At 36.2% G+C, this 72,089-nt stretch overlaps 5 protein-coding genes and 1 long non-coding RNA gene across 18 annotated transcripts; 4 read left to right on the top strand and 2 right to left on the bottom strand.

Moving 5' to 3' along the window:
- Positions 1-15,293: 15,293 nt before the first annotated feature.
- LOC122291673 (copper-transporting ATPase HMA4-like) lies at positions 15,294-23,467 on the top strand. 10 transcript variants are annotated; one of them, XM_043099526.1, is made up of 9 exons: positions 15,294-15,601; positions 16,319-16,602; positions 17,257-18,002; positions 18,145-18,616; positions 18,710-18,877; positions 20,319-20,573; positions 21,211-21,333; positions 21,596-22,081; positions 22,789-23,467. In XM_043099526.1, exons 2-9 carry the CDS (start codon positions 16,345-16,347, stop codon positions 23,209-23,211), a joined length of 2,931 nt encoding a protein of 976 aa, XP_042955460.1. In that variant the 5' UTR covers positions 15,294-15,601; positions 16,319-16,344; the 3' UTR covers positions 23,212-23,467. The 10 variants fall into 10 exon arrangements, with proteins under 10 accessions (XP_042955460.1, XP_042955459.1, XP_042955457.1 ...); XM_043099525.1 differs by having other exon boundaries at positions 16,313-16,602; XM_043099523.1 differs by having other exon boundaries at positions 15,295-15,601; positions 16,256-16,602.
- Positions 23,468-34,803: 11,336 nt separating this feature from the next.
- LOC122292435 lies at positions 34,804-37,139 on the top strand. The gene is made up of 2 exons (XM_043100793.1): positions 34,804-34,976; positions 35,163-37,139. The coding sequence occupies exon 2, from the start codon at positions 35,512-35,514 to the stop codon at positions 36,874-36,876; it is 1,365 nt and encodes a 454-aa protein (XP_042956727.1). The 5' UTR covers positions 34,804-34,976; positions 35,163-35,511; the 3' UTR covers positions 36,877-37,139.
- A 3,161-nt stretch (positions 37,140-40,300) lies between these two features.
- LOC122292906 (ADP,ATP carrier protein, mitochondrial) lies at positions 40,301-43,865 on the top strand. Of its 2 annotated transcripts, none has more exons than XM_043101464.1 (4): positions 40,301-40,459; positions 42,124-42,633; positions 42,732-43,103; positions 43,280-43,865. In XM_043101464.1, the coding sequence occupies exons 2-4, from the start codon at positions 42,145-42,147 to the stop codon at positions 43,574-43,576; spliced, it is 1,158 nt and encodes a 385-aa protein (XP_042957398.1). In that variant the 5' UTR covers positions 40,301-40,459; positions 42,124-42,144; the 3' UTR covers positions 43,577-43,865. The 2 variants fall into 2 exon arrangements, with proteins under 2 accessions (XP_042957398.1, XP_042957399.1); XM_043101465.1 differs by lacking the exon at positions 40,301-40,459 and adding an exon at positions 40,595-40,772.
- A 4,129-nt stretch (positions 43,866-47,994) lies between these two features.
- LOC122291478 lies at positions 47,995-51,482 on the bottom strand. Of its 2 annotated transcripts, none has more exons than XR_006236640.1 (2): positions 49,595-51,196; positions 47,995-49,245 (listed from the first exon to the last, which is right to left on the bottom strand). It is a non-coding gene; the product is annotated as an uncharacterized LOC122291478 (long non-coding RNA). The 2 variants fall into 2 exon arrangements; XR_006236639.1 differs by lacking the exon at positions 49,595-51,196 and adding an exon at positions 51,291-51,482 and having other exon boundaries at positions 48,019-49,245.
- Positions 51,483-51,710: 228 nt separating this feature from the next.
- Positions 51,711-52,575, top strand: LOC122291162 (extensin-2-like). The gene is made up of 2 exons (XM_043098803.1): positions 51,711-51,714; positions 51,783-52,575. Exons 1-2 carry the CDS (start codon positions 51,711-51,713, stop codon positions 52,511-52,513), a joined length of 735 nt encoding a protein of 244 aa, XP_042954737.1. The 3' UTR covers positions 52,514-52,575.
- Positions 52,576-59,487: 6,912 nt separating this feature from the next.
- On the bottom strand, positions 59,488-64,854 carry LOC122292437 (proline-rich protein 36-like). Of its 2 annotated transcripts, XM_043100795.1 has the most exons (3): positions 59,937-64,854; positions 59,790-59,891; positions 59,488-59,688 (listed from the first exon to the last, which is right to left on the bottom strand). In XM_043100795.1, exons 1-2 carry the CDS (start codon positions 64,844-64,846, stop codon positions 59,852-59,854), a joined length of 4,950 nt encoding a protein of 1,649 aa, XP_042956729.1. In that variant the 5' UTR covers positions 64,847-64,854; the 3' UTR covers positions 59,488-59,688; positions 59,790-59,851. The 2 variants fall into 2 exon arrangements, with proteins under 2 accessions (XP_042956729.1, XP_042956728.1); XM_043100794.1 differs by having other exon boundaries at positions 59,790-64,854.
- Positions 64,855-72,089: the final 7,235 nt, after the last annotated feature.

Below are 72,089 nucleotides of genomic sequence, written 5' to 3'. Positions count from 1 at the left end.
AAAACCAATTTTAAAAACGCAAATAAATTAAAATAAAATAACTGATATATTAATTAAAATAAAAACAATTATTTCAGCGAAAATACACTTAAAAGCGGGTCATCACATCCTCCCCTCCTTAAAAACAATTTCGTCCTCGAAATTGCAAATCAACCACCAACTTAAAGCAAGCCACATAAATGCTCATAATCCAACTGAGATCAAGATTAAAATACATACCTTCATCATTCGAACAGATACGGGTACTGCTCCCTCATGTCCGCTGCTCGCTCCCAAGAGAAGTCTTGAGCCAACGGATCTCCCCAAACCACTTTAACTAAAGGTATCGTCTTGGACCTCAACTGTTGCTCCTTCCAATCCAAAATCTGCGACGGAACAACTTCGTAAGTGAGATCCGGTTGCAACTGAATACCTGCTGGGTCGACGAAACGTGGCTCTTGCTGCCCAAAGCTCTTCTTCAGGGATGATACGTGGAAGACATCATGAACATCCCCGAAATAATCTGGCAAAGCAACCCTATAGGCGACGGACCCTACTCTCTCCAGAATCTGAAAAGGGCCGACGTACCTCGGATCTAGTTTCCTTTTCTTACCAAAACGCTTGACACCTCTCATGGGAGAGACTTTAAGATAAACCCAATCACCAACTTCAAATGACAATTCTCTCCTCCTGGTATCAGCGTAGCTTTTCTGGCGACTCTGAGCTGCCGCCATTTTATCTCTAATGATCCGGACTTGGCTTTGCATTTCCTGAATTATTTCGGGTCCAATTACCATACTCTCCCCAACTTCATCCCAACACAAGGGCGACCTACACTTTCTCCCATAAAGAGCTTCATAGGGAGCCATCTGAATGGTCGCATGGTAGCTGTTATTGTAGGCAAACTCAATGAGCGGCAAGTGATTTTCCCAACTTCCTTGGAATTCCAGGGCACATGCTCGCAGCATGTCTTCCAGGGTCTGTATGGTGCGCTCTGACTGGCCGTCTGTCTGCGGGTGATAAGCAGTGCTGAACTTCAACTTAGTACCCAAAACTGCCTGCAAACTCTTCCAGAACTGCGATGTGAACCTCGGGTCTCGATCCGACACTATACTCTTTGGTATGCCATGTAGCCGCACTATCTCCTTGACATACAAACGGGTCAACTTACCCAAAGAGTCGGTGTTGTTAACAGGCAGAAAATGAGCACTCTTCGTTAACCGGTCCACGATCACCCAAACAGAGTTCTTCCCACTAGGCGTTCTCGGCAAACCCACTACGAAATCCATCGTGATGTCATCCCACTTTCACTCAGGAATAGGGAGGGGTTGGAGCATGCCTGCAGGTCTCTGATGCTCGGCCTTTACCTGACGACACGTGTGGCATTTCTCCACATATAAGGCAACGTCCTTCTTCATTCCATCCCACCAGTAATTTTTCTTCAAGTCTCGGTACATCTTTGTACTGCCGGGATGAACTGAATACGGGGCCGCATGAGCTTCCGCCAAGATCCGTTCTTTGAAATCTGAGTCCTTCGGGACCACTCTGCGATCTCGAAACCGAAGTATCCCATCACTATCCATGCTATAGTGCAACGACCCTTGAGATTTTCGGACTCTTTTCCTGATGTTCAGCAGCTTCGGATCCTTTCTTTGGAGAGCTTTCAATTCTTCAAAATCTATTACCCGAATGTCAAGAACTGAAGACAAAATCTCTACTTGCTGCGAACTCTCTATAAGGAGCCTTCTCATCCCATAAAGTAACGAATCCATTTCTAACGGTTCGGCTTCATCCTCCAAATGAGACTTCCGGCTCAAGGCATCAGCAACTATATTGGCCTTTCCCGGATGGTACTTGATCTCACACTGATAGTCACTGATTAACTCCAGCCAACGCCTCTGCCTCATATTCAGATTTTTCTGGGAAAACAAATGCTTCAAGCTCTTATGATCAGTAAATACCTCACAAGCTTCCCCATACAAGAAATGCCGCCAGATCTTGAGTGCAAAAAAAATCGCAACCAATTCTAGATCATGCGTCGGATAATTCTTCTCATGGTCCTTAAGCTGACGAGATGCATAGGCTACAACCCGTCCTTCCTGCATAAGGACACAACCCAAACCGAACTTAGACGCATCACTGAAGACTACGAATGGCTTATGCGGTTCTGGGAGTGCTAACACTGGTGCCGTCGTCAACCTGTTCTTCAATTCCTGGAAGCTTCTCTCACATTTCTCTGACCAAACAAATTCTGTATTCTTCCGAGTCAAAGCTGTGAGAGGTCCGGATAGGCGAGCAAAACCCTCTACAAATCTTCGGTAGTAACCGGCTAGCCCCAAGAAACTCCTGATCTCGCGTACTGTAGTTGGGCGTGGCCATGACAAAATGGCTTCTACCTTACTAGGATCAACTGCCACTCCACCCCGGGAAATTACATGCCCAAGAAATTTAACTTCTTCCAACCAGAACTCACACTTGCTGAGCTTGGCGTATAGCTGGTGTTCTCTCAATCTCTCAAGTACCAGACTAAGATGATACACATGCTCTTCAACATCTCGGGAATAAATCAGTATATCATCAATAAATACTACCACAAAGGAGTCCAGGTAAGGTTGAAACACCCTATTCATCAAATCCATGAACGCTGCAGGGGCATTAGCTAACCCAAACGGCATCACCTTAAATTCATAATGCCCATACCTCGACCTGAAAGCAGTTTTAGGCACATCCTGGTCTCTGATTCTCAGCTGGTAGTATCCCGACCTCAGATCAATCTTAGAGAACACGGCTGCTCCTTGAAGTTGGTCAAACAAATCATCAATCTGCGGAAGAGGGTATTTATTCTTGATGGTCACCTTGTTCAATTCCCGATAGTCAATGCACATACGAAGGGTTCCATCTTTCTTCTTAACAAATAAAACTGGTGCACCCCACGGTGACGTACTAGGCTGAATAAATCCATTCTCTACCAGTTCTTGCAACTGAGTCTTCAACTCTTTCAATTCCGCCGGTGCCATGCGATAAGGAGCTCTATGCACAGGAGCCGCTCCAGGTCCCAAATCTATGATAAACTCCATCTCCCGAACAGGGGGTAGTCCGGGCAAGTCATCCACAAATACATTGGGGAACTCTTCCATAACTGGAATGTCTGCCAAAGACTTCTTCTCAGACGGCGTGGACACCATCTGCACCAAGAATGCATCCGCTCCCCATGCAATCTCTCGCCTTGCCTGAATCGCCGATATAATTATCGGTTTCTCTTTTAACCTACTCCCCACAAATTCCAGACAATCACCATCTGGAAGCTGAAAACTAATTATCCGACTTCTGCAATTAATACTCGCAGAATATCGGTATAGCCAATCCATTCCGAGGATAATATCAAAACCCAACAGCTTGAACACCACCAAATCAGCATCCAAGAATCTTCCCTTAAAATTTAACGGGCATCCCAAAGCAACCTTGGAACACCACACCATCTCGCCATCGGGTAGCGCCACTACCATAGCCTTCGGCAACGGTTCCGTGACCAAGTTACACACCCGAGCAAACGTGGAAGACACAAACGATCGTGAAGCACCGGAATCAAACAAAGTACAAGCATAAAACTCATACAAACGGACTCTTCCTGAACCAAACACACAACCCATGAAATCCAAAAACAACGAAGAAACCAAATGCACCAAAAATTAAATCCAACTTAAAAATTAAATTAATCCATACCTGTGATTACTCCAGCATCATGGGTCGCTGGTGCCTCATCATCCACCTCTCCGGGTGTGACAGCATAAACCCGGGCTTGCACTGCTTGTCTCGGGTTGGTTCTTCCCCTGTGTCTACCTCCACGGCTTCCTTGAGCTCTAACGGGGCAATCCCGAGCAATATGCCCCACTTGGCCGCACCGATAACACTGGGGTCCGCTACTCGTCCGACACTCGCCCTCATGAGCTCTATTACAAGCTCCACAAACAGGCATACGTCCTCCCATGCGAACACTGGAGGATGCTTGAGATCGGGTTCCAGTCCGCTGAACAAACTTCTGAGGCGAACCCGAGCTGCTTCCTTCACCAGAAAAACTCCGCCTCTTTTGCCCTGAAGGGGAGCCCAAACTCAGATTATTTTCCCTCTCTATAAGGGTGGCCACATCCACTAACTCCTGAAAAGTGGTTATCCGATGGCTGACCACCATGCGGCGTATATCATGACGCAGCCCCTCCTGAAAACGATCTGCTCGCATCTCCTCAGTGGCGACAAGGTGAGGAGCAAACCGCTCAAGTTCTATGAATCTCCGGGCGTACAGCTCCACTGTCGCGCCCCCTTGGACCAGATTGGAGAACTCTCTTGCCTTTTGCTTCCTTACCGATGCGGGAAAGAAGCGGTCATTGAACTCTTTCTTGAAACGCTGCCAGGTCACCGCAGCGAAAGATCTCAATTCAGATTCCAACAGCACCCTCTTGGTATCCCACCAATCAGAAGCAGTGCAAGAGGTAGCTGGCGTAAAGTACTTGTTGTGCCTCAGTGCACCCACACACCTCAAAAGTCTTCTCCAGATCTTTGATCCATTTTTCAGCCTGAATTGGATCCTCATTTCCCGTGAAGTGTGGAGTCCGATGCGCTAGGAAGCGCTCATAGGTGCATCCGGCTTGCACCATGCTGCTGGACCCTCCTGGATACATCCAAGGCCCTCCCTGATATGGCCAGGGACCTCCTGGTTGTGGCCAATACCCTCCTTGTTGCGGACAAGGCTCTCCTGACGGTGGATAAGGCCCTCCTGATGGTGGACAAGGCCCTCCTGATGGTGGCCAAGGACCCCCTTGTGGTGGCCAAGGTCCTTGTGGTGGCCAAGGCCCTGCCTGTTGGGACCTCGCACTCTGTTGCATAAACTCCGTCATCTGCCGAATTGCTTCGGCTATGGAGTCATCTCTGGAGGTATTTTCTTGCGATTCCTGAGTATTTTTCCTTGGTCTCCCTGGTCTCCCCATATTCCTGTTACAACACTACTCTTGACCCTCATTTAAGAAAACAAATAAAACCATCATAAAACCAACAAAAACAAAAACAGCACTACACAGCAAGAAACAAAAGAAACCAGCATGCCAAAACATAACTAAATAAATAAAAACAAACAAACAAGCTCACACAAATAAAACAAATAAAACAACTATACTTAACATAATTTTCAAAACACAACTTTAAAAACATTCTGGTACTACCTACGGGACATGTGGTTTTACCCAGAGCCAAACCGCTCTGATACCACCTGTGACGCCCCCAAAATCCCCACGCCCGAACACGGAAAAATTGAGACGTCCGGATGGTGACAACCCGGGTCACCATCCCATCGACGGGTGCCGAGTGTGTGCAAGGCAACAGATGTGTACAGAGAAACATGCAGCGGATAACGAAAGTCATAACTAAGTACCAGAATTTTCTTAACGTAATACAAGCTGTTTAAAACATACATAAATAAAATATTACAAACACAAATACAGTTTTAAACAAATATAAAAGATAGCATCAGCAACCCGGCGGAGCCGCATCCTCGGGCTCAGCCTCCTCCTCTTCGTCCTCTAACTCTGCACCGAAAGCTACGGAACCACGAATGGTACCGCAGGTAAGTAAAACCCAAACACTACCAGATAAAAACACATAAAACTCAAACAAGATGCATGAACCATGCCCAATGCACAAAGCCCATAAAACCCAAGTTTTCCACACACGCCAAAAAACCCATTTGGCCCAAAAGCATATCCTTTCTGAAAACACGCCAAAAGTCACATTTGGCCGCCAAAAGTCCATTTGGCCCAATATCTCGCCAGAAGTCCATCCGGCCCACGCCAAAAGTCCCATTTGGCCTCATAAACCATTATCCAATTTTAACCGTATGCACCATGACCTCCCCTAGGGGTCATCCGCACACCCTGGCTCCAGTGTCACACCGTAGAGTACCACCACGCATGTGACACCTAACAAGCGATGCCCAGTTCCGCGCCCCGCGCGTGCGTAGCCAAGCATCCTCTAGCCCTCGCCAGCGAAGGGCCACGGAGTCGGTGAGTAGGGCGATGCCCGGTTCCGCGCCCGGCGCGTTCGTAGCCAAGCATCCCCTAGCCCCGCTCCCGTCATCTCTCTCGACAACTCAAGGGACATCACTCAGTTTATTCCGCTCCCGAGTGATCAGAGGAGCTCCACCGAGATAATAACCCATCCCGGCTTGGGCTCGTGATACACACGCACCCGTAAAACCACTCACGCCAATACACAGGCTTTTCACACATGAACAAAAACACACATGCATGCACCATGAAATGCCAAATCAATGCATAATAAAATAACCAACCAACATAAATCAATTAAACAGACAACTCCGTCCTCCATCCATCCGACCCCCGAAACTCCTCGGACTCAGTCCGGAATCAACAACCAACAACAGTAAAATATTTGAATGAGCAATATATATTAAAATCTGAAAATAGGGTTTGGAAAATACTTACAGCGCTATACGGCAATTTTAGAAAACAAGCGGCGTTGCAAGCTGCGGAAAAATAGCAACGTTACAGTGAAAATTCACTGTGGCCGTGGGTCTGAAAAACCCACTTTTGAACGGGGACAAACTAGGACACGAGATTGATAGGGAATGGTCTAGGGATGGTTGTGAAGCTATTGGAAGTGATGAACGGCCGTGGGTGGCGGCGGAATGGCCGGAAATGGCCGGATTACCCAAAACGGAAACTAAGCTCGTAGGAGCTGTTCCGGTGGTCGTTGGAGGCCGGAAATGGGTGGGTTAGGACGGCAAGGAGTCGGTGATGAAGTGGTGAAGAAGTCGTGGCCAGAGGTGGAGCGACGGCGGCAGATCGGAGTGAAATCCGTGCGGCCTTGTTGGGCTTTTTCCGGCCAAATGGACAGCCGATTGGGGGTGGCTTTCGGAGGGGTGGTGCGCCGGAGGGAGGGGGAACTTTTGGGACCGGTGGGGGTCCGGTTGGTGGCCGGACGGCGATGGGCTGGAAGAGAGAGAGAGCCGGCGCGAGGGAGAGGGAGGAGAGAGAGAGAGCACCGGGGGGGTTCGGTCGAGCGGGAGAAGAAGGAAAAAAAAAGAAAAAGAAGAAAAAGAAAAAGAAAGGAAAAAGAAAAGAAGGGAAAAAGAAAAAGAAAAAAGAGAAAAAGGCAAAAAGATGTGAAAAGAGATGAGGTCCAGTCCTCACTCCGGGAAAACGAAACAAACCGCCGAAAAAGATTAAAACCACAAAACAACTAAAAGAAATAAAACAAAACCTCAAATAAATTAAATTAAGTTAAAAACTAATTTTAAAAACGCAAATAAATTAAAATAAAATAACTGATATATTAATTAAAATAAAAACAATTATTTCAGCGAAAATACACTTAAAAGCGGGTCATCACAATTATAGATATAGAGATAATAATATAAAAACTAATAAATTTGTAAGTTATTCAAGTTTATACAAATCGATCTAAGTTTTATAACTATTGTATAGTTTAATAATCGGTCATAATTTTGTATTTATGAATGATTCATTTAATAAACGAATTAAGCCACTTTGACCAAACTAATCTTCAGCAGTTTGTCAAGCAGTCTTTTGATTTACAGTCTTATATCCACGTACGTTGGAAGCAATGGCAAGGTATTTGATTCAAACTCTGAATATATATGAATTAGCATAAGTGAAGATGGTAGCCGGCCAGAAGTCATTGACCTAACATAAAAAATCAAAACTCCAAGTAATTAGGCAATAAATGATACGCTGGAGATGGCACATGGCTACCATGTGTAAAAGGGTGGAGGTGGTATATGGTTGATGATGGTGTTAGAGAAACGATAAGAGAAAGAGTAAACTAAAAAGAGGAATCAATCACACATACAACATAAGATTTATGTGGTTCGATAACGTACTCACATCTACAGAATTTCATATGATCTTATTTAGATGATAATCAAATATATAGTACGACGGTCATACAAAAATTTAATATAATATATAATAAATCCTAATTAGCGGATCAAGTCAGATTAAGAGTCTATCGCTCCAAGCCTCCACTCTATGGCCTGATGCTTATTGAAAATCCACCAAAAATTACAACAGGTCATTATCAGATCATATCATCATCAGTTCTTCTACAGGTACCTGGGGTTGGGTACCTTTGTGGGAATCGGTTGACGTGGTTAATGTCACGTTAGTAGATATTTAAAAAAATATATATAACCAAAATCGAAAAAGGAAGGAATCTAAGCTTTTGGCCACCACATATGCATAGGAAAAGAAAAGAATAGAGAGAGAGAATTCTTGCACATTGTAATAGAAATTAAGGTTTTTTTTTTTTTTTAATTGTCAAGTCAAGTACTAAAATAGAAAGCCGAAGAGAGCATGACCCATGATGTAGAACGTCAATGAAGGAAAGGGTCTCTTTGCGTCGATTGTTGTTGTTACTTGTAACATCATTGGTAAGAAATGCTTCAATCAGATTAGAGGAAAGGCTATTGTTGTGCATTCACATGTGATTATTGAATTCTGCAAGTCAATTGGAGCAGATCAAAAGCAAAGGCAGGGTCTGATTCGACTGGCCAAGAAGAATGGAAAATTTTTAGGTTTCCTTGCATAGTGGAAAATAGTTTTTACTTCATACTTCTTGGATTTGGCATTTAAACTACATTCTTATCCTGATTCCTATTTGTATGTATTTCTTAGTTTTCAGATAGCTTTAATATATATTCAATTATCCGAATAAAAAAAAAAAAAAACTACTACAAGCTTTTATAATCCTCGCCTACCCACCATTAATTTGTTTTTTGGAGTTGGGGATTGGGTTTTACTGTGAAAGTTTGTTGGTTTCTTTGTTCTTGCTTATTACTTGGATGACTAGGCTGGGTGGGTGTAGCTGTATTGGATGTTGTTTGGGAATTGTACCCATATGAGAAGATGATGAGAAGAAGAAGATGAAATCAAACCTGTAATCATCTTCATGTTTCGGTGATTTCAGGAATCTCAAAATTGTGGGTTGAAGAAACCATTGGAGCATGGCTTGGTCGGGATGCAAAGAAGACAATGAGAAGAATAAGATGGAATCAAACCTATAATCGTCTTCCTGTTCCGTGGTTGTCTGTATGGAAGCTTGCTCTACTCCGTAGGTAGACGAAGAGAGTGTTGTGTTCAACCTAACTGAATTTGAAACACTGTTTCATTATTGTAAATGTGGAGTCGTAGACTTTTCTATCATCATAAACATAACTAAACTCCACATATAGAGGCCCGATGGATGTTGATTCTTCCAAAGGTGAGAGGCATGTAGCGAGTTGGTAGATCAAGAGTTCTAGACCGAGCCTTTTATGACTTGAAAAATAAGAGAAAACTAAGAAGAAATAATATAAAGAAAAAAAAGAAAAAGGAGTGAGAGATAAAAAAGATGGAATATATTTATTAAAGGATAAATGAAAAAAGTGAAAAAAGCTAATTTGTGGGAGAGAGGAGAGGGCTCTTGGTGAAGATTGGATGGCTTTAGAGGGAAAGGGAGAAGAGTTCGAAAGATAATTATGAGCGGAGTGTGATTTCATATATATTAAAAAATAGATAAAAGTAAGGAAAAATAAAGTCACAAAGTTAGAATATTCACAATGGTTCATTTATTTTATTTTTTAAAATATATTATCAAAATTCACTTTTTTTATTTTATATATTGACTTTTACAATATATCATATATCAATTTATCTATTTTTTATTCATATCATTTAAATAATATTTTTATATTCTTTTTATATAGTTCCTCTAACTATCAATAAATTTGCAATGTCCATATTTTTTTTTATATTTGCAATATATTTTTGTATATAGTGTAATATAATTTAATCATGTACACATAAAATAAAAATATATATAATTCAGATAAAAATTAAAAATAAAATAAAAATATGAAAACATTGGATATTTGGAAGAAAATAAAATAGAGGTATTTTAAATGATGAAAAGTAAAATAATTTGTTTAGTTGATGAAAATCAAAATAAAAGGAAACAAGAGAGTAAATAAAATATAAATAATAAAAAAAATTACAAAATAAACAATACACGCTACATATAGCGGGTTTATTCTAGATGGATGTAAAATAGAGGAGTTTTATGTGATCTATTTAATTTTTAGATAAAAATTTACATATTTGGATTATTAAATGTATTTTAAAGAATCCATTAGAGTACTCTTACATGACAAAGGATTCCGTAATAATTTTAATAAACACATGGAAATATAATAAACTTATATGAACTTGGATTTGGTATCTAAAATTGGATTCGGAAGTTTTTGCACTTAACTTTATCAATTTAATTAAAAAAATTTTAATATGTCGCTTAAGTTTGCTCGTTCATTTTGATTGCTCATGTATTTAATTTTTTTATTTAATGATTAAGAAAATTACTTTTAATATATTAGTATTTTTTTTATTTTTTAAAAATATTTAAATATATAAAATAAATAATAAATTTGTGTTGTTACTGCTCATTCAATTTTCGATACATCATTGACCACACGCATGACATGACATTAATGTCAAGTGTTAATCAGAATTTAATACTTGCTCTTTGTGCCAACAACCTTATTAATATAAAACTTATCATTAAAAATAGAATAAAGTCAAAATTAGTTTTTGCGTTTTCACACCTTTGCAAAAAGCTCTCTGGATTTCCAATTAGCATTTAGCAATTAATTTAGTTAATATTTTTTATATTTTAATATATTTTTTTCTATTTTTTATTTTTAAGTATTTTTTAGATTTTTAAATTTTTTATTATATTTTGAAATGGTTGGTAATGTCACGTGGCAACTTCACCTTTAGTGAATCTAACATAAGTTAAATGGATGAAGCTAATTACAAAGAATCTCAAGCCCAGAATTAAATATTAAAACTGGAAATATTATATATTTTGCACATTCACGTAAACTGTGAAATTTTTATCTTTAACCCAAACTATTTATATATATATATATATATATATATATTTTATAGGAATAATTTTAATATTTTTTAATAAAAGCGCTGACATTGAATTTTTATGCCGCCGCCCCTTTGATTCTAAATAGTAGACATCTAGCAATAATGCCGCGTGTCAACCGCACCGTTAATTGATCTAATGGGAGCTGGATAGAGGGACTGATAATCCAAGGACTAATTTTTGTTGTTGAATAATGATAGCTTATTACTATTTTACTGTTACTTTATCACTTTTTTTAATTTTTTAATTTTTTTAAAAATTTTATTTTACTTAATAATTAAAAAAGTGATTATTAATAAAATTATATATTTTTAAAATTTTTTCTTAATGATTAAATATATTAAAAAAATATTTAAAAAAATAAAAAAAATAAATACATTACAAATAATAAAATAGTGATAGAATAGTGGTAATTCTATCGTTATCTATTTTCGTTTATTTCTAAAGAGTTGGGCTACAAACACTGTCGGTATGCACGAAAGTTAAGCATTTGCGTCCATGTTTCTACTATAAATAATGCTATTGCACTGCATCGTTTATGTTTTTAGAGTTAAGATGAGATAAAATAATTAAAATTAAAATTAAAAATTAATTAAAATATTATTAAAATATATTATTTTTATATTAAAATTTAAAAAAAATGAATTGTTTATTTTATTATTATATTTGAATTTAAAAAAGTTGAATTATTTATTTTATTTTATATAAAAATTTAAAAAAATTGTAATGATTAAAATGAAATGAGATAAGAGTTTTCTAAAGGTGAACAAGGTTGACATTCTTGATGTAGCCTGTGGCACCACTACATAGTTTCACGTAATTTATTAAAAATATATATAAACATATATAATAAATATATGAGAGTTTTCTAAAAGTGAACGAAGTTGACATTCTTGAAGTAGCTTGTCTCACCACTACATAGTTCTACGTAATTTATTAAAAATATATATAAACATATATTATAAATATATTCTAATATAAAAGGGAGTCTGAAAATATAAAAAGATGAAAATTGAAACTCTAGATTCTCTCTTTCTTTTTGTGTTTGTGTTTTTAATTTTTTAATAAATTATGTGGCATATATGATGGCATCACATTAATAGGATCATTTGAGTAGTAAATTTAAAATTGTCAAATGGTATTATTCTAAGTTTTAAATTGTCAAGTATTATTCTTCTACTATTTTTGTATTGGTAAATTTGAAAGGTTAAGGGCTGGAGAAATCATTTCATCTCATCATTATAATTTTTTTAAATTTTAACACAAAATGTAATAAATAATTTAACTTTTTTAAATTAAAAAATAATAATAATATTAAAAAAATAATATTTTGATAATATTTTATTTAGTCTTCAACTTTAATCTAAAATCATATTATCTCATCTCATTTCAGTATCCAAACAACTCTTAAATATCCACTTTTTTCAACTATGGAAACCTTCACATTGTTAGCCTTCATCAACAACGAAACAAAGTAAGGGCTTAATCAACAACGAAACAAAGTAAGGGCTGCAACAGACAGACATCACAGCAAACATGATAATAGTGGAGGAGAAAGTGAAAAAGCATGTAAAAGAGTTGCTTATCTCAATGGTAGTGGGAACATGGCCAGAGCCAAAAAAGAGAGAAATAATGGCATATTAATATAGCAATTGGCAGCCTTTTTGATTGATCTCCGATCTCTGAGTTTTCAATGGAGCTGCCAAGGCCATTTGGGCGTTCACCCCTTGACGGGAAACTGAAAGTGATGTGAGGGCACCTCAGAAATTAAAGTGATGGTAGCTTGTTTTGTAGTACGCGGCCCACATGCCTTGGAAACCAGCATATTCATGTGGTTCCTAACCCAAACACGTTTGTTGCACAATCAAACACTCCACTTTATTCCTTCTACACAATTTTAATTTTTTTAGACTTTGTTTGAATAATGAATTAAGTTGAAATGAGTGAAATCTTTTATAAATAATAATGAGTTGAAATGAAGAGTGAGTTTTGTAGAATCTACCTAAAATGTGTTTAGATGTTAAGATGGAGTTGCCTGTCCCACGTATAAAGAATTGTTAAGTTGAAAAAGTTATAGATATTATGTATAAAGTGACTGAAAAATATTTTAGTTATAAAGAGATTATATAAAAGTAAACCCATAAACTGATGTAGTTTAATGTGGTACGTCAGATTGTAAAATTATTTTTATTATAAAATAGATCTAATGGATTCTATAAATCTACATCAGTTTGCGAATTTATTTTGTATAATTTCTTTGTGTCTGTAGCAATTCTTTTAGTGATTTGAGAGTTGTGTGCTTGTATATTAAGATATGTCTAAAATAGAATACAACTGAAATGAGCTTAGCTCATTCAAGCATCCAAACGAATGTTTAATTTCTATTCCTTTTTTCATCATTTTATAACTAGTTTTAATTCCTACAATTTTTTTTTTTTATTTGTCTTAAAACTTATATTATCCATCTTACATGGTACCACATTAAGTGGTCCACCCTGATCTCTCTAAAGATTAGCCTATCTTTCTTTTTAAGTTCTTTTGACTATTTTAATGTATATACATATATGGAGAAACCTACTATTCATTTGTCATCATTAATGTGCGTTCCTCACTTGGATTGTAGCTCAAATCAACCTTACTAAATTAAGCCATTGTTCAAAAACTCTCGAGTGTACAAGAATCTCTTTAGAATCACTCTTAGGGTCATGTGTGAAAGGTGATCTAGTATTCAGGTTTATCTCTTTAATCCATGTGCATATACAAAAGAAGGGCAAGACAATGGGGTAGTGAATGACAGTTAGTTATGCTAGAAACTAAGATGTTAAGATTTAATTCAAACTTCGTCGAGCTATGAATTGAACCCATGCATACAATATGAGATTGTAATCGCTTGTTTTGCCGAGCGGGAGGTGCTTAAGGTCAACCCTTCTTCCTTTTTGGCCGAACAATCCTCCTTATCTGGCTGGTGTATAGGTCTCATGCGCTCTAAGTGGTATTGTGGCTACTGTTACAAAGTAAAACGACCTCTCCATCCTCATACCTGACATCACATTTGCCAAATTGCCAGAATGAGTTTGCCTCCAAACCCGGAGCAAAACCCTCACGCAAATCCTAACCTTTAAATGAACACGAAATACGATATTTTCATAGGCATGGCCCATGGAGGAGTAGAGCTTTACGATAAAAAGCCATGCCTATTTCATACCCAATAAATCCATAATCCATGTGCTCGGCCTATAAACAATTCACACATACACACACAAAAAACAAAGGAAATAAATTGATATCAAACTTATTATAGTGCATTTCAAGAGTTTGAAAGTAATTGTCTACTAATAACTTTTTATAATTTAAATAAACAATACAACTTGATAAGCTAATTGAAATTGACTCAGTTTGATTCATTTATTAAATGAGTTGTTTGTAAATACTAAATTATGATAGATTATTAATCATTTCAACTCGTATAAAGTTCGGATTGATTTGTATAAACTTGATAATTTTGTATTTAGTAGTTTGATAGAATTATCTTTATATATAATGTCAATATCTTAAGTTTTTAAAGAGATAAGAAGAAATTATATACTTGAAATGAAAATGCTAATTGAATTGATAAAAGTGGCCGATTGAATTTTTTATTTTTTTCTTAATAGTTAAAGAAGTGAATATTAGTGAATTGATATTTTTTATTTTTTTTAAAAGTCTTTAAGAAATTATTAAAATAGAAGAAAAAAATAAAAAAGTAGATTTATACTTATCGGTTGATTTCTTCAATTAATTCACTGGTTCATGTAGCACGATCTTTCTTAAAATTATAGAGTTCTGCTATATATAATCACTTATGCGTATTTTTTGTGTATTTTATTTATGTGATTGGTCAAAATAATTATTTTATAAATAAAAAAAGATATAATTAATCACATTAATAGAGTATGTAAAAAATAAGTAAAATTTACTGTAAATAAATTTTTTTTTTAAGCATGAAATAAAGTTTTTAAAAATGAAATGAAGTCATCTTGGGCACTATATGTTAATGGTTGTCTGCTATATATTAGAGACAATATATTTTCATACCCTAGTCTTAAAAAAAAAAATTTTTTTAATGATATTTTTTACTATTATTTTTTTCATTATGTTAGTATTTTTTAATCTCCTTAATCCATTTTACCTTTAAAAAAAAAAAAAAGAAAAAGGAAAAGAGAGAGAAGAAATCGCATCATCCTCGAGATGGTGGGATAGTACAAAGACGTTGCAAGATTCAAAATTTCAAAAGGGCAGCAAAGCATATAAAAGGACAAAGCCTCGCAGTATCACGCGCACAGAACTTTCTGGCGCACTTTCTTTCTATGCGGTTACCTGACCTGACCTGACCTTGACCTCTCTCTTCGCCAGCCATAACAATTATCGGAAAAAAAAACCCTAAAATTTCTCTTCCCTTCTCTTCTCGCCCCCACCACGTCCGTTTCCATCTCTGAAACAAAAGCCCCAAACTTTTTCCCTTTTCGAGCGCAAAACTTAACCCCTTTTTCCCCCTTGGTCCACTGGCCCGTGCCATCGAAAGCGAATTCACACAGAGCGTACTCCTATATATCTCTGTGTTGTTTGGTTTGCGTTTCTTTCATAGCAGGTTGTAGTTTTACTTATTTGGTTTGTCTTCCTTACTTTGAAACGTTCATTTTTGTGGGAAATGGAAGATGGTGCTCTGATCAGTATCGGGATTACTTGAAACGTTTTGATTTCGTATACTCTTGGTCGAATTACTGTCTCGCTTGTTTATTTAGGCGTTCGATATTCTTATGGGCGGTCTTTTTTTTTTTTTTTGGCAGTAGAAATTTGCTTATCGTTTCATTTCTGAAGTGTTAGTCAACATACGAGTTTTTTCAAAGTTTTTGCGGTTTAGTAAGTCTGATCGTATTGGAATGGAAAAGTTCCTTGTTTGTTTGTTTTTTGTTTTACAAAGTCAACTTTACAAGAGCAAGAAATTCAAGATAACTTTAAAGATTAGAAGATAAAAGATTTGTACAAAGTCAACTTTACAAGAATAAGAAATTCCAGATAACTATAAAGGCAAGAAGAGAAAACGGTTTGTATTGTTCACGATGCGTCGATGATGTAGCCTGGAAAAAAAATTCTAGAATTATGGTTCAAATCGCTGAAAATTATGAGCCACAATATATTAAAATGGGTGAAATATCTGAACTTCGTAATTATGACCCAGTGCAGCATGGGCTGTGTTTGCATTGTTAACGCCTGAAAACTTTGTGTTTGAGTTGGTTTGTAGGTCGTAATGCAAAATATGGAGTGCTTGACGTTGTTTTCTTTTTCACCTCTTATTTAGGAGCAGTGAGCTTGAACTCTTGGATTTTAGTTATGGACGTTAATGGGCGGGATGATCTCAAAGCGCCTCTATTGCAGCCGTCAGACAGTGTTGCAATTACTATATCTGAAACAAATAACAAGAGGGAGAGGAAGCATAGGACGGCTAAGTTCAGGATAGGGGATATCAAGTGTGCGTCATGTGCAACTTCTATAGAGTCTGTGCTGGGAAAGCTTAATGGGGTTGAGAATGCCATGGTTTCACCCCTTCAAGGCGAGGCCGTAATTACTTACATACCTGAGCTTATCAATGTAAGTGTGCTTTGAGAAGTTACCTATAAAAAAGTCTGCTTTTAGAAACTAAGCATATAAATTTCACAGCTCATTTCGTTATTTGTTGTGGCAAATTTATTTTCAATTGAAACGTCAATCTTTGCATTCTTATAATTCTCTTGACCTTTGTGATGCAGAAGATAGATGGTAGATGAGCACGATTTTGTTATTTTATAAATTTCCCACACATATTTATATTTTTGTGACCAGAAATTTAGATTTTGTTCCTCCTTTTTGTATTAAAGAGAGGATATATTTTTTCCACTTGGCTGCTGAGGTTTATGGAAAAGATAGGATAACTAGAAATATTGCAATGCAGGGTGTTGAATATTACAACTGTTTCTCAGTGTTTGTGTATCTGGACATTTATAAGCATGGGTGTACTTGTGATGGTATTTGTGTGGATGTGAACCCTAGATATTGTCATCATAAACAATTTAAACAAAAGATACATTCCGGAAAGTTTTTGATTTGTACTGGAAAAAACTATATTAAGCTCATTTGATAGTCATCTCCAAATTTCATAATATAGCAGAATGCATTATGGTTCATATCTGGCTGTTTATAATTCGAAATGTGAATTTTCTATATATTCTTGGTAACTGGAAACATGGCAATATGCCTTTATTTTAGGCAAAAGAAATTAAGGAAACCATAGAAGACGCAGGCTTCCCAGTTTATGAATTTCCAGAACAAGATATAGCAGTATGCCGACTCAAGATTAAAGGAATGATGTGCACCAGCTGCTCTGAGTCTGTTGAACGTGCCCTTCTAATGGCTGATGGAGTGAAAACGGCAGTGGTCGGGCTAGCTCTTGAAGAAGCAAAGGTCCACTTTGATCCAAATGTTACTGATACTTACCACATCATCGAAGCAATAGAAGATGCTGGCTTTGGAGCTGATCTCATCAGCTCTGGGAATGATTTAAATAAAGTACATCTGACAGTTGAAGGAGTTAATTCAGATGAAGATGCGATTATCGTTCGGTCATCTCTTGAGTCGGCTGTAGGTGTGACTGGTGTTGAAATGGACTTGGGAGAAAGAAAGGTAAGTGTTTCTTATAACCCAGACCTTACTGGTCCAAGATCTATTATAAGTTGCATCCAAGAGGCTGGTCGTGGCTCAAAATCCTACAATGCACACTTGTATGTTGCTCTGAGACGAAGGGAAACTGAGCAGCTGCAGGAAATTCTGAGGTATAGAAACCAGTTTCTCTTGAGTGCCCTGTTTTCAGTTCCAGTGTTCATCTTCTCCATGGTGCTACCAATGCTTCCTCCTTATGGGAACTGGCTAGACTGCAAGATTCACAACATGCTCTCTGTCGGTATGCTTCTAAGGTGGATCTTTTGTACACCAGTACAATTCATCGTTGGTCGAAGGTACTCAATGCGTATTCCTTTAATATTGGTCCTTGCAATTGTTTCAAGCTCTGTATTTTTAACTTGAGAATCTGTCTCTGAGTAGCATAAATATGCTAATAATATTGTGAAAGTAATATTTGGGTTTGTATCTCCTTGCCAGGTTTTATGTGGGATCATATCATTCGCTGAGACGATTGTCTGCTAACATGGATGTTCTGGTTGCTCTAGGCACCAATGCTGCTTATTTTTACTCTGTTTATGTAGTGATAAAAGCATTGACTTCTAACAAATTTGAAGGGCAAGACTTTTTTGAGACCAGTGCCATGTTGATATCCTTTATACTCTTGGGGAAATATCTGGAAGTTCTGGCTAAAGGAAAGACATCAGATGCTTTATCGAAATTGACTGAACTTGCTCCTGAAACTGCTCATCTATTAGCAGTAGATAGTGATGGAAATTTTGTTTCAGAGATGGAAGTTAGCACTCAATTGTTACAAAAAAATGACATAATTAAGATTGTTCCTGGGGCAAAAGTTCCCGTTGATGGCACAGTGATCAATGGTCAAAGCCATGTCAATGAGAGTATGATCACAGGAGAGGCAATACCTATTGCTAAACGACCTGGTGACAAGGTTCTACATCTTTGGCTCTTACATTCTGCTGAGTGATATTTAATAAGGATAACCTGAATTGAGAATGATTTCTGTTTCTAATGCCAAAAATAGGTTATTTGTGGGACTATGAACGAGAATGGATGCATACTCGTTAAGGCCACTCATGTTGGATCAGAGACTGCACTTTCCCAAATTGTTCAACTTGTTGAAGCTGCTCAGCTTGCCAGAGCACCTGTACAGAAACTGGCTGACAAAATATCCAAGTTTTTTGTTCCTATGGTGAGTCAATGGTCCTAAAATCTTGAAACTTGTATTTATGGGCCTCTGTAATTGTTCTCAACGGGAATAGTTTTCATGACTTTCTTGTATCCATTTCTAGTCCTTAACTTGTAATTAAGTGTTCTCATTGTATATCTCCTGTGTACTTGGGCCACGCCTATGTTTCCTTTCAACAAAATTGATTTTACTATACAAAAAAAATATCTTGAACCCACGCTTGCCCTGGCAAAACACACACACACATTGGGACGATGAGAAAGGTTTGTACTTGGGAAATGGATCCAAATTAAATATTTGAAGCTTGCGGTTGGTTCCCCTGCCAAAACACACACACACACACATTGGGAAGATGAGAAAGGTTTGTACTAGGGAAATGGATCCAAATTAAGTAATTTGAAGCTTGCGGTTGGTTCATGAATAAGATTATCATTGGCTTGTGTGTATGGGTGTCATGATTTGATTTGAATCCACGGTAGACCTCTATAGTGGCATTCACTCTGCTATCAACAAGAGATAGTTTTCTCTTTATGGAAACAAATTCTTGGTTTGATGGTTAGCTGCAGATTACCCCATTTCTATTCTGCTTCTTTTACTTCTGTCTTTTCCATTCTATTTAATGGATTTACTAGTTTAAACCAGAACTACAGACACATGTTTTTGCTGAGAGGCATAAAAGGAAAGCACTAAGGGCATGTTTAGCAAGCGAAAATTTCTTCAACTTTAGAGAATTTTTGAAAAACTTTTTGGGAAGTTTTTGGTATTTGATTTTGTGAAGGTAGGTAAAACGAGAAGTTATCTGGATAACATTTTTTGAGATGCATTTTGTATTGGAGTTTGTGAAAGTGGGTTGGTAGAATTGTGTTTGGATAAGTTTTTTTTGTGAGAGGTTTTTTTTTTTTGTGAAACACAGGCAACTGATTAGATGTTTGGATTTTCGAAACATAGGCAAAAGGATTTTTTTTGCCTATGTTTAATCTTTTTAAAAGGATTTTTTAAAACTTCAATCCCAACATAGGCAAATGATTGGATTTAGGAGGATGAGCTTATGGATGCCTACCAAGGAAAGTGGAGCTCCATATGCTATATGATCTGGCACTTTGTTCTCACACAGCTTGGAAATTAATCATCTATGATGATTTGTTCTTGATGGTTGCTGCCTGCTGGGCAGAATAATTCCATTGGTTCTCTGTAACTTTTTGCATTGGGGTTTTTTTACAACTTTTATTATGAGATTGATCCGAACTTCTTTTTGTAAATCCTATTTTTTTATTTAATTTTATTTTTAAACCTTTTCTACCATTAATTTGATCTTTGATGGATAGCAAATGTCTAATAGAGGAAATATCAAGGCATTTCTTAGGTTACTGTACTGCTGTTACAGAAGTATGTTCTATGACAACTGTTGAAGGAAATATGATATTGTTGGTTCTGCCTATTTCAGGTTGTTGTTGCTGCATTTATGACGTGGCTGGGATGGTTTATTGCTGGACAAGCTCGTCTTTACCCCGAACATTGGATGCCACAAGCAATTAATAAGTTCGAGCTTGCTTTGCAGTTTGGTATTTCAGTACTGGTGGTTGCTTGTCCTTGTGCTTTGGGACTAGCAACCCCTACAGCTGTAATGGTTGCCACGGGGAAGGGTGCTTCACAAGGTGTGCTTATCAAGGGCGGGAATGCACTTGAAAAGGCACACAAGGTAAGGTGACACTGTTCAAAAACAGCTATTTTTGTGGACAAACACTTTGATTTTATTTATATTGTGTGAATATACTTACACTGTTCAAAAACAGCTATTGTTCATGTTCCTTTTCCCTTGTAGTCTGTTGAAACATATCTTAATTAGTATATCATATTTGATACAATTTCATTATTTTGCAGAGCGTGGGGTAGTGTTTTCTCTATCTTTTGTGTGGATTGTCATCTAAAATTTCATTTTTCTCTGAAGTAAATAGTTTCCATTGACAATGCAGTTTCTACATTTCAACTGATGGAAATGGTTGACTTCTATGTCTTATAGTGGGATTTTGCTACAGAAAATAGCGGGGTGTATGCACTTTTTTTCATGTGATATGTAGAAAAATATTATTAGCACTAGTCTACCATCACCTGATTATCATCTTTCAAATTCAGCTAGATGGAGAATCTCATTTAAACATATTGCTTTCGCCCTTGTGTTTATTTCTTGTGACGTTATTAATGAAACCCAAGTATTGCCAGTTTGAATTCATCTAGGTTTTATTTATCCAAAAAAAGAAAAATAATCTCATTGTCATTTGTCGCTTTGCAGTTGAAAGGATTATTTAACTTGACTCATTTTCCAATTTTGCCTGCAGGTGAAATTAGTTGTCTTTGATAAAACAGGGACACTGACACTTGGAAAACCAGAAGTAGTTAGTGATGTTCTATTTTCCAGTTATTCAATGGAGGACTTATGCGATATGGCTACTGCTGCAGAGGTTAGTGTTTATAGCTTGGATGCTGTTCTTGTGTGAAAGAAATTTCGGTTGGTACGCATTTTTGAAAGCTGTCTAGTTCTAGGATTTCTTAAATAATGTTGGAAGGATGTGCGATGTTTCTGATTGTCCGGAACAACCCCTGACATAATTTTTGTGGTAAATTCCATGTTGGCATGACAGCACAGCCACTATGATACCTGCTTTACTAAGATGTGTATAAAGTATGAGCTAATTTCATGACTAATTTCCAACAAATGTCTAGGCGAATAGTGAACACCCTCTTGCAAAGGCTGTGATGGAACATGCCAACAGGTTGCGCCTAAAGAATGGCTCTTACACTGAACATGTCACAGAGGTCAAGGACTTTGAGGTGCATACTGGAGCTGGAGTTAGTGTAAAAGTTGGTGAAGCAACGGTTTTAGTTGGGAACAAAAGGCTGATGCAGGCTTGTAGCATTCCAGTTGGTCCTGAGGTTGAGGATTATATTTTGAAAAATGAACAACTTGCTCGAACATGTGTATTAGTTGCCATCGATGGAAAGGTTGCTGGAGCTTTTGCTGTAACTGATCCAGTGAAGCCAGAGGCTAGGTGTGTCATTTCTTTCCTCCGCTCAATGGGCATATCAAGCATCATGGTGACTGGTGATAACCGGGCTACAGCAACTGCCATTGCAAAGGAGGTTGGAATTGATAAGGTTTTCGCTGAGATAGATCCAATGGGAAAAGCTGATAAGATCAAAGAATTACAGGTGAGTTTAGTTGATGCCTTGGTGTGATATGTGAATGTATGTCTCTTTTGAAATTCTGTTCTCGATGAGGCATTTAGGAGTAGGTAAGGTTACAAGATGGTAGAGATCTAAGGCCTAATAGTGAATTAATGGCCGGGACATGAGAAGAGATAGCTGTCCCAAAATGAAAAGAGACTGAGTTGATCAGGGTCAATGACAGTTAGCAATTTTACCTCAACGTTTGCATAATTGATCCTGTTGCCTGAAGTTTTTTTTACCAATATGGTTTTTGGTTTTTATCCAGTTAATTACTTATTTAACCCACACAAGAATTTTCATAATTTGATAGTGTATATAAATTAATTTTGAAAGCAGAGAGTTAAGGCTGTCTGACTGTGTGAACTCTCTCGAAGTATATCACCATACGCTTTCCAAGAAGAGGGTTAAAGAAGGGGGTTTTTTTTTTTTTTTTTCATGATTTTGAGTTGAGGCATGATAACATTCATTATGGATTAGTAAACCCCATCAGCCAAAGTTTAATTACTGTGGTTCATAGAGGTTTGGTAAATTTCTGCGAGATGATTAAAAAAGTGAGGGGATTTGGTTTGAATTAATGCCTCTCATGTTTGGACTGATCTTACTAACCTACCCATGCCTAGTTGGTCACTTTCTTGAAAGGTGATGCTAATGTGACCTTGTTGGACATGTCGAACTGGAATTGGATGCAGATGAAAGGAATGAATGTGGCAATGGTTGGGGATGGAATAAATGACTCGCCAGCCTTAGTTGCTGCTGATGTTGGCATGGCAATTGGTGCTGGCACTGATGTGGCCATAGAAGCTGCTGATATAGTTCTCATCAAGAGCAACTTGGAAGATGTAGCTACGGCTATTGATCTCTCCAGAAAGACAATGTCTCGCATCCGGGTCAACTATGTTTGGGCCCTTGGCTACAACATCCTTGGCATGCCAGTTGCTGCTGGAATCTTATTCCCCTTCACTGGAATTCGGTTGCCACCTTGGCTTGCGGGTGCTTGCATGGCTGCTTCATCCATTAGTGTGGTTTGTTCTTCTCTATTGTTGCAGTCTTATAAGAAGCCTTTACATTTTCAGAACACTCAAGGGGAATCTCACTATGCCAAGTCTGCATGAAAATTGACATTTTTGCTATTTTTCAGCCTGAAAGTTTAGCTTTACTTCTGGAACATTGGATATGAACTGGACTTGTAAATAGAAAAGCATAAGGTCCTATTTATTCTTCCCACCATATTATGCATTTCTTCCAGTAGGTGGGCTAATCTCTTGAAATTGCTCCTTAACTTAGTATGTTGTGGAGGGTGAGAATGGGCACCGAAAGACCGCTGCATTTTCCAGACAACAGATTAGTTATATTTTGGTAGTTTGCTGATTTGAACTCTCTCTCTCTCTCTCTCTCTCTCTCTCTCTCTCTCTCTCTCTATATATATATATATATATATAGTTATTTAGGAGTCAAGGTATGTTACAATGAATTATGTTAGTGGTAATCAAGTTCACGGAGTATCAGTTTATGTAGTTTATGTTGATCAAAAGGTAAGCTTATGACCTATTTTCTATGGTTATTTACTTGTTAAAAATAAAAAATCTAGTTGGACTATAAGAATAAATAATCAATGTTCAATTTTAAAAGCAAGTCGTTTTCCTCTGGACCTCCTCTCACAAAATTGAAACAATATTCTCCAAGTATACAAAAAGCTAAGGATGCTAGACAGTGTTTGGGAATTGATTATTTTAACACTAATGCCAGATGTAGTCATAGGCTGTGCAAGTGTCGTCCAATTAGTTTGAAAAGAGTAGGGTTTATTATTAAAAAATTAAATTTTTCATGTAGATTTCATATCTACTCACTTATTTTAAAAAGAGTATTCCCTTATTTTAAAAAGAGTGTGTAATGATTGTGCATTTTATGATTGGAAATATCATTTATAAAAAATTGAAAAAAAAAAGTTATTAGCTACTAAAAGGAAAATGAAAAATGAAAAACATTAAGAAAGATTTGGGGAATGGGAGGCACCTGGGTGTGAAATTTTTGTAAAATATTAAAAATTGTGTGGATTGGAAAGGCGGAAAATAATGATAGAAGAAAATTAAGTTGCTTTTAGATATTAGTTGAGATGAAAGTTAAATAAAATATTGTTAAAATATTACTTTTTAATATTATTATTATTTTAAGATTTTAAAAAGTTGAATTGTTTATTAAATTTTGTATAAAAATTTAAAAAAATTATAATAATAATATGAGATGAGATGAAATATTTTCAATATCTAAACTGGGCCTAAAAGAAAAAAACAAACAAAATAGATACCAATACCACTAGGAGGGTTTCTACTTTCTAAGGATTTCTTTTTTTTTTTTTTTATTATTTTTTTTGTAAAGATTTTTTTAACATCCTTAATTTTTAAGAACAAAAAAAATATATACAATGTCACTAATAATTATTTATTTAATCATTAAATAAAAAATAAATCAAAAAAATTAAAATACATAATAAGTAAAAAATTAAGGTTCGGTTTGGCATCATAAAATTTTTATTTCAAATTCAAAATTTTTATATCATCATTATAATTTTTTTAAATTTTTATATAAAATATAATAAATAATTCGACATTTTCTTAATTTTTTTAAATTTTAAAATAATAATAATATTAAATCAAAGAAAATAATCATTATTTCTATATGACAAACGAAAAAGAAAAAGAAAAAAAAAAAGAAATACAAAACAAAGCAAAACGAATCAGCATTAAATGGCCAGTTTTGTCTCCTTGTCATTTTATTTACTTCTGTCGACTGTAACGAGTCAACGACAACCGACAATCCAAAGAGAAGATATACTATTCTAATTTTTCTACCCAATTTTTCTACTGAATTGTGTTTTTTCTTTTATTTTTTTATTTTTATTTAATAGTTAAGAAAACATTTTATATTAATTTTATATATTTCATTACTTTTTTAAAAACATCTAAAATGATTAAAAAATATGTAAAAATAATAATTTACACTATTCAATATCTATTGGATACTGAATTTTTGATGGATGGTTTAGTACTACTTAGCAATTTTATTTATTTATTTTTTATTTCTTGTACATATTGATCTTATTCATTGGAGAATCAGTTGTTTTGATGCATTGGTTCATACTAAAAAAACTAAACAATTAGATGTGTTGAACCCAAGATTTCAAGTTTTGTGTAATTATATATTTACACATAGATTTTGATGATAACAAATGAATTCAAAGAATAAAGAAGTCTCAAGCTCAAGTTGTCTACACAATGGAGTCAAGCACATCAAGGAAACAAGCATGAGCAAGAAGGGAACAAGTTCACATTAAAATTATAGAGTAATGTTGTAAATCTCTTCAAAATTCGAAATTAGGATTAATGCTCAAAATTAATATTTTATCATAAAGCATTAAAATACATTTTCCACATGTGCATGAATTTTTTTTGAAAATTAAATTTGAAAATTTTGAAAGATGATTGATTGTCATCTTTTGCATGTGCATGCCTTGATTAAAGGGTTGAACTTTGAAAATATTAAAGATGATTGATTGTCATCTTTTGCATGTGCATGCCTTGATTAAAGAGTTGAACTTTGAAAATATTAAAGATGATTGATTGTCATCTTTTGCATGTGCATGTTTTATTTGAATATTTTCAAAAGTGATTGATGCTTTTTTAGACTTATACAAAAAGTAAAAGATTAGGTTTGAATTTTTTGAAAATGAAAGTGTGCTCATTTTGTCATATGCCAAAAGTAAAAGATTAGGTTTGATTTTTTTTGAAAAAGTGAATGATGTTGTCTTTGACAATTGAGAAAGAAGAACCTTTTATTTGAATTCTTTGAAAAAGTGAATGATGTTGTCTTTGACAATTGAAAAAGAATAACCTTTTATTTGAATTTTTTGAAAAAGTGAATGATGTTGTCTTTGACATGTGAATCTTTTTAAATTTGAATATGAAGTCTCATATGCCTATAAATAGATCATTTGAGAGCTTCACATTTACAACACCAAGAGTATACAACATTCATTCAAAGCTTTCATTCTCTCTTCTCTAAACATTGAGCCTTAATCCTTGTTCATTTTGAGAGATATAGTTTGCGCTGTATTGTTCTTATTTCACTCGTTGAGGAGTGTTTTCTGATAACCTACCCACTATCAGCTTTTGTATCAGAAAAAGGGTGTGTATAACCCTTGTGTGTGTAGAAAGTATTCTACACGGGGAATAGTTGAATCACCACGTGTAAGGTGATTGCAAGTGTAGAGGGTGTTCTACACGGATCCTTTGTAGCGGTGTTGTTCAAAGGTGTAATAGGTTTCTATCTCCACCTGAAGGAGGTTGAATAGTGAATTTGGGAATCCTCAAGGGGTAGCTTGAGGCAAGGACGTAGGCAGTGGGGCCGAACCTCGTTAACATACTAAGTTTGCTTCTCTCTTACCCTTACTCTTTATATTTATTGTTATTTCATATTTTGTTTATATTTTATATTATATATTTGATTTATAATTGTTATTTTTTTTTTAATACAACTCAATTCACCCCCCCTCTTGTGTTAGTCATCTGGGCAACAATTGGTATCAGAGCTAAGAGCTCTATTATAAGATTAACTATCTTTTGAGTTAAGATCTTATGGCTAACATTGCAGCTTCATTTGGTGAAGGTCAATCTAGTAGTCGGCCTCCACTCTTTTGTGGAGATAATTACTCATTCTGGAAAGTTAGAATGAGAATATTTCTTCAAGCTCAAGGTAGAGAAATATGGAAATGTATTGTAAATGGACCTTATATTCCAACAAAAGTGGTTGGTGGAGTAAAGGTCAAAAAGGAAGAAGAAGAGTTTGATCGTGAAGACGATAGACTTTATACTTTAAATTTAACTGCTATGAATTTATTATATAATGCTCTTAATGGAAATGAGTTTAATAGAATAATGAATTGCGCTACGGCAAAGGAAATTTGGGATAACTTGGAAGTAACTTATGAAGGAACTTCGCAAGTCAAGGAATCAAAAATTTATATTCTTACTCATGAATATGAAATGTTTAAGATGAATGATGATGAATCTATTTCTAGTATGCACACTCGTTTTACTAACATCATAAACAGCTTGACAGCTCTTGGCAAAGTTTATTCCAAGGTGGAGATAGTAAGAAAAATTCTCAACTCTTTACCAAAACGTTGGGAATCAAAAGTTACAGCGATTCTTGAAGCTAGAGACCTCAAGAAGCTCGAAGTCAATGAACTCATCGGGTCACTTATCACCCATGAGTACACATTGAAAAGAGGAGAAGAAGAAGGAAAGCCAAAGAAGAGCTTAGCACTTAAAGTTGTTCCTCATGAAAGTGAAAGTGATGAAGATGAGGAAAATGACGATAAAGATGAAGAAGTTGCGATGATAACAAGAAGAATTCAGAGGTTCTTGAAGAAAAATAGAACTCCTCCGAGGAAATCTTTCAAAAAGTTTTCCAAGAAAGATGCAGGTAAAAACGACACTTTAATTTGTTATAAATGCAATAAACCTGGGCATATCAAGCCAGATTGTCCTCTGCTAAAGAAAGATCGAAACAAGGGCAAGAAAGCAATGAAAGCTACATGGGATGATGATTCAAGTAGCTCAGATAGTGAAGCATGCAATGAAGAATCAGCAAATCTTTGTCTTATGGCTAAAGATGACATTGAGGTAACAAATCTTGATAATATTGAAAATCCTTCATATGAAGAATTGCAAAATGTTTTAGAAGAGATTTATGAGGAATTTGAAAAGTTGGGTATCAAGTATACTGTTTTGAAAAAGAAAAATTCTTCTTTAACAAACGAAATTGAAATTTTAAGAAAAGAAAGTATCATTTTGAAAGATGAAAATCTTGAATTGAATAAGAAGAAAACCGATTTAGAAAATATTGTTGAAAACTTTACGAATGGAAAAAGAAATTTTGAAAAACTTCTTGGTAGTCAAAGATGTGTTTTTGACAAGGCAGGTTTGGGATATATGCCAAAACAAAAATACAAACCTTATAAAAATTTCTTTAATAATCATTCTACCTCAAAGACTAATATTCAAAATTCTTTTCATAAAAATAATTTTGTCAAAAAAGGATATTATTATAATCATTCAAGATTTTCATATATGTCACATGCTATTTGTAATTTTTGTAATAGAAATGGTCATAATTATCATACTTGTCCTATTAGAAGAAATCATACAATGACTATTAGGGCCATATGGGTACCTAAAAATCTTGTTTCTTCTAATACTAATAAATAAAGGACCCAAAGAACTTGGGTACCAAAAAAAATCATTTTAATTGTTTTTATAGGTATGCATGAAGTCATCCACAAGCAAAAATAAGTGGTTTTTAGATAGTGGATGTTCAAGACACATGACGGGAGACAAGACTAAGTTCTTTGATCTTAGATCTAAAGAAGAAGGACACGTGACATTTGGAGACAACTCGAAAGGGAAGATCGTGGGAATAGGTAAAATTGGTAATGAATCTTCTCTCATAATTGAAGATGTTCTACTTGTTGAAGGTTTAAAACATAATCTTTTGAGCATAAGTCAATTATGTGATAAAGGATTTACAGTTACTTTTAAAATGGATAAATGCATTATTTTAAATGATCATGATTGTAATATTTGTTTTATTGCTTTTAGAAACAATAATGTTTATACAATTGATTTTGAAGAAATTACCTCACAAGATGCTATTTGCTTGTCAGCTCAAAATGAAACTAGTTGGTTATGGCATAGAAGATTAGGTCATGCCAACATGGAACTTATTTCCAAACTTTCAAAAAATGATCTTGTGAGAGGTTTACCAAAAACATATTTTCTTAAAGACAAAATTTGTGATGCATGTCAATTTGGTAAACAAACAAAAACTTCTTTTAAAACTAAGAAACATATTTCCACTACTAGACCATTGCAACTGATACACATGGATCTTTTTGGACCAAATAGAATTGCAAGTCTAGGAGGAAAATATTATGCATTTGTTATTGTTGATGATTTCTCTAGATATACTTGGGTCATCTTTCTTGCTCATAAAGATGAGGCACATAATGCCTTTACCAAGTTATGCAAGAGAATTCAAAATGAAAAGGGCTATACTATTTCAAGTATCCGAAGTGATAGGGGAAAAGAGTTTGTTAATAAAAATATTGAAACATTTTGTGATGAAAACGGTTTTATTCATAATTTTTCTGCTCCTCGAACTCCTCAACAAAATGGGGTAGTAGAGAGGAAAAATAGATCTCTTCAAGAGATGGCAAGAACAATGCTCAATGAGAACAACTTGCCTAGTTATTTTTGGGCCGAAGCGGTAAGTACTGCATGTTATGTTATAAATAGAGTTATGTTAAGGTCTAAATTAGATAAAACCCCCTATGAGCTTTGGAATGAGAAAAAGCCCAACATTGGTTACTTTCATGTATTTGGATGCAAATGTTTTATTTTGAATGACAGAGATAATTTAGGCAAGTTTGATGCAAAATCTGATGAAGGTATTTTTCTCGGGTATTCTACTAATAGTAAAGCTTATAGAGTATTCAACAAAAAGACTTTAACTGTACAAGAATCTATGCATGTAGTATTTGATGAATCTAATTCTCCACTCTCCAAGAAATCTATTGATGAAGAAACAGAAGGTATAAATAACACAGAAAGTCTCAATCTCAACAAAGAGAAAGCAATAGAGGAAGTTCAACATGGAGCCATCAGGAAAGATCATCAAAATTTAATACAAGATGCAACCAAATAGTGGAAATTTGTGAAAGATCATCCAGTGGAACAAATTTTGGGAGAACCTTCACAAGGTGTAAGTACTCGATCATCTCTTAGAAATATTTGTAATCATACTGCTTTTCTATCTCAAATTGAACCCAAAAATATTGATGACGCACTTCTTGATGAATCTTGGATTCTAGCTATGCAAGAAGAGTTGAATCAATTTGAAAGAAATGATGTTTGGACACTTGTTCCTAGACCCAAAAATTATACTATTATTGGAACAAAATGGGTTTTTAGAAACAAGAAAGATGAGTCTGGAGTCATTACTAGAAATAAGGCTCGACTTGTAGCCCAAGGTTTTAATCAAGAAGAAGGAATCGATTATGATGAGACATATGCACCTGTCGCAAGATTAGAAGTTATTCGAATGCTACTTGCATATGCTTGTTATAAAGATTTCAAACTTTTTCAAATGAATGTTAAAAGTGCTTTCTTAAATGGTTTTATAAATGAAGAGGTATATGTTGAGCAACCTCCAGGTTTTGAAAATCATATTTCCCCAAATCATGTTTTCAAACTCACAAAAGCACTATATGGACTTAAACAAGCTCCTAGAGCTTGGTACGAGAGACTCAGTGGTTTCTTGATTGAAAAAGGTTTTTCAAGAGGAAAAATCGACACAACTCTTTTCATTAAATATGAAAATGATGATATTCTTTTGATTCAGATTTATGTTGATGATATAATATTCGGTGCTACTAATGAAAATATGTGTCAAGTTTTTGCTAAGACTATGCAGGAAGAATTTGAGATGAGCATGATGGGTGAACTTACATTCTTTCTCGGATTGCAAATTAAGCAAGCAAAAAGTGGGACATTCATCAATCAATCAAAATATATTAAGGAATTACTGAAGAAGTTTGGGATGGAAAATGCTAAGGAAATTGGAACACCAATGAGCTCATCAACTAAACTTGATAAAGATGAATCCGGTAAGCCAGTTGACTCGAAGATATATCGAGGTATGATTGGTAGCTTATTATATTTAACAGCCAGTAGACCAGATATTATGTTTAGTGTGTGCTTATGTGCACGTTTTCAATCATCTCCAAAAGAATCACATTTAATTGCAGTTAAGCGCATTCTTAGATATCTTAGTGCTACAATTAACCTAGGGTTATGGTACCCTAAGCACACATCTTTCGATCTAATCAGCTACACAGATGCAGATTATGCTGGCTGTAAGATAGATCGAAAAAGCACTAGTGGAGCATGCCATTTCTTAGGTCATGCATTAGTTTCCTGGTTTAGTAAAAAACAAAATTCTGTTGCACTATCTACTGCTGAGGCAGAATATGTTGCTGCGGGTAGTTGTTGTGCTCAAGTTCTCTACATGAAGCAACAACTTGAAGATTTTAAACTCATGTATAATCACATTCCAATCAAATGTGATAATACAAGTGCTATAAATCTTTCAAAGAACCCAATACAACATTCTAGAACTAAGCATATTGAAATAAGGTATCATTTTCTTCGAGATCATGTGCAAAAAGGTGATATAATGTTAGAGTTCACAAACACACACGATCAGTTAGCAGATATTTTCACAAAACCTTTACCAGAAGATAGATTATGTATGATCAGAAGAGAAATAGGTATGATGCATGCTATGAATATCTCTTAAAAGATAGACCAGAGTCAATAAAAATAGAGATAGATTTTTTTTAATACTTTTACATAAATTTGAGATTCTTAGCCTCATGTTTGAGACGCTCATTCTCTTCATACAATATCATGTCATTCTTATTCATGGGAACCGGCAAGCGGAATGAAGAATCTAATAAAGATTTCAACTGTTTATTCTTCTGCCGAATGATTCCTTCCCTTGTGTGAGACTCTTGAACAATTTGTTGAAGTACAACAATTTGTTCTTTGAGCTTTTCAACTTCGTGATTTTTGGCTTGTAGCCGCTGAGAAAAAGCCACAATAGAGGAAGAGTAGCGAGTCCCAAGACTCACCAAGTCATAAATAGCATCAGAATCTGACTTATTAGTCAGATTATTATTTTCTTGCTGCAACATGGCACCAATGGTAGCTGCAGAAAGAACAGGAGGTTGAGATGCAGAATGCCTCATGGATGGATCTAGAGAAATGTTAGAAGAATGAGCCATTGAGAAAAGAATAGAAGGCTTAAAACGAGAATGCTGAAGGAATGCAGATGAGTTATAGAGATGAGATGAAAACTTGATGCGGATTGGATGAACTTCAGGACTGATTTTATAGAGATAGCATAAAGAATAAGACAAACTATTTTATCTTCAAATCTTATTTAGTCAAAAGAAATACAAGATATGCTGGACACACATTGTCAAAAGTTTTCTTACTAAGCCAGCGAGATTAACAGTAGATTGTCCCTATTTTTCTAGTAAACGATGAACCTCTGCTGTTATCTGCCGATGTTGACCTTGTATCTGAACCCTTTCTCGTTCCAGCTCCTCTATTCGTGGTTGCAGATCATGAGCATACCAATCTGCAAATTTTTTCAACTCTTGGTTTTCTTGCTTTAGCCTTTTATTCTCACTATCCTTATTAGCAAGCTTCTGTCGTAACTCAGATATTTGCATGTTAAGATGATCAATCTCACTCACCCTCGCCATTAACCTTCGAGACATGATCGTAACAGAGGCAGCATATTGATTACTGAGCATTCTTGATTCTGCAATAATCTCAGAATCAGCCTTATTAGAAAAATGGTTCACTGCTCCTATCATGGTATTGACGGCCTCAGGAGAGAAGATTGATGATTGATGCGTCAAGGGTTCCTGATTCAAGTCTGGAACATTAGTGGAAGAGAATTGCTCAGCCATTCTATCGTTGTGGAAAAACAGAACTCAGGTTAAGAAGTGATTATTTTTTTGGCATCCGATAGATGAAAATGATCATTTTTTTATAGAAACTCGGAGCCTTCAATCCCGCTTGTCAACAACATCAGGCGATTGTTTAAATCTTCAGCCGTATTAAATTCATAGAGTTAGGCCTCGAGGCTTTGCAGCACTTGTCGGGTCACGGACGGCTCCATTTTTCAACTATCTACAGTGACTATTAAACGCATCGTTTTCTTCAGTCCATTTACTTGTTGCGGATCCTTTTTAATGATGCCAAAAGGGGGAGAAGTGTTAGACTAGAACATTAACACTGTTTAAATTGCTAAACTTGTTATATATGCTTGGAATTATATTTATACTTTTGCTTGAAAAACTAACGCACATTCTCAGGGGGAGTTTAAGTATTAATACAGGTTTCAGGTTCTATCAAGTATTTGTCATCATCAAAAAGGGGGAGATTGTTGAACCCAAGATTTCAAGTTTTGTGTAATTATATATTTACACATGGATTTTGATGATAACAAATGAATTCAAAGAATAAAGAAGTCTCAAGCTCAAGTTGTCTACACAATGGAGTCAAGCACATCAAGGAAACAAGCATGAGCAAGAAGGGAACAAGTTCACATTAAAATTATAGAGTAATGTTGTAAATCTCTTCAAAATTCGAAATTAGGATTAATGCTCAAAATTAATATTTTATCATAAAGCATTAAAATACATTTTCCACATGTGCATGAATTTTTTTTGAAAATTAAATTTGAAAATTTTGAAAGATGATTGATTGTCATCTTTTGCATGTGCATGCCTTGATTAAAGGGTTGAACTTTGAAAATATTAAAGATGATTGATTGTCATCTTTTGCATGTGCATGCCTTGATTAAAGAGTTGAACTTTGAAAATATTAAAGATGATTGATTGTCATCTTTTGCATGTGCATGTTTTATTTGAATATTTTCAAAAGTGATTGATGCTTTTTTAGACTTATACAAAAAGTAAAAGATTAGGTTTGAATTTTTTGAAAATGAAAGTGTGCTCATTTTGTCATATGCCAAAAGTAAAAGATTAGGTTTGATTTTTTTTGAAAAAGTGAATGATGTTGTCTTTGACAATTGAGAAAGAAGAACCTTTTATTTGAATTCTTTGAAAAAGTGAATGATGTTGTCTTTGACAATTGAAAAAGAATAACCTTTTATTTGAATTTTTTGAAAAAGTGAATGATGTTGTCTTTGACATGTGAATCTTTTTAAATTTGAATATGAAGTCTCATATGCCTATAAATAGATCATTTGAGAGCTTCACATTTACAACACCAAGAGTATACAACATTCATTCAAAGCTTTCATTCTCTCTTCTCTAAACATTGAGCCTTAATCCTTGTTCATTTTGAGAGATATAGTTTGCGCTGTATTGTTCTTATTTCACTCGTTGAGGAGTGTTTTCTGATAACCTACCCACTATCAGCTTTTGTATCAGAAAAAGGGTGTGTATAACCCTTGTGTGTGTAGAAAGTATTCTACACGGGGAATAGTTGAATCACCACGTGTAAGGTGATTGCAAGTATAGAGGGTGTTCTACACGGATCCTTTGTAGCGGTGTTGTTCAAAGGTGTAATAGGTTTCTATCTCCACCTGAAGGAGGTTGAATAGTGAATTTGGGAATCCTCAAGGGGTAGCTTGAGGCAAGGACGTAGGCAGTGGGGCCGAACCTCGTTAACATACTAAGTTTGCTTCTCTCTTACCCTTACTCTTTATATTTATTGTTATTTCATATTTTGTTTATATTTTATATTATATATTTGATTTATAATTGTTATTTTTTTTTTAATACAACTCAATTCACCCCCCCTCTTGTGTTAGTCATCTGGGCAACAAGATGTTTTTCTGTTGATATCTTACTCCTCATTTATTAATATATAAACAAAAAAAAAAAAAAAAAAAAAAAAAAAAAAAAAAAAAAAAAAAAAAAAAAACACTGCAAAAAAGAAGGAAAGCAAAGAAGGGAAGAGAAAGTTATTTTCATTATCGAGAAAAGTGTATGTCCGCCACTCTTAGGACCTGGACACGCATCACCGCCCAACAGCACCCCGACACGTTGCTCATCTATCGTTTCTATCCCCAACCAATTTAACTCGTTCAATCTGAAAACTTAGCGACGCAGTACCTAGTTCCCAGCTGCCTGGTCTCCCTCTAACCAATTTCACAGTTCACACAAAACTCTCTCTCTCTCTGTCTGATTGAACTTCCTTTGGTAGATCATCAAAAGGTAGGCTTGAAAGATCTAATGCTCTTTCTTTTATTTTTAGTTATTAGTTATTTTTTCTCCTGAAACTTTGGTCCAATTCCTTAATAACTCCTTGGGTAGTGTTCAAGATAAATTTGTGACTTTGGAGTTTGGAGAAATACAAAGTTTGAATCTTGTTTTCTGATTTGGTTCAAAGGTGTATGTCAGGTTTCGGGGTTTTAACTTACGGCTGATATTAAATATGGATGCTGGAGGAAGCGTGGAGTGGTTATGATATAGTTCAATCTGTTATGGGTTTCATGGAATTGGTACTTTTTTGGCGGCCCTTTGTTTGATTGCTAATAAAATGTAGGAAAATAGGATATTGGTTTTTGTGATTTCTGGTTGTTTTTGTTATTGATCAAGGAAGAATAAACTTGTAATAGCGAAATAACTCTGTCAGGCTTAGTGATGTATCAGTTGTCGTTTCCTTGATAATCCATAATTTTTTTTTTCGGGTCCTTCCTTCCATGAGCACTAGAAGGGGGCCTTAAAAGTGTTCAGATTGTGTCAACGAATGGATAGTTCAGGTTTGGGAGGTGGGTTTATGTCGAGTCCAAACGGGGCAATATTAGACCTTGAATCATCGATTCATAGGCACCAACAGACCCAGTTGGGTCATCCCTCGTTAAGACATCAACATCATATGAATCTGGTGAGTGGCCTTGAAAGTGATCACCTCCCCCCCATTGGACTTATGGAAGAGAAAGGCACAGTCATGAAATGTATGTCAATGAATTTCAGTAAAGGGAAGGCAATTGCCCCCGCTAATGCTCCCAACGGTAACAATATGAGCGAAGAAGATGAGCCGAGCTTTACAGAAGATGGATATGGGGACAATGTTGATGGGGGGAAAAGAGGGTCTCCATGGCAGCGAATGAAATGGACAGATGATGTGGTTAGGCTTCTTATAGCAGTGGTTTCTTGTGTGGGTGATGATGGCACGCTTGAGGGTGGGGAGGGCCTCAAGAGGAAATCTGGTATTTTACAAAAGAAGGGTAAGTGGAAAACGGTATCCAAGATAATGATGAGCAAGGGTTGTCATGTTTCACCGCAGCAGTGTGAGGACAAGTTTAATGACTTGAACAAGAGATACAAGAGGTTGAATGATATTCTTGGCAGAGGAACTAGCTGTAGGGTGGTTGAGAACCCTGCTCTTATGGACTCAATGCCCCAGCTCTCAGCTAAGGCAAAGGATGATGTTAAAAAGATACTGAGCTCCAAACACTTGTTTTACAAAGAAATGTGTGCTTACCATAATGGGCAAAGGATACCCAATTGCCAGGATCTTGATCTACAAGGCCATTCTTTACCTCTTGGGAGGTGCTCAAGAGACAATAATGGGTCAGAGGAGGAAGAAGCTGAGGAAAATAATGACAGCGAGGATGATGAAATGGATAATGAAGATGATAACAATGCTGAGGGGGATGTGGAGAGGATGGGAGAGTTCAGTGGGAGGGAAAAAGTAAGTGAAGAGGATGACCATTTCTGGTCACAATCTGTTGCTCTGGATAGTTTTGAAGCTGAAATAGCCGAGATTTTTGAAGACCCCACAAAGTCATTATGGGAGCGCAGAGAGTGGATTAAGAGACACATGTTGCAGCTCGAAGAACAAAGAGTCAGCTTCCAGGCGGAAGCTTTTGAGCTTGAGAAACAACGTTTCAAGTGGCTTAGATACTGCAGCAAGAAAGATAGGGAGTTGGAAAGGTTGAGGCTGGAAAATGAGAGGATGAAACTAGAGAATGAGCGCAGGGTATTGCAACTGAGACAGAAGGAACTGGAGATAGATCTCAGAAGGTCAGAAGCCTCCATTGGCCATACTTCTGTTGGTATTGACAGGCTGCAAGGAAGAGATCACATTGACTTGAGCAGGCGTCAATAGCTTCTTGCAAAAGGGCTAGATATCATGTATGACATCCTGCCAAACCCTTAAGAGCATCATAGGCGCACTAACCTTATGAGCCACTCGTATCACTTTGGGTAAATTTTAGAAATAAGTGATATCATGCTTTATGTTTAAGCTTTTGGCTATTCAGTTGTTATGTAAATCACGTAGACTTTTTTCCCACTGGTTTTCTCATGTTTAGACCATGTAACTTCATGTACATTGAAGTTGTAATATGATTTTAAACTTTTGGATTCCAATTTTCTACTTTTGAATGAGGTAACTTCTGCCCTGCCCCTGGGTCTTCGTCTTTCTATTCCATTTCGAAAGTTAGAGGAACACCCAGCATCTGGTGAATTATTGGATTTGTTGATGATATATATGTATTAATTGGTTCCCTTATTATCTTTTTGTTGGATGAGTTTTATATGATCATGAGAAAAATTTACCAGTGGCTCTTGATGATTTCAAATTTTTGGTTACTTGTGAGATGTGTTTGAAGCATGGTTTTGTTACTATCATTGCTATTGCTATTGTATTTGCTTTTTTAGAATTTAGTGAACTTTTACTCATGTTTTGTTTGCCCCTTTTATGCCATTGCCGGTTTGGTACCCTTGATATATATATATTTTTATTTATGACGGTAGAACCACTCCACGGCAAAGCCCTTAAGACCCACCCATGGAACCTAAATTCCTGGAGAGACTAACATAGCAACCCACCGCCATGGCTGGCCTCTCACCTAAATTGCAGTTTGGTACCCTTGATATATCTGCTTTAGTTTTCTGTCTTCTAGGGAGCCGACATAAGATTGGTCATCTAGGTTTTTTGCGAGTTTGTGATCTTTGACTTCGAAAAAAATTTCTGGGATGAATGATTGTAAGACCTTGTAATGCAACGGTGAATTGAAAGTTTTGGCTGTTGAGTCCACATCTAATATGCAATGTCCTTGATAGCTATATCTTTTTTTATTTTTTTGAAAAGGAAACTGTTATCATTCATTCATCAAAAAAACTTACATCCATGACTAGATACATTCTGCGATGTCTTTATATCAAACATGACATCATAATCAAAATAATGCATTTGGAGCTCTGCTAGTATACTATTTTCTTTTGTGACTGATCTGGTCTTCATTATTGCTGATATTCTCTACTGACAAACGTCCAAAAGATAATATTCTCTGCCTAGATAGAGACTAACCCTTTATAGAAAGAGATGACTCAACGTCTATAGATAAACATTTGAGAGATATTTTTTTTTTAAATTTTAATTAACAATAAAGAAACAAAATGAAAGTAGTAAGATAGATGCGAAAAAGATGGATTACTGTTTGAACTAACTCCGATAGATTTTGGAATTTGTGACGACCTGAAAGGCGATACACTTGTCTCTTTTTAGCCACAAATGTCAGATTTGGAATGTCTGGTGGCGGTGAGTCCGATGATCTGGAGTGTGTATTGAGAAAAGCTGCTGGAAGCGGTAGTGCGTGAGGATCACAAGTAGATGTGGGTGGTGCGTGAGAACCACATGATGATTTTTGCAAAACCATCTCTTTCTTCCGAATGATTTTTGACCTGCTCAACGTCTTCGAGAGTTGTCAGAAAGCAGTAGATTTGTCTTTTTTGACCTTGAAAAAAGAAAAATAAAATTAAACAAAAAAAAATCTCGATAGATAAGATGGGTGAATAGAGGAAGGAGTGAATGAGAGGGAGGAAGATGAGAAAGTCAATGCCTCTCTCCCTTCGGCGAAAATCAGATCGGGAGCCTCTAATTTTTTACAGGAGGAGGGGTTTGGGGGAGGAGGCGCCTATAGAACATGGGATTTTAAAGTTATATATTTATTTTTTATTTTTTGAAAGGAAACTTTTATTCATCAAAACCCTTAAAGTAGATAAACAATACAAGGAGGACAGACCTCCTTATTCATTGTTACATCATTAACAAATAAAGCTGATCTAGCTAGAGAGTGAGCTAAACAACTAGCCTTCCTCTTCACATGATTTGAGACCAACTAGAGAAGCTCGCAAGTTTTGATTTAATATCACTTTTTTATGACCTTTAGTAAATCTCCTTCCAAAATGATATTCTGTAAGCCTAGTTCTTGGAAAGGTTATATCTTTGTTACTATCAACGAAACGAATACAATGCATAAGTCCCTTATTATAAGAAAAATACAAAGTGAGAGATAAGAAATCTCCAATAATCACAAAAATAAATCTTTGCAAGGACAATAATATATATATCATTCCATCTCCAAGAATGTCTTTTTGCGAGTTCGGCGGGATGATGTGATCAGGTATTTAATTCGATCTGGGAAGGCTCAACCTTAAGGGTGTATTTTAAGGATGATACATACATACATACATACATACATACATATATACATATATATATATATTTATTTATATTTATATTTCCCCTTCTCCTTCTGTTCTACGGAGTTGGTGACAAAGTGTATGCATTTTCCATCCCTCATCTCCAGCTAAACATCCCATATATATATATATATATATAGATAAATATACATACACATACACATGTATGTATATATTTAATGTTTGAAGAACATGGCTACGTAGGGATGGACAATGTGGGGAAGGCAAGTTTGAACAGGTAATGGTGTGAAGATTATTCTTTTGGCAAGCTCAATAATGGTGGCCATGAATTGTTTCAATTCTCTTTCACCACACCGACATTGTAGATGAATATGATGTCATAATGTCTTCTAGACGTTTGAGGCTTTTTAAATATATGAACGATTTTCCTCTATATTTTTTGAAACAAGAAGTCTTTAAGTCACTATTCAAAAGTCTATGGTCTACATAAGAGTCAAGAGCATTGCAATAAAACTACCCGGTTTGAATTCAAAAGTCTCGTTAACTTATCTTATATAATTATTATAATTTTTTTAAATCTCAAAATAATAATAATATTCTAACAATATTTTATTCAATATTCAACTTTTATCTCATCTCAACTCACTATTCAAACATTCCCTTAATTAAATTTATGTTTTTGACCACAGAAATGCGGAAACAAAAACTTGTTTCTCCAAAATTCACTTCACAAATATAATTTTATTTTTGAGCCTCATGCATAATAAATATAGAATATAGAATATGCGAAAAAAAGAGAAAAAGAAAAAAGAAATGGAAAGTAAGAAGAATTAAAAGAAAAGAAATTACAGCATCTCCTAAAAATCTGGAAGAAGTAATTTTTAATTTCATAGTCAAAGTTAGTTGGCTAATCAAATTAGAAAAATAAAAGAAGTTTCCAAATAAAAGTCGTAGCCAACTCTTTTTCCCAATACATTTCAAATGTAAAACATTCCAAAAAGCACACGGCCACCAGCATACAGATGGTCAAAGCATCCATCCACCACCGTACGATCCATCTCAAACGGTAAATAGTTCACATACACTTTTGCAACTAGTGAACAGTGTAGCGCCCGATCATCCCTCTACGTATGAAAATATTTTACGTCTCTCTGCCCATATAAAACACATGCCCCGGCCATTCAAACCATCTTTCGTTGCCTCTTTTCCTCTCATACCACGAGATCAAGGAACGCGAACTGGTACTCTCTCTCTCTCTGATTTTAGCTTTTTTTTTGTACGGACCGGATCTGTCGGTTTGAACTTGTGTCTGTGTCATGGAAAATTTGTGGTTTTCTTTGTTCCTGCTACTGTCTCTGTTTGTTGGGAGGCTGGAGTTTCGGGTTGTTATATGTTGTAGTATAGAATCCTTATTTCGTTTTTGTTATAAACCCAGAAGAGGGCATTCGGATCTCTCTATTTTTCTCTTCTGAGTTTTCTTGTATATATCTGTTTCTTCCTTTGTCTTCCACTTTTTATATTTTTTGGCTTCACAAGTCGAAATCTTTTTCCCAGGTTAGCTTGATTAGATCTACGTATGATCGTTGCTTTTGTTGCTGTGGATCTGAGGCTCACTTTTTTGGTTTTAGACTTTGGACTGGTTTATTGACAACGCATTGCTGTGGCTTTCTGATAAATGTTTGATTGGAGATTTTCTTTTGTTTCTTGGAATTTTTAATGGCTTCCATGATTTCTTATTCTGAAAGTAAGTTTAGTTTGTATAACATCGATCTGATGTGATGGGTAATACATTTTAGCTTTGTGGATGGTCTGAATGAGCTTTTTTTAAGATTATAGATGTAAGAGATTTACTATAGTAAGATTGAGAATGATCAAGAATGCTTTTTATTTATTTATTTTAATTTTTCTTTTTTATATATATTGATTGATTGAAGTATCCAGCAGGCATATGAAATTATATGGATGATTGATTTTTTTCGTCAAATTGCTGTTAGTTTGGTTTCTTTCTTTAGAGATTCGGGTTATATTATGCTTTTCCAAATAGTTTAGACGTGCGGCCTAAGAAAAAATCAATTCGGATTTTTATATTTAGAGCACATTGTAAACTGGTTTTTCTGGGATTTCTGTGATGTTTAGGCTCAATGTTTCTATCAATGGCCGAATATGAATGAATAAGTTATTTTCATAGAGACAAAGTTGGTTTATAGGCATTCTGTGGCCCATCACTTTGCCTTATCAAGTGGTGCTTCTTTCCTTCAAGGTGAAGGTACAGGATTTGATGCGTTATGGGTGTTAGGCCGTTGGGCTGACAGATCTTCTTTGTTTATCAAAAAACAGTTGTTGTTTTGAACAGTTAGCAAACAAAAATGAGACTTGACCATAAATTCAAAATACAAAAAATAAAGTTGACCGGAACATCACTATATATATATATATATATAAATGAACTGAGAAGGAAGACCTCCATGTTTTTTAAGTAGTGACATGGCCTTCCAATGTGCATTTTGAGAAGATTTCAATTATAAATGAAAGAACATTCTATGTTCCTGAGAGCTTTTGTTGGTCTACTAACCCTTTAAGGCTGCTTTGTCGCATGAAAGGACATTTAGATTCTATGTTTCAAGCATTTTCGCATGAAACAGCTGTTTGGTAACTTTGTTTAGCATTTGGACAGAATAGAGAACCTAACTGGTGCTGTCAGCTGCTAAAAGAAAGAACTTTTCAATTTTCTGTTGCTGAGCTACTAACCGTCTTTAGCTGTATATTTTATTATCTCTTCTTCCTTCTCTTATGACTATGCATATAATGTTTGAACCATTTTACGGGTTGTGGCAGTCAGACATTCTGGATCGGTTGTTTTCTATGTTCGTCCTATCTGACCTCTATATGCTGGCATGGCTTGCAGTGGTTTCAATTGTAAGAAGAGATGGCAGACAGGCACCAGCACCCAACGGTCATGCAAAAGTTTGCTGGTCAGCTCCTGCTCAGTTCCAGTCGTTCCCAAGATGTTCAAAGACCTGCTCTGTATCAAAGGCATTTTGCATATGGAAATTACTCCAATGCAGGATTACAGTATCCCATGACTCAGGCGTGTGGGGCTACCAGCGATTTGTCATTGGTTTCTTCAGCAGCCTCACCTGTGTTTGTCCAAGCCCCCAATGAGAAGGGCTTTGCCAGCTTTGCTACTGATTTTCTTATGGGTGGAGTGTCTGCTGCGGTGTCCAAAACTGCTGCTGCTCCAATTGAGCGAGTGAAGCTCTTGATCCAGAATCAGGACGAGATGATCAAAGCTGGTCGGCTCTCTGAACCCTACAAGGGAATTGGAGATTGTTTTGGCCGAACAATAAAAGATGAGGGTTTTGTATCATTGTGGAGAGGGAACACAGCTAATGTCATCCGTTACTTCCCCACACAGGTTTGCCATTTCAGATGTTGCTAGCACTTCAGTTTAGTGATAACTATTTGATGTCATTGCAGTGTGCTTATTTCGTTAGTTTTCTTATTCTCACCCAGGCCTTGAACTTTGCTTTCAAAGATTACTTTAAGAGGCTCTTCAACTTCAAGAAAGACAAAGATGGGTACTGGAAATGGTTCGCAGGTAACTTGGCATCTGGTGGTGCTGCTGGTGCTTCTTCCCTGCTCTTTGTCTACTCTTTGGATTATGCTCGAACCCGTCTTGCAAATGATGCAAAGGCTGCAAAGAAGGGAGGAGGGAGGCAATTCAATGGCTTGGTTGATGTTTACAGGAAGACTCTCCAATCTGATGGTATTGCTGGCCTTTACCGTGGCTTCAACATTTCTTGCGTAGGCATCATTGTCTACCGTGGTTTGTACTTTGGAATGTATGACTCTTTGAAGCCAGTTGTCTTGACTGGAAAGTTGCAGGTTGGTGGATTACAGTATAGAATTATTGCAACTCCGGCTCTTGTAACATTAATGAGTCATCGTATTTTATGTCAAACTATTTGATTTGGCATTATCCTACCATGTTTTCAACTTTAAATTGTTGTTATACTTGGCGGTGAGCAGTTTTATCTCATATATTTTCTGGATGATTTCAGGATAGTTTCTTCGCTAGCTTTGCTCTTGGTTGGGTAATCACGAATGGTGCTGGCCTTGCATCGTATCCAATTGACACTGTCCGTAGAAGAATGATGATGACATCTGGTGAAGCTGTCAAGTATAAGAGTTCCTTTGATGCATTTTCTCAAATCCTCAAGAATGAGGGTCCCAAATCTCTCTTTAAGGGAGCTGGTGCAAATATACTCCGTGCTGTTGCTGGTGCTGGTGTGCTTGCAGGTTATGACAAGCTTCAGGTGATCCTCTTAGGTAAGAAGTATGGTTCTGGTGGGGCATAATTAAGTGAACGAAGAGAATCTCCACCTCATATTGCAGCTTTAGATGTTGATGAAAATCTTTCTGATTTCAGTTTGATAGGAGCCATATTTCAACTCACTTGAATAACTTAGTTTTAGGGGAGTTTTACTCCCAGAGGTTATTTCCTTCTTGAATGAGTTTTGTTTCCATTGTCCTTGGTTGTCAAAGTGGTCTCAATTTCACTTTGTTGGTTTTTGATTCGTACGCAATTATAATTTGCTCCGTTTCGATTTATTACCAATTTAAAATTTGGGAGAAGCTTTTGCTGAACATTGATGATCATTGTTTCCATATTATTTGTGTACTAAACATAATTTGAATAAATTTCATTAACTCCAGCAATTCAATCCAGGGTTTTGTTTGACCCTAGATTGTTATTTGGTCTGGAATTATATGTATGCTTATGTCAAACAGTAGGACACAAGGGTTGTAATGCAGATTTGAATCATCACAAAGTCTAAAATAATGACGGGCACAAGAGTCTGAACAGGTGTGACAGTTGTGACTTTGTGTTGCTGAAGTGTAGCTAAACAAGATAAACCTAGAATTGAAATGGACGTGTTTTAATTAAATATTAAAAACTAAATTTCAATTCATCAAGACATACGCAATGCTAGCAGAAAAATGTGAGACTTTTATGCTCTAACCTCACAGGTCTAAACAGGATTGATGTTGTCTTGCCAAAATATTCCTACATTTCAAATATAAATAGCCTCAGATAATCAATGTACTGAACGTTCACTGAATTCCCCCTCCCTATCTTTGCATGTGCCTATGCACTGCACAAGTGGGAAGGAATTAGGGGCATACATGAAGCAAAACATCAGAGGCCAGTCACTTGTTCCCAGCATTTAATTCATGTTCGTAACGCTTTGAGCTTTAACTTATAAAAGCAGATATCTGCTAATCATTAGAATCACAGTGCATAGATTGAGAAATAAGTCGTTTAAATTCCACTTATGTTATATGATCGTAGGAAAAAATAACATCACAGGAAAGAAAGGATCCTGACATCTTCTAAGCAGCCTCTGTATCATTTACATCCAACTAACTAAAAACATCGCAGTACTGAAAATTTTTGTTGGGGTACAATCATCATACATAGGAAATATGAAACAAAATGCTAGACCCAAACAAAGTCTATTGTAGGGAATGGTATACGCGGATGCAGAAATCACTCCATTTTGATTCTTGGATCATCCAACAGCCAATGGTATGATCTCTTGTTTTGGATGAGGGAGTTCATTTCTTCCAGCTGTTTGTTTTCTTCCATCCCCACCTGCTTCCTACTACTACAAGTCTCCTCCTCTCCTTTGCCCTGGCCACATCCTCCATACTTCCATATCCACCTCCTCCACCATCCAAGACAGCTCTGAATTAACCAGAAGAACAGAAAGCTAGGAGGAAGGAAAAAGTAGAATATGGACTCAGGAATAAGGGAAATGTATTGGTAAGAAAAGGAAGTTGGTCACAACGGTTCCTGTAACTATCGCGGACACTAACGACACAGTATTGAATCTATGGGGCCACCTTTTTGATGGACCGCATTGAACCCAGAAAAACTTGCCTGTATGAAAATTACAGAGAGACCAATATGAAATGTACAGAAAGAAATACTCTGCGCATGTATGAAAAGTACAAAATTCTGTACAAACTCTGCCCATATATGAAAAGTACCGAAAGGGTCCTATTACTCAGTACTGCTTGTCAGCTTCAGGTGCGTCCGTGCTACAGTTACACAGTTCACTGCTGAAGGCCTTTGCACCCTCTAGCCTCGTGTTTACGGGAACCAAAATCTCAACCATGGACAGCACCTGGAAAGCAATTGAAGTACCACAGCTCTGCAAACTCATTATCCTTAATTAAGGCAAGAAATTTGGGAGCTACAAATGTACGGAAATGCCAGTATGAGACTTGGAGCATTAGAGTTCTTTACAGAATCTTTCTGAATCAGATCCAGTAGGCATGCCTGGAGAGGAAGGATTTACCCCGCACAAATAAACACAATAGGCCAACAAGAAGCCGAAAAAATTCAAGAAAACATCCTAAAGAAGCAAATAAAAACTTATAAGAATGACTAACAAGGGAACGGTGATTGACCGATAGTCGTGAACTAGCTGCGTAAGTTTGTGCTCCCTCTGCCTCATGGCAGCAACAGTCACCAGGCTTATGGCTTCAAGTTTGCAGAGCTGTAACACTAGGCATAGTGAGATCAAAAGCTACAAACAAAGGGAGTAATTTCGAATATAATAGTACATTAAGAAACATCGTACACCCAACAGCTATAGGGAAGGGGAGCATGACATTTCAAGAATGGGCAACGCTACTCTGCCGCCCATTGCAATTGTTTTTAAATTTTTTTTTTCATTTTTTAAATATATTTAAATATTTTTAAAAAATAAAAAAATATACCAACATACTTAAAATCACTTTTTTAATCACTAAATATAAAAAAGAAAATTATTATTATTATTATTATTTTTTAGACTAGCAATTCACTATGGCGGTCAACTTGGGACGGCATACCAGCTTTAATCTTCAAGAATATATCTTCAAATAAATATGTTAACTGGCTTCACTGGAGAAGGTTGTGCACATCTAGAGATAGCCGTTCTTTTTAAGAAAAAGGAATGCCATTTTTTGTGAAATTACAGCGACTTATTCCAAAAGCTTAATAGAATATATAGATTTTATTATTTATTTGATATTTAAACATTCTTCTCCACGTGTGGACTAAATTTTTCTTCAATTAGTGGCTTAATATGTGAAATATTTAATTAAATAAAATAGTATAGAGTCAAGGTTTAAACTTATAATCTTTACTTTAATATAATGTGAAATCACTAGTCACTTGTCTCAAATATTTAAGTTGATGAAAATAAGTACATTTTATTATTTATTTTATATCTTTAACATTTTTACATCAGATTCTGAATTAGCTTGTTACAAAAGACTACTGGTGATATCAATTTCAACTGTAATGCTAGCCATCCGTCCAACTCAAGCGGCTACTTGAAACTTCATCGAGCATACCCTGAGGTTCGTTCCCTGACCGATCTTCTTCAAGAAATGCTTTCTCCGCATTCATTCATATGGATATATATATATATATATATAAATAATACTATATACAGTCATTTTTACATACTCTTTACGTACTTTACTAATGTGATTGACTGCATTAATTTTTTTTAATACACAATTAATTATATTTGTGGAGTGAATAAAAAAGTATGCAAAAATGACTGTATATAAATTATATATATATATATATATATAGAGAGAGAGAGAGAGAGAGAGAGAGAGAGAGAGAGAGAGAGAGAGAGATGGAATCAAAGGCTGGACAAGTAGAGAAGTGATGGGTAATGCGAATCAGGTATTGCATAAAAAAATGTATTGGAATATTTTCTGGCATACACTCCACCACATAGATGGAAAACTATGCGATGTGCAAGAAGGGCCAAGTCTCAACAACACAGGTCTCTGTACAGCAAGCTTGCAGCTTTACTTTTGGTGCCTCTCATTCCTTCTATCCCTTCTGTTTTCTCATGCAGTGGGAAAAAACAATGCAGATTGGATTTTGATAGAACGTGCTTCTAAATTCTAAATTCTAAATTCTAAATTTTCCACACAGAACCTTACCTACCCTCCTCATTGACTTTTTTCAGCTTCTTTAGTCACAGATTGCACGCATATGCAGAAAGTAACAAGGGCATCAACAAAAGATATTAGTTTTTGGCATCCGTCAGTACCATGCAAGTCTTAGACTCATCTTTCAGCGATGAGAGCTCAATTGCTAACAATGGGACGCTCGGGGCATTGGCCTCAGCTGCTTTCTGCTGTACTATTTTGCCTCATAGCCACAACTGTGGTTGCCAAAAATGAGCCTTACGTTTATGCCTCACCACCACCGCCGCCATTGCCGCCAAAGCATGAAGGGCACCCACCATATCATTACAAGTCACCTCCTCCCCTCACTACAACAAAAGCCACTATTTCCCGCGACTTAATATCGCGGCAAAAGTCTAAAAGTCGCTGCAAATACTAATTTGTGGCTACTCTGTACCCGCCGGTATTGTGCCGCAATTGTTGAGTGAGAAAAAGATGTTTTCGGCGTGGGTTATCGTGGTCGGAAATAATATTTTTAGCCGCGACAAATTGTGGCCGCTAATGATCTAATAGTGCGCCGGAAAAGTGTTTTGCATAGCCTGTTAATTTAAAATGAAATTGAGTTTTTGCTGCGATAAATAGTCGCCGCAAAAAGTACTATGATTCGCCACAAAAGTCTTCCATGCTGCATTTCCGTGATTTACAATTTACCATGTCAGCCTCTTATTTTTTTAAACATATGTAGTCCCCCATTAGATACAATATCCAACGCATGTAATAGATTAACATATTATCTAATAAGTATATAATATCATGAATTAATCGTTTACATGATATAGATATTTGAAATACCCCCAACATGTATCGGTATATCATTCATTCATAAAAAAAGGTGCTATTTGAAATTCACCCCAATATGCCACATTAATATATCAATGTAAGTTTACATGTATACTCCTCATATTTATTGTATAATAAGGATTTCCTTAGCAAGTCTTGATCATCATGGAAGCTGCCTTCTTCATCTCAAAACCTAAAGGTATACCTCTTCATCTGAAAACTGGAAACCTCCTTCATTGATCTCAAAGCTGCAAAAATTTAGATTCACAAATTTTTCTTTAGTTTCCAAAACCCAACAGAAATTTAAATTGCAACTACAAAATTAGGAAACCTAAAAACTATTATAAACCAAAAGAAAATGGGTGCATGCATGTAAGTCATATTATAAACCAAAAGAAACCTCCTTCATTGATCTCAAAGCTACAAAATTGGGAAAAAGATCCTTTAAAGAATCATTCCATTCCACCCATATTCTGGTCATATAAAAGAAAAAATTTGTGGATGATATGATTTTTATATTAATGTGGAAGATCGAAGGTGTTGTTCCTTAATTTTTGTGATTATATATTTTCAACTATTTATTAACTAGTTGAATCAAGATGCACTTTTTGTAGTCACCACAGTACATAGAATATGGGAATGTAAATTTAAGCACTTGGAAACTAGAGATTGATATCACCATAGTACATCATTATATATACTGAACTGCATATCATTATATATTAGAAACTGCACAAGGTACCTAGTTCTCCAACATATACACACAGCTAAACTTATAGTAGCATAATGTCATTTGGGAATTAAATAGTACAGTTGATGAGGTAAGCACAATTAACGAGAACTATTTGCTAATTTGCCACTGGTGAAAAGATCAGACCGTAAACATTAACATTTCAAACCGTAATTGCCGTTAATTTTAAATCTTGTTTCTATTACTGGAATCTCCAGTAGCTAAATTTGTCTCACATCACACGTACGAATCTCCATTGTTGTGTTTTGTGTGGTTCTTGGCAAACACTCCAAGAAAATTATCTCAAAATGTGCACTTGTGTGTGGTTTCCTAAAATCAGCTATAAACATGCTGGAATTAAACGAGTAATCCAAGACACTTAACTAGAATTATCTCAAAATGTTTGCCAGAGTTCCCCACCACAAAGATGCGTTCAACCTTGGTGATCTCATATCTCAACTTGAGAAACGCCTGCAGGCAAATCGAGAGAAGGACAAAACAGGAATAAAGTCAATAGAGGAGTTTTGAAGACTTAATTAATATTGACAATGATATTATGAGATAAGAAAATTAAGAAAGGGGGTAGTGAAGGTGAAGGAGTCAGGCTAGTTATAAGAAAATCAAACTGATGAAAGTAATGATTAAAACATGTTATATGAATGGATTAGATCTGAATTCCATCCCCAGACTGTGATTCGCATAAAAGAAAACCAACAATCAAGCATAACACAATACTAAAATAGAACATTATGCATATTTGTGGTTTGTAGTACACACATGCAATAGACAGAAACAGGGCACAAAAAATTAAGGAATTCACCCACTGGTAACTATGGAAGCAGAACCCAGCCATAATTGATCTCACACAGTTCTTTAACATTTAAACCTTTATTTTCTGAGGAAAAAGAAAATAAACTGATCTCACAAGCCTACAACTAAATCCCAACCAACATCACTTCAATATCTAGTACCAATTCCTATCATTCCACTCCAATCTTCCATATACACAACTTAAATTCATAAAAGATACTAGCATACTTGTTGCACATATACATCAATCCAACACAATTACAATTCACAAAGACTAATAAGCTTCTTTCACACAAACATGCATACTCAATCCATACATCACTTCCATATAATTTATCATACCCAACATATTTATGCAAAAATCTGTCCAATTGTTGGACTTCATGGTTCTCATGTACATTCAAATTCATAAACCATTGCATTTAAATAAAATCTTACCAACTCTTCAACTAAATAAATATGCGCCCATAAACTAAACCCATTACACAAATTATGATCATATAAACCTCATATTACTTTCAAAATGCATAAAATCTGTCCATCCAACACTTAAAATACTTTACTCAATATATAAGCCTCTTGGCAATACCTACAACACACATACTCAATACAAAAGTCCAACTAAACTCCACATAGAACAACCAACACAACCCCATACTTCACAATCTCTATGCTTCACTTACAACTCCTTTAATATTTGGATATCTCTTCTATTTTCTTTGAAATCATAGAAATCATCAAGTAGATCACCCATTTTTGTTCTTTGTGCAGGACCTATTTTTGTGAACACCATGTTGTTCATATAAGGTGACGAATTGCCTTCAAATTACTCCAACAATTAATTTATAACAACAACAACAGCAGTATTAGTCTCAACTATAACTGCTCTTCTAATAATTTGACTAGATATGTGAAGTTCAGGGGCCAAAGTAAGCAGGTTTGTGCTTCAATCAAACATTCTCTTCAATCTACAAACTCACAAAATCCATATAAATTTCCTGTAAACAAAGGGTTAAACTGCTTAGAAGTCCTTCGGTAAAACATAAAGAGTAATGACTGACAACTTCTATATATCAATGGCAAACAAGTTTCTAGAACCAGCAGTTTATACAAAGATGATTACCAAACCATAAAACGAAATGAAAATTAATACAAAGATTGTTCAAACTTAAAAAATAACTCTACCAAATGGCCCTTAAATTAGCTCATTCCAGAATTACATTACCAAATCTTGAATATGGTGTACAATGCAGCCATCTCTGTGTCATTTATGCATAGACTGAGAGTGAAGCTTCAATGTTGGTGAACGAACACATTCCATCTCTTTATAGCAATCTTCCTAAACATATTCTAGAATCAGTTTTGCAACTGAGTTTGGCTTTTCCACATGAGGAACCACACATGCACCGCAGTACTCAAACCACTAAATTAGGTTGGAAAAACAGCCTAAACTGGTTATTACAAACCCCAAAATCGAAAATCCCTTGATTACAATCATAATTAACTAGTTATTAAACATTTTTGGTAGCCAACGAAAAGAAAATCAAAGAGAAAAGGGTGAGAAATGGACTCCATGACAGTGACAGATCGAGAAATATTAAGCTACAATCCGAGAGAGAGAGAGAGAGAGAGAGAGAGAGAGAGAGAGAGAGAGAGAGAGAGAGAGAGAGAGAGAGAGAGAGAGAGAGAGAGCATGAGAAACTGACCGGCGTCGATGAGAAGACAGCGGCGAGAAGACGGTGTTGGTGGCGACAGCGGAAATTTGTGAGGATGTTAAACCTCAGAGAGAGAAAGAGCGAGATAAAGAGAGGGTGAAAGTGGGGAAATCAGGGGAGGGGGGATTTAAATTGCTTATTACCGCGACTCCAAGTCACTGTAATAAGTCAATTTAAGCGGCGACTGAAATTGAGGCAAATTTGGGTCGCTATATTAAGTTATTAAGACGAGAAATTTGACTAGACTATTTGCGGCGACCAATACTCGCACGAAAAAGTATTTAATTTCGGTCTGAAATAAAAATGTGATTATTTCTGGCGATTTTAGTGTCGCAAGAAATAAAAATAGCCCAATCTAGTCTTTTTTTTTGTAGTGCCTGCCACCTTCTCCATCACCACCACCTCCTACTTATGTGTATAAATCACCCCCACTCCCGCCACCATCTCCATTGCTTCCTCCTCCATACATTTACTAGTCTCCAGCCCCTCCATCTCCCTCTCCACCTCCACCCTATGTGTATAAATCACCACTGCCTCCACAGCCGTTGCCCTCACCACCCTATGTTTGTAAGTCTCCGCTGCCTCCTTCACCATCCCCTCCACCACCTTTCATTTACAAGTCTCCTCCTCCACCATCGCCATCACCTCCTCCACCTTATATTTATAAATCTACACCTCTCCCATCTCCCTCACCTCCTCCTCTATATGTCTACAAGTCACCACCACCACCACCTCCATCACCACCACCACCATCTCCATCACCTCCGCCTCCATATGTTCACAAGTCCCCTCCACCTCCTTCACCATCACCTCCTCCTCCGCATGTCTACAAGTCTCCACCACCATCTTCACCATCTCCTCCACCTCCCTATGTTTATAAATCTCCACCACCATCATCTCCATCACCTCCACCTCCATATGTCTACAAATCGCCACTGCCTCCATCACCATCACCTCCTCCTTCGTATGTCTATAAGTCTCCACCACCACCTTCACCATTTCCTCAACCTCCTAATGTTTGTAAATCTCCACCACCACCATCTCCATCACCTCCTCCTCCATATCTCTACACGTCTCCACCACCGCCCTCACCGTCCCCTCCACCTCCTTACATTTACACACCACCACCACCACCATCTCCATCACCTCCTCCTCCCTATATCTACAAGTTTCCACCACCACCCTCACTATCTCATCCACCTTCTTACATTTAAAAATCCCCACCACCACCATCTTCATCACCTCTGCCTCCATATGTTTACAAGTCTCCTCTATCGCCTTCACCATCACGTCCTCCTCCATATGTCTACAAGTCTCCACCATCACCTTCACCATCTCCTCCACCTCCCCATGTTAATAAATCTCCACCACCACCATCTCCATCACCTCTTCCTCCATATGTTTACAAGTCACCTCCACCTCCATCACCATCACCTCCTTCTCTGTATGTATACAAGTCTCCACCACCACCTTCACCATCTCTTCCACCTCCTTATGTTTATAAATCTCCATCACCTCCACCTCTATATGTCTACAAATTGCCACCACCTCCATCACCATCACGTCCTCCTCCGTATGTCTACAAGTCTCCACTACCACCTTCACCATCTCTTTCACCTCCCTATGCTTATAAATCTCCACCACCACTATATCCATCACCTACGCCTCCATATGTCTATAAATTGCCACCGCCTCCATCACTATCACCTTCTCCTTATGTCTACAAGTCTCCACCACCACCCTCACCATCTCCTTCACCTCCTTATATTTACAAATCACCACCACCACCATCTCCTTTACCTCTCCCTCCATATGTTTACAAGTCACCTCCACCTCCATCCCATCGGCCACATCCTCTTTACTCACATAAGTCACCTCCTCGACCATTCAAGTCTCCTCCTCCATCTCACCTGGCATATCCACCATATGTCCACAAATCACCTCCTCCGCCATCCAAGTTTTCCCCAACTCCTTATTATTACAAATCACCACCACTGCCAAAGTGGCATTAAGTTCAATCCAACCCCTAAATTAGTTTGATTTGCTACACTAGTAACCACGACCCTTGGATTTTATGTATGGTTGAAGTTCTCAGCATTGTATTTAATTTCTAGGAACAGGTGTATCCTTCTGGACAATAAGAGCAAGAAATGGATATCCTTAACTTGTGATCCATAAGTATGAACAACCAGTATCATTTCCTTATGTAAGCATTGTGTAAGCCTGGAAAATACTCAGTTTCGACCTGAAAGGAATTATATGCCTATAATTTGATATCTTGAATGAATAACTTCCTTAAGCGGTTTTATTATTATTATTGTTGCTGTTATGTACAAAGCACATTGATCCTAAAACACTCGGAGACACACATGTAGTCCTAATGGCTAAAATGCTAAAATTTAGCTATTGTTTTAAAATGCGAAGAGGTTGGCGTGTAGTTTAGCTGTTCTTTTAAAATGCTATAATTACAGGCCAAGAACAAAACAAAAAACCAACCATAATAGATCAGAACACCTATTGACAATCGATCACTCAAGTCTCAGAGAAAAACGAGTAAAATTTAAGGAAATATACCGAAGGTGTAAGGAGTTAACACAATATCTCAGTAATGTAAAGAGAATCTTCATTAATCAACTACTTTTACCCAAAATAATAAAAAAATTAATATATATTAATGAAGAGTGTGCGAAAGTGTACTCTAAATATCTTATTATTGGATTAAAATGCTAAAATGTGAATATAAATAATAGAAATTAATATGCATTCTTGAATTGAGTTTCTATTTACTTTGGAATACTTCTAAACAGATTTTTATGTTTAATTTCAAAGTTTATAAAAGAGCAAGCCAAAGCTCAATCAAATTCAAAAGAGGTCTATCATGGAGTTTGAGAGCAATTTGGATCAAGAAAAAAAAGAAACAAATCACAAAAAAAAAAAAAAAAAAATTGCAAGAAGTCTAAGTCTGAAATTTGCTAGGAGACAGATTGTACATATTTTAGTATTTTAATTGTAACTTTCTGCTCATATATCGGATTGATACAATTCTTAATGTGTTGGAAAATTATCTTAAAGGGCTATAAATTTGTCTCTAATAAAAATTTCCAAATTCGAACTCCTGAAACACATGTGGCTGCCAAGATGAGTCTTAACATTTAGGCATTTTTTTATACGGGAATCATGAAGACATTAGGTTTTCTTTCTTACCCTATTTAAGTATCAGAACTGCTACATACAACCGAAATGCACAAATGAGATGCAATCGGCTGTGCATGGCAGAGAAAAAGAAAACAAAAAAGTAAAAATGAAAAAGAAAAAAGTAAAGAAAAGGCCAAAGTAAAGCCTTCTTTCGTCAAGTTGCAGACCAATGCTTCTTTGAAGCAGTTCGTGCAAGGCCACAGTCCAGATTTAATAGGATTTTGAAACATTTCTCCACCAAGAAATAGAAAAAGGAAACCAAGTTTAGCCTTCACAATTGATATATTAAAAAAAAAAGAAAAAAAAGAAAACAGACATGCTTGGAATTTCCAACGAGTGTTGTGGATCTGGTAGAATGCTGTCCAGTGGCGAAAGCGGGAGTAGAAGTAGATGGAGAAGAAGCACCAGCTCACATAGGTGTAGTTCTAGACTCAAATTTCCCTACAGATGTTGATGATTTCTGACCAGACTTACCTCTCTAGAGTCGGGGTCAAAAGAAATTCTTCAACAGCTAGTAAAGTTGCTAATGGATTTATTAGTACAACATTAGATGAATTTTCACGGAGAGATTTCTCACTTCGGGCTTTACATATACGCAACTTGAAAGGATGAGACAATGCACTCAGTCCAAAGGAAAGAAGTGCACTTCCACTAGATGACATTGATGAATGAATCAACATAACAGGGAAACGCTCCAAGGAGGAAAGAGCATTTTGAAGCTTTTGAACCAAGACAATCATAGGAGCTACAGTTTCTTCATCAATATTGGAAGGAAGTACAATAGCAATAAATGATTTGAATCTTCTAAGTTCTTGTTGGCGAAACTTGGGAAGGTTAACTTTTGATATTTTCTCCTTAGAAAAGTAGTTCCGCAAAGCGGCAATAACACTAGTGGAACGCTGCGTTTGTTTCCACCTAGACGCTTGTTACACGGGCATTTCTCCATGCGGTTGTAACAAGAGTTTTTGTATAAGTATATCATTAGCATGAAACTTGGAGGAAGAACCAGCAACACCGTGGTGAGAGGACGGATTGAAGAACGAAGAGACGAAATTAATTTCTATGGCTGCCGTTTGTTTTATTTTTCTCTTGAGATTTTTGTTGCCAATTTATTTATGGGTAACTAAATTCTCAAGTAGGGTTAGAGATGAACTTGCACATTAGATGGTATTTTTAATTTATGTATTTGATTTTTAATTATTAAAACTCTTTTATTTTATCATTTTCAATTAATTGTTGATGTTTTCTTCTCTGAATAATCATTGAATTTATTCTGTTTATGTATTCAGTCATGAATTTTCTATTGAATGGATTAGTTCTTTGATTATATTTGAATAAATTATTTATCTATGTTGATTTAATTCTTTACTGCAATATCTCTCTCTGAGTATATTGTCGTTATTAGATTATCTCAATAGTGATAATAATTTACGTATTTTAAAAGTGGTGAATGATTTTTCAAAGGGTTATATTTGGTTTAATTTTGGTTTATAAATCTATACCTTCCGATTGAGAATTTTGGAAATTGAGTTTCTAATTGAATTAAGAATAATTAAAATATCATATTTGTGCAAAAAATTTCAAACGCTTTACTATTCGTCAAATTTGAGTATTTTTTTCGTGAGTCACTTTGCTTCACTTTAATTTGCATTTAAAAATAATATTTGTTTTCCATTAATCATTTAATATTTTTCTTTGTTCCTTCTGCTATTCTTTTAATTTATCTCTCTGTAAAATCAACACTTTAAACCTGTGCTACAACTACTACATTAATCTTTGGCATAATCAATTAGCATTTAAATTGGTTATATATATAAGTACAAATTTTCGTTATCTGTAAATTTTTATTAACATTTTTGAGGTTATAATTAAGATTTTTCTCAAGAGAAGAGTTTGTGAGCTTGATTTTTGGAAGCTTGTAAATATTGTTAACGCGTCATGTTTAACAAAAGAGTATTGCTATGTTTATAAAAAGATTTTATAAAAGTACACTCACAAATTAATAAAATTTATGTCGTGATATATTAGGATCTATTTTACAATAAAAATAATTTTATAATATGACATATTATTTTAAGCCATGTCACTTGTGAGTTTACTCTAAAACCTTATCATGTACCTAATTTTTTTAAGGAGCCCACAAATTTAGATCATTTGCCCCCCAAGACACAACTTTTAGCACATTAATCTCATTTTGAAATATTTTTGTCTGTTAACAATTTTTTGTATCAGTTATTTTTTTAGATCTCTAAAGTTTCTTTTGTTTTCTCAACAACTTTTTCATACTTGCACCTTTATATATATTTGTCATTTATGAAATTTCAAATTCTCATGATACTTTTTTGATAGGTAGAATAATGATCTATCGAGCATTTGAATTGATGGGTGCATTTTTTCTTTTGTTTTTTTGTTTTTTGGTTTTCCCTTAAACATTAAGAAAGGCACTGAATTTTTTTGTTTTTTTTGCTCCAACAATCTCTCACTCAATGAGGGTTCGTTTCCTTCCTTTCCATCATTCAGTAGGATAGGATGCTTCTGACTTCTAGTCAATAGCTTTTCTCCTCCCATCATTTAGTAATTATGAATGGAAACCCTAGCTAGCCTTAACGGGAGAAATTGATGGAGCAATTAAATTGTTTAACAACTTTATTTTTAGTAATTACTTCTATGCCTAGGACAAGAAGTACATTGCACTTACAAAATAATATGCAATTTTTGTGCAAGCTCTTTAAAAAATCAAAACTTATCATAATAAAAATTGATGGTGGTAACCACCCCGGTCCCCAAGCAACAGCTAGAGAACCGCCCTTTCATGTTTCAAAGTTTTATTTTTTAATATTGTGTAATCTAGTGTAGATTTGTCTATTTTATCATTCAATAGAAAGTTGATGTGGGAGGCTAGGGTGTAAAATTAGAGGGATCAACACCACATCTTGATTTAAGTTAAATTCATTAATATTAATATTATGTCAACAAAGTTGTTATTATCAAACTACTTTATAATTAGTTAGATTAGAACCCTTATTGAAGAAGATAATTCCATGATAACTAAACTTTATAAAACTTGATAAAAGTTTGTGGTTTTCATCTTCAGAAACCCCTTCTTTAATAAGAGGTTTAATAAGACTTGATAAAGGAGATTTTCCTTATCTTCGGAAAAGTCAATAAGGCTGGGAGGTTTTTAATTTTCTTATCATGAAAGGTTTTATTTGTTTATGGTTTACTTGTTCTGGAATTATTTGCATGTATAGTTTCTTGTTTTCTATAGTAGTAATTGTTTTTTAACACCTGTGTTTGGTTTTGTTGCATATTTGTTAACCCTCAAGTTTCTGATTCTTTCCACGGTATTCTTCCGTTATAAGTGAGGGATTTATTAATAAAATTGGGGTTCCGTTCAAAAAAAAAAAAAAAAAAATTTATAAAATCGGATATATTTTTGTGGGTCATTTAAGGACTATATGATTAACATGCTAGTATTGTTACAATGACGCTTTAAGAGTAGCCATAATATCTTAACAAGAATTGTCACAAAGAAATTTTTATCAAGAATTTTAGCATCTATGGTGATGTTTTATCGTTTTATTTTGAGTCAATCTAATGATAACATTGTATAGAAAATGTGATAAAGTTGTGTTTATACAGTCTTCGAAATTTTCACTTTCTAATGGAGAGGTAATTATTCAAACAACTTTACTTTCCATGCTTGAGTTCATGGAAATTGTTAGTGTATATCGAAGTATCTTAAGTTTGCCTCTATTTTATCTTGTTATTTTATTTTTTTTTGTTTTATTTTTAAAGTTTCTGATCTCCAATTGAGCCTTTTTCTTAGTCTCACATTAGAATGACTCATCACAACTTTTAAAGGCTTGGTTTGGATAGTAAATTGAGATGCGATGGTTTCTGAATAATAGTGAGATATTTGAGTTGAGATGAGAATGACAGTCACTTTTGCGTACTCCTTACGTATTCTACTGATTGATTGGCTGCTTCACCTTTTTAAATATAAAATAATTTCTTTGGCCAATCACATTAATGGAGTGCGCAAAAAGTACAAAAAAGTCACTATATGAAGCAGAACTCATTTTAGTTTAGTATTTGAAAAAGCTTAAATTGTTTTTTGTATTTTATTTAGAAGTTTGAGAAAGTTATAATGATTAGGTAAAAAAGTTGAAAATTTAAAATTGAAAAGTGTTTGTGGTGTTTGCAGGATATTAAGATGAGATGAAATGAGATGTGATGAGATAGAAACATCTCTCTATTCAAACCAGACCTTAGTGCTTTATAAATAAATGTGTTCCACTAGAAATTATAAAATTAGAATACATGCGCGCACACGACACCTAACACTGATGCTTTTGGGGAACTTTGTGCTAATCTTTTTTGACAACAATCCTATATATAGATATGATTGTTTAAACTAAAAGAAGTGTCTTTTGGTTAATGAAATTTTCTATTTTTATTTCAATTGTTGTAACTTTCATTAATTGTTAGGATTATTTGAACTTCAATGAATGCTACTTTAACAATATTCATTAATCGTTTTTATTTTCTTAATAAATACTATTTTGTTCAAAATTTTTGAATTAATTTTCTTTCTTCTTCAGTCTTATCTATTGCTACAATATATTATTCTATTTTAATAATAGTATATATTCAGTAATTGGAATATGCACACTATTTGCAGAAATGTTATATCTTGATAACAATATTATTGGGTTCCTTACTGCAAAAGCCATTCTTGAGTGGGAAGTAATATTTTTCTAAGAGACGGATTTGCAATCTTCTAGCTTACTGTCTAACTAGATAACCACTCTCTTTGACTAACCTCTTTCATTTTTTCAACAGAAATTATGTAATACGATCAAGAGAGATATTGAGAGACAATGGCATCAACCATTGATCGATTCATATATATTAAGAAAACTAAGACTAGATAGATGGCCCAATCAATGAAAACTAAGAAAATGCATCTACATGCATTGAGGAACAAATATCATGTAACGATCGTTTCATTATATCAAGTCAATAAAATACATTTATATATTGCACAAGAGTTGCCAGGCATATCATATCTCGATTGTCCTGAACAGTTACCTAGATTGGAATTGAGTTACAATGATATAAACTAAAGCTCGATAATAGAGTCTGAGAACTTCAGCAACAATTATTCTTTTATTAGTTTATAATAAGGTACCTACAAAAAAAAAAAAAAACAAATAGTAAACATTATCATAATTATCACAATTAATGATGGGTAAAAGAAAAGAAAGGAAAAAAAGACAGTTACACACTTACATAATCTCATAGAAATTGCGATTTGTTTAGTAAATGATGTGAGGTCTTAAGTACTTGTAGTCTTAAGTACGAGGAGATGAGCCTGATGGTGGAGGTGGAGATTTGTAGCGGGGTGGAGGTGGAGATGGAGAAGGTGGTGGGGGAGATTTGTAGCGGGGTGGAGGTGGAGATGGAGAAGGTGGTGGGGGAGACTTGTAGCGGGGTGGAGGAGGAGATGGCTTAGGTGGTGGTGGAGACTTGTAGCCGGGTGGAGGAGGAGATGGCTTAGGTGGTGGTGGAGACTTGTAACGAGGTGGAGGAGGAGATGGCTTAGGTGGTGGTGGAGACTTGTAGCGGGGTGGAGGCGGAGATGGCTTAGGTGGTGGTGGAGACTTGTACCGGGGTGGAGGAGGAGATGGCTTAGGTGGTGGTGGAGACTTGTGCTGGGGTGGAGGAGGAGATGGCTTAGGTGGTGGTGGAGACTTGTACCGGGGTGGAGGAGGAGATGGCTTAGGTGGTGGTGGAGACTTGTAACGGGGTGGTGGAGGAGATGGCTTAGGTGGTGGTGGAGACTTGTATCGGGGTGGAGGAGGAGATGGCTTAGGTGGTGGTGGAGACTTGTAACGGGGTGGTGGAGGAGATGGCGTAGGTGGTGGTGGAGACTTGTAACGGGGTGGGTGAGGAGATGGCTTATGTGGTCGTGGAGGCTTGTAGCTGGGTGGAAAAGGGGATGGAGGAGGTAGTGGTGGAGACTTGTAGGGGGGTGAGAGAGGAGATGGTGGAGGTGGTGGTGGAGACTTATAACTAGGTGGGGGAGGAGAGGGAGGAGGTGGTGGTGGAGATTGCAGTGGTGGGGGTGAAGATCGTGGGGGTGGTGATGGTGATTGATGAATATATGGAGATGGAGCTTTTAATGGTGATGGGGATGGTGAAGAAGGTAATGATGGGGATGTGGATATGGATGGAGATGGGGACGGAGATAGAGAAGGAGAGGTGGATGAGGATGGAGATTGAGATGGCAAGGGTGGTGGTAGTGGAGTTACAGATGAAGATGGGGATGGAGATGGTGAGGAGGACGGAGATGGAGATGGTGAAGGTTGTAATTGTGATTCATTGACCTGTGATGGGGATGGGGATAAAACTTGGGATGGAGATGGGAATGGTGGTAGAGATGGAGCTGCAGATGGGGATGGAGATGGAGAGGATGATAAAGATGGAGAATGGGCTGGTATGGGTTCATTGACAGGGGGTGTGAATGAGGATGGTGATAGATATGGAGGTTTTGGTGATGATGGAGATGAAGATGGGGATAAAGATGGAAAGTGAGGTGAGGATGGGGATGAAGAAGGTGGTAGTAGTGGAGATGTAGATGGGGGTGGATATGAAGAAGAAGATGGAGGTATGGATGGGAATGGGGATGTGAAAGGAGATGGAGAAGGTGGTGGTAATGGCTCATAGACAGATGATGGGGATAAAGATGGAGATGGAGACAATGGTGTTAGTGATGGGGATAGAGAAGAAGACGGATTTGGAGATATAGGTGTGGATGATAATGGAGAAGGAGAAGGTATTAGAGGTACTTCAATGCTAGGTGATGTGGATGAAGAAGGTGGTAGTAGTGGAGATGTGGATGGGGGTGGATATGAAGAAGAAGACGGAGGTGTGGATGGGGATGTGAAAGGAGATGGAGATAGAGATGCAGAAGGTGATGGTAATGGCTTATAGATAGGTGATGGGGATAAAGATGGTGACAATGGTGGTAGCGATGGGGATAGAGAAGAAGATGGATTTGGAGATATAGGTGTGGATGGTGGTGTGGATGATAATGGAGATGGAGAAGGTATTAGAGGTGCTTCAATGCTAGGTGATGGGGATGAAGAAGGTGGTAGTAGTGGAGATGTGGATGGGGGTGGATATGAAGAAGAAGATGGAGGTGTGGATGGGGATGTGAAAGGAGATAGAGATGGAGATGCAGAAGGTGATGGTAATGGCTCATAGACAGGTGATGGGGATAAAGATGGTGACAATGGTGGTAGCGATGGGGATAGAGAAGAAGATGGATTTGGAGATATAGGTGTGGATGGTGGTGTGGATGATAATGGAGATGGAGAAGGTATTAGAGGTGCTTCAATGCTAGGTGATGGGGATGAAGAAGGTGGTAGTAGTGGAGATGTGGATGGGGGTGGATATGAAGAAGAAGATGGAGGTGTGGATGGGGATGTGAAAGGAGATAGAGATGGAGATGGAGATGAAGAAGGTGATGGTAATGGCTCATAGACAGGTGATGGGGATAAAGATGGTGACAATGGTGGTAGTGATGGGGATAGAGAAGAAGATGGATTTGGAGATATAGGTGTGGATGGTGGTGTGGACGATAATGGAGATGGAGAAGGTATTAGCGGTGCTTCAATGCTAGGTGATGGGGATGAAGAAGGTGGTAGTAGTGGAGATGTGGATGGGGGTGGATATGAAGAAGAAGATGGAGGTGTGGATGGGGATGTGAAAGGAGATGGAGATGGAGATGAAGAAGGTGATGGTAATGGCTCATAGACAGGTGATGGGGATAAAGATGGTGACAATGGTGGTAGCGATGGGGATAGAGAAGAAGATGGATTTGGAGATATAGGTGTGGATGGTGGTGGGGACGATAATGGAGATGGAGAAGGTATTAGAGGTGCTTCAATGCTAGGTGATGGGGATGAAGAAGGTGATAGTAGTGGAGATGTGGATGTGGGTGGATATGAAGAAGAAGATGGAGGTGTGGATGGGGATGTGAAAGGAGATGGAGATGGAGATGAAGAAGGTGATGGTAATGGCTCATAGACAGGTGATGGGGATAAAGATGGTGACAATGGTGGTAGCGATGGGGATAGAGAAGAAGATGGATTTGGAGATATAGGTGTGGATGGTGGTGTGGACGATAATGGAGATGGAGAAGGTATTAGAGGTGCTTCAATGCTAGGTGATGGGGATGAAGAAGGTGGTAGTAGTGGAGATGTGGATGGGGGTGGATATGAAGAAGAAGATGGAGGTGTGGATGAGGATGTGAAAGGAGATGGAGATGGAGATGAAGAAGGTGATGGTAATGGCTCATAGACAGGTGATAGGGATAAAGATGGTGGCAATGGTGGTAGCGATGGGGATAGAGAAGAAGATGGATTTGGAGATATAGGTGTGGATGGTGGTGTGGAAGATAATGGAGATGGAGAAGGTATTAGAGGTGCTTCAATGCTAGGTGATGGGGATGAAGAAGGTGGTAGTAGTGGAGATGTGGATGGGGGTGGATATGAAGAAGAAGATGGAGGTGTGGATGGGGATGTGAAAGGAGATGGAGATGGAGATGAAGAAGGTGATGGTAATGGCTCATAGACAGGTGATGGGGATAAAGATGGTGACAATGGTGGTAGCGATGGGGATAGAGAAGAAGATGGATTTGGAGATATAGGTGTGGATGGTGGTGTGGACGATAATGGAGATGGAGAAGGTATTAGAGGTGCTTCAATGCTAGGTGATGGGGATGAAGAAGGTGGTAGTAGTGGAGATGTGGATGGGGATGGATATGAAGAAGAAGATGGAGGTGTGGATGGGGATGTGAAAGGAGATGGAGATGGAGATGAAGAAGGTGATGGTAATGGCTCATAGACAGGTGATGGGGATAAAGATGGTGACAATGGTGGTAGCGATGGGGATAGAGAAGAAGATGGATTTGGAGATATAGGTGTGGATGAGAATGGAGATGGAGAAGGTGGTAGGAGTGGTTCGATGCCAGGTAATGGGGATGAAGATGGTGAGGGGGAAGGAGATGGAGAAGGTGGTGGCGGTGGCTCATTGATAGGTGATGGGGATATAGATGGAGATAGAGATGGTGGTGGTAGTGGGAATGTAGATGGAGGTAAGGAAGAAGATGGAGTTGGAGATAGAGGTGTATATGAGATTGGAGATAGAGAAGGTGGTAGTAGTGGTTCCTTGTTTGGTAATGGGGATGAAGATGGTGAGGGGGAAGGAGATGGCGAAGGTGGTGGCAGTGGTTCATTGACAGGTGATGGAGATATAGATGGAGATGGTGGTGGTAGTGAGAATGTAGATGGAGATAAGGATGAAGATGGATTTGGAGATAGAGGTGTGGATGGGAACGGAGATGGATAAGGTGGTAGTAGTGGTTCGGTTCCCGGTAATGGAGGTGAAGATGGTGACAGGGAAGGAGATGGAGACGGTGGTGGCAAGAAGGATATAGGTGAGGATGGAGATGGAGATAGAGGTATGGGTGGGAATGAAGATGGAGAAGTTGGTAATGGTGGTTCACTACTAGGTGATGGAGATGAGGATGGAGATGACGATGGAGTTGGTGTTGGTGGTGAAAGAGGGGGAGGTGATGATGATGGTGGAGGAGGAGATTTAGAAACATAAGGAGGAGGCGGAGACTTTTGGTTGTCTAGCTGTGGTGGAGGAGGGGAGTTTTGAGAGTTTGGCATTGGTGGTGGTGGGGACATTTGGGAATTATGTGGTGGTGGTGGTGGAGGCGAATTATTGTTGTATGGTGGTGGAGGTGGTGGAGACTTATGATGTTGATGGCGTGGTGGCGGAGGAGGAGGAGACTTCTTGTAGTATGGTGGTGGAGGTGGCGGGGATTTACGACGACTTGGTGGTGGAGGAGGAGACCTCTTGTAGTATGGTGGTGGAGGTGGTGGGGATTTCCGACGACTTGGTGGTGGAGGAGGAGACTTCTTATAGTATGGTGGTGGGGGTGGTGGGGATTTACGACGACTTGGTGATGGCGGAGGTGGGGATTTACGATGACTTGGTGGTGGTGGAGGAGACTTCTTGTAATATGGTGATAGTGGAGGTGGTTGTCTATGATTGTGGAATGCTGGTGGCAGGTTTGGGACCTTTATTGGTGGCCGTCTTATTTGGTTAGTGGGTGGAGAGTGGACGAAGTTAGGCTCGTCAATGGCTGCTACTACATTGGTGGCTAACAAGAACAATCCCAATGCATAGAAGAGGTAAAGCCATAGATTGGCCATTTTTCGAGCCAACACTTGAAAAGTCCCACAAAGCCTTGAGAATATATTCAAGTACATGGGAATGAGCATCAAAATGCTCTCAATTTATAGAGATCAGCCATCCCTTTAGAGAGCATTGCATGCATTTTGTTTAGCATTGTGTACGCATGAAGTTTCCATCCTCTAACTAGCCTATTATCTACCTTTGATTTTTTGGCCCTCCCATTTTTTCTTCTTTAAAAATAAATTGGGGTTGATGGAATATGGCACCCGCCTCTAAGCATTACTTATGTTTTGAAAGTCTACATAGTAACAATGGAGGTAAGTTTGAGTTTGAAAACAGGGAGGGGTTCGATCTCAATTTCTTTATAAACTTTACATTTTCATTTAAGTGTTGGCTTGTGTTCGAAGGAAAATTGCACTGAAGATTGATGGGAGTTTATAGTTTATACAGTCCATATATAATGGCATGCAGAAAAAATCCACTTGTTAGAACATTTCCCAATTCCTATGGACAAACGTGTCCCATATCACTCTTAATACTCTATTCTGCACTATAGCTAAAACTATCCTAGAATTTCCCTTGAACTTTGGCTTCATTCGGTTCAAGATCCTCAAAAATTCTTGTCTAGATTTGATGGTTTTAAATAGAAGAGAGATACATACATCAAGTAAAGTCTACATTATTTATCTTATTCATTTAATACTGCTCGAAATATTTATAAGATAGCAATAAATATTATACGATCTATTCTACGCGTGTTCTCTTTTTCTCACTTCAGATTTTCAAATAAAAACTTGAAAAAAGATGCTTGTTCGCTCCGCAATGCGCATCAACATGACTGATATCCACCAAAAACTTCATAAAGAGAAGGTTAAGTTCTATGTTTTGAACACATTTTTCAGAGAAGTTAATTGCCAACATTTGTCCACTTGTTTGACAGCTTGCATTGGCAGAAACTATAACCCTTTGGCAGATAAAAAACACGCGTAGTCAAGTACTTCTTTCTACAACTCATAACACTTCTATTAATTGTAGTACTTTCACTCCCTTTAATTAGGAGAACATATTAATTAGAGTTGGGGCTGAAACTCGTGCATCTACTAGAACATGACATTTAAGTTACAACAACTAAACTGTAGCTTAATTTAGCCGCCGCCCTTGAAGCATGCTTAATTAATTTTACATATACAATTAGAACTTGATAAATATATAATAATAATAACCTGCATGACTCCATTTTTGAAAATTTTTTCATATTTAAATACTAGAGTTATATGTGAGTAGTACTCAAAATTGTTTCTTCCTCCTTGTTTATATGTACATACATATTGAGGATGAGATGAAGGAGATTGTGGTCTCAATGATTTATAAATGTAGAGAGGAGGAGTTGACGGCTGAGACGGAGAATATTTATACAAATACAGAGGAGGTGGAGATGGAATTAATAGTGGTGATGAAGAATGGAGAAGACTTTGTAATATGGATGGTGGAGATCAAAATAATGGTGGTGGTGGTGTAATTTGTAGCGGCGATATTTTGTGCTGGAGGTGACTTGTAAATATACTTAATTATCTAAAGAGAAAGAAGGATGAAAAATTGATTTTGAAAATTTTAATTTTTTGTTAAAGAAAAGCAAAAGATTAAAATTAAAAGAAAAAATCTCTAGAAGCTTTTGAATGGTTAATTTAGGCTGCATTTGGATGTTGAGATGAATTGAGATAAGTTGTAAATAATAATATTTTGTAGATCCCATTAAGATGAGTTTAATTTTTTTAAGTTGAGATAAGTAACTTTTTTTTATAAAAAATTAAAAAAGTAGTAGATAGATCTTATAAATAATTTGTTTAAAATGAGTTGAATTTAGTTCAACAACCAAACATATATTGCTTAATTCAGAAAATTTATAGACCATGGTTTTCGCTAGCTTAATTTGTTCAATTGAGGAAACCAAAAAGGTAGTACTCTCTCGTTTGGATTGGGAAGTGATCTCATCTCATCTTATCTTATTATTATAATTTATCCAAATTTTCATACAAAATATAATAAATAATTCAATTTTTTTAAATTCCAATTCAAAATTTTCAAATCTCAAAATAATAATAACAATATTTTATTTTATTTTTATCTTTCATCTAAAACTATATTATCTTATATCTGAATCCAAAACATGTGTCCTTCGACGAGCAAGTTGGGATGATATAGAATATGTATACAAACTGCAAATAAAGTCTAAAGCATCATTAATTCCTGTACGATTTTATATGCCATGTTCATGAACTTGTCTCGAACGGATGCTGAAGGATCTATGCTAGGACATGCTACACTCATCAAGAAATCCATCGAGAATGGATACCGAATGTGTAATTTTTATTTTATTTTTTAAAACATATTTTAGATCCCTTCAAATGTATATATTTTTTAAAAAATAATTCATTAACTATTAATTAAAAAAAAACTACAATATGTATAGCCTTTCGCGGTGGGTTTACTCAGTAGGACTAGCACTTTCCTATATACTAATAAACCAATTACCCGGCCCGATCGACAGGAGTATATATCTGTTTAATTTCTCCACGTACGTACGTCAATAATTCTATCAACTATATAATAAGATGCATTAAAAATACATGTCAAAGCACAATTAGGTATGCCAAATTAATAAAATGGGTGCATGTAAAGCATTTATGTAATGTGTAGATCAAAAAGTGATTGGTTTAGTACAACAGAATAATTAAGTTGGTCCCAAAGTAGTGGGAAAGGGCATGGCGATGGGTGGTGGGGATGGTGGCAGCGGTCCGGTGGACATTAAAAACTATTGGACGGTGGTGGTGATCATGGAGATAGGGGTGGCCGGTGGTGACTCGTAGACATGTATAAAACAAACAACTCTTCCTTAGGTTTTTTTTTTTTTATTTTTATTTATTTATTTTTTTAATGCCAAATGGAGACACGAGAAAGAACTTTTTTATTTTTGAAACCGAGTCTCATGGAACAAAACTTCGACTAACTTTGGAGGTGCACATACATTTAGTAAAAATTTTCCCACAATTAGTTTATCTCAAGTAACATTATAAATGGAAATTCCTCCCGTTCGACAACTCCAAGAGTATAAATGCTGAGTTTTCTGCAAGTATACCTCAAGCAACTTAAAGAATAACTTCCCTAATTCGGCACTCCTAGAGTATGGATGCGGCAATTCGAATTCAAAATACCCGATTAGAGAAAGAACTATTTTAATTAAAAGGAAGTAAGAGTTATTGTGATGTGGGGGACAATTAAAGAGTATAGGGATTAACTTTAAAAACGTACACCGCATGATACTGCTGAAATTATATGTACCAAACAAACAATCAAGGATAAGATTTTTCAATCATTTTCATGCTCAAATATGATATTAACTTATAAATCACCCCCACAACTTCTCCATTATCAATGGCTCATATGATTTTTATGAACATGTTATTCTTTTGAGTAAAGTTTTGTGGACCTTTTAGAAATAAATATTCCAAACCATAAACACATCTTTCATCTTCTCAGAACAATTTTGTAAAAAAATGGACCCAAACTTAAATTTCATACAAATAGATAAATCTCGCACAAGCCTTTGTAAAATAAATGAACCCAACCTTAAAAAAGAGTAATAAAAATAATTTTTTTTAGTGAACTTCACTTTTTTACAAAGGGTTTATGCAGGTTTTGTCTTTTTGGAACTTGTATTTAACATTACTCATGATCATAGATTTGAGTAATAAAAAAGATTAATTTAAAGATTTTCCTTAATAATAATATGTGAATGGATTTGTGAAGCGAGAGATCAAATTATATATATAGATTATATAAATATGAGAAATATTTTAATCATAAAAAGAATTTATAAAAATAAATTTATAAATTGATGTAATTTGGCATGGTATATTAGATTGTAAAACTACACAAATATTACATCCCGAAGTGACATCTCTTTGTACAAATGTAATAATTACCAATCTTCAACTATTTTTTCCCATATCACACCATTCGACATCTTTTAACTCGTTTAAGGTTTATTTCAATCCCCATCATAAGCTGATGACAGTAATGGTGCAATCTGAAACAATTTGAAAGTTCAATAATGGAATATTTATTGTGACAAAAACTATCTCGATGACCATTACATTTAAGGAGAAGTGTCGGTTGAAAAGTTGAAAATAGATATATAAAAGTTTCTCCAGAAAGTTTGGTGGGGTTGTCCTACATCGATTGTGGAAGGAGCTGCTGGTTAGTTTATAAGTATGAGAAAAAATCTCACATCTCGAGCTAACTTTTGTGATTGAGAAAGGGTCAATACCACCCAACATTGGTACCAGAGCCCAAGTTTACCAATAGTCTCTGGCCTAAAAGTTTGCGAGAGAAATGGGTTATTGCTGCTTTGACCCAAGGCCCGATGTGTGAAGGGTAGATTATTGGGGTTATCCCACATCGGTTGTGAAAGGGGTTGGTGGCTAGTTGATAAGTATGAGGGAAAATCTCATCTCTTTAACTAGATTTTGAGATTGAGAGAAGGCCCAAGACTACCCAACAAAGTTAATACATGTACACTTCTAGTCTATCATAATATGTTATTCGACTATCATTCCCAGTTATGAATGATTGCTTCAGACAATTCAAACATAGGACTCTATCTCTCACTTGACAACTCAATAGATACTGATCAAGATAAGTTGTAGAAACCAAATTATATTGTTGATAAACTTCAAAGTGACATTATCCTATCAGAAACGACAACAACCAAATCACACTATTGAAATTCAAATGAATAACTATAGTGTATGCTTATAAATTGGATAATACAACACAATTTCAATATCCTGGCTAAAACTATTTTTAAGCCTTTTGTATCTTCATTTGAACTTTATCATGGCACTAAAGTTTCCCCAAGTTCACATGCACCACCTCTTTCACTGCTCTTATGGCAACCTTTAGTTCTAATCCCAGCACTTTCGTATTTTATCTATCCAATTTCACTCAACTTATATATGTCAAACTTGATGGTAGTAATTACCTTGTTTGGATGGCACAATTTCTTGCAATACTTCGCAGTCATGATTTGTTGGGCCTAGTTGACGGATCAAAGCCATTCCCTCCTCAATACCTATCTAATACACAGGGTTCTTCATCCCTTAACCCAGCCTTCATAAGTTGGACTAAAAAGAATCAATATTTGCTTAGTTGGATTAATGCCACACTTTTTGAAAAGGTTTTGGCCACAATCTATGGCCTTAACACTTCTAGACAAGTTTGGTTAGCTTTGGCAAACAAATTTGCCTCTCAATCTTGTTCTCATATTTCTCATTTGAAGAGACAACTTTTATCTCTTCACCAAGGACCCAAATCTTGTTCAGAATACTTGCACACTGCAAAACTCTGGGCAGATTGGCTTGCTATCAAAGGAAATCCTATTGATGATGAAAATTTGATTTCCTTGGTCATCAATTGCCTAAATTTCTCATTTAACAACTTTATCACTTCATTCTCATTTGCTACTCGTGATAATGCCTTCTCTTTGGTAGATTTTCAAGTGAACATTTAAACCACAAAATGATGCTAAATTAGCAACATTCTGGTAGATATTGATGGTGCCACATTTGCTCTTCTCCACAACAACTCCAAGATGCAACTTTCGCCTAAAGAACAAGTCAGCACAACCATCCAAGGAAACATATCCATCTCAACCATGGTTTAATAGATTGGATGTGGCGATTTTAAGGACCTTTTTCAGCGACAAATAATTGCTAGAAATAATATTATTTCCAAAGATTCAAGCAAATTGTTGGTAAAAATTAGTTGTATCCATTTTATTGCATTCGATGTGTGTCGATGCAAAAATCAACGAAAAAGACAATTGCAACGATTTTGAACACTTTTTGCGACAAAATCAACCATGTCCTCCACAACTTGCTGCTCTTGTAGCCTAGTCTAATGCTGTCTATGATAATCAATGGTTTGTGGAGAGTGGAGAAAATTCTCATATCACCAATGATCTCAACAACTTTACTCTAAAACAACCTTTCCATGCCTCTGATTTAGTGACTGTCGGCAATGCTTTTGGCCTCACTATCGAAAACTCTAGTTCAACTCTTTTACACACTAAACACAAACATTTTCATCACTCAAATATTTTACATTGTCCTAAAGCATTTACTAATCTCTTGTCTATCCAAAGGTTTTACTTCAACTCGTTTTTGTGTGAAGGACATGCAAACCCAAGGCATTGCTTCTGGAATGCAAGAGTGAGAATGAGCATTATCCCTTGTGATTTCAGAGTAATTTCCTCAAAGACAAACGTGCACTAGTAGCTTTTATTGGAACAAAGACCGCTTCATGACTAACTTGGATATTTAGATTAGACATTCTGTGGTTTCTAGAATTGTTAAAGACAATAAACTTCTAGTTTTTGTTCACAATTTCAATAAAGATGTTGTTTGTTTACATGACAATTAGGCAAATGCAAAAGACTTCTTTTCTCTTCGTCTACTTGAGTTTCTACTGACCCTTTCTAACTTCTACACTCAGATATTTGGACATCACCTGTCCTCTCTATAATTGGGTGTAAATATCATGTTATTTTTGTAGATGACTATTCAATATATACTTGGTTTAACCCTTTACAATCTAAATCTCAAGCCTATGAAGTTTTCATTAAATACAAACATCAAGTTGAAAATTAGTTCTCTACTTCCATAAAACAACTCCAATCAAATGGATGCCAAGAATATACATCTCTGCACTTGAGTCATTTTTTACAAAAAAATGGAATTGTCCATTGAAAATCATTCCCCTATACATCTCCTCAAAATAGATTGGCTAAAAGGAAATTGAGACACATTCTAGAAACTGGTCTATTCCTCTTGGCACACTATACTAGGTTGATTTCTTTCTCACAGCTATGCACATTATTAATCGTTTACCTTCCATTGTCTTGAACAATCAGACAGGTGATCTTCGGCTCTTCTTTAAAAAAAAAAAAAAAAAAAGTCTTGAACAATCAAGGTGCTTTTGGTGACATAAGTATTCTCAAGTATTTTCATATATTTTAAAATATTTCATTCCTCAAACATCTATAAAAAAATAAAACACTTTTCAATTTTAAATATTAAACCTTTTCATCTAATCATTATAAATTTATCAAACTCTTAAGAAAAAAATGCAACAAACAATACAACTTTTCTAAATTTTAAAATAAAAATAATATTAAAAAAGATATGTAAATTTTCTTTTTATTTTTATAATATTTTTATTCAATTTTTTCTTTGTCATTTCTCAAAATCCAATAAAATG

Source organism: Carya illinoinensis, chromosome 13, assembly GCF_018687715.1.
Source record: "Carya illinoinensis cultivar Pawnee chromosome 13, C.illinoinensisPawnee_v1, whole genome shotgun sequence".
Classification (NCBI taxonomy): domain Eukaryota; kingdom Viridiplantae; phylum Streptophyta; class Magnoliopsida; order Fagales; family Juglandaceae; genus Carya; species Carya illinoinensis.
The sequence above is the reverse complement of the archived record's forward strand: the minus strand, read 5'-3'. Positions and strand labels throughout refer to the sequence as shown.

Coding starts and splice junctions, on each gene's coding strand:
- LOC122291673 (XM_043099520.1), top strand. CDS start 16,114: ATGGTTCAAATCGCTGAAAATTATGAGCCACAATATATTAAAATGG. Junction 18,878..20,318: donor CCAAGTTTTTTGTTCCTATG/GTGAGTCAATGG, acceptor TGCCTATTTCAG/GTTGTTGTTGCTGCATTTAT. Junction 20,574..21,210: donor CACTTGAAAAGGCACACAAG/GTAAGGTGACAC, acceptor TTTTGCCTGCAG/GTGAAATTAGTTGTCTTTGA.
- LOC122292435 (XM_043100793.1), top strand. CDS start 35,512: ATGGATAGTTCAGGTTTGGGAGGTGGGTTTATGTCGAGTCCAAACGGG.
- LOC122292906 (XM_043101464.1), top strand. CDS start 42,145: ATGGCAGACAGGCACCAGCACCCAACGGTCATGCAAAAGTTTGCTGGT. Junction 42,634..42,731: donor TCCGTTACTTCCCCACACAG/GTTTGCCATTTC, acceptor ATTCTCACCCAG/GCCTTGAACTTTGCTTTCAA. Junction 43,104..43,279: donor TCTTGACTGGAAAGTTGCAG/GTTGGTGGATTA, acceptor GGATGATTTCAG/GATAGTTTCTTCGCTAGCTT.
- LOC122292437 (XM_043100794.1), bottom strand. CDS start 64,846: ATGTACTTGAATATATTCTCAAGGCTTTGTGGGACTTTTCAAGTGTTG.